At 38.0% G+C, this 72,089-nt stretch overlaps 1 pseudogene; it reads right to left on the minus strand.

Moving 5' to 3' along the window:
- Positions 1-16,737: 16,737 nt before the first annotated feature.
- LOC149244029 (peroxisomal adenine nucleotide carrier 1 pseudogene) lies at positions 16,738-45,711 on the minus strand (annotated as a pseudogene).
- Positions 45,712-72,089: the final 26,378 nt, after the last annotated feature.

Consider the following 72,089-nt stretch of genomic DNA (forward strand, 5'->3'; position numbering starts at 1 on the left):
ATGCGGACACCATAATAGACTACCAAGCTTGGCATCAATTTTCCATCGTCGATCATCGCAAGGATTTCAAAGAGTTGGTCTTCCCACAACTGTCTAAGTCTTAGTAATATCTTGCATGGCTTACTCAAGCCTATTTTGTCTCACATGGGTACATGTGCAGATTGTAATGTAACATCTTTTAAAAGTGAAATACCAAGTGTCGATAGTATAGTGTAATAATCATGTAGTAGTTGGAGAGTCATGAGGGTAGGTGAAGAGTGACAAAGGGGAATTTCAAGGGTCACCCCAACCTTTTCTATTTATATAACCTCATAACTCATTGTACAGGCTTTTGGGAGCCAAACTTCCTATAGGTGTATCTTAGAGAAAGCTTGGAGTGTATTGTAACGAGTCTTGGCTTCTCTATAGTGCAGAGCTAGTATATCTCTTTGGAGGAGCAGGTGGCAGTGATTGTAACATTCCACTGTCGGGACTAGTGGTTGGTCATAGTTGTATGTATGATTGGATATTTCACTTTCTTAATATAACAAAGCCAGAACATTTTATCCATATGTTGGTATTGTATTTCAGCTATCCTAGTTACTCTAATGATATATGTTGTCGTTGTTTACGCATGTATATATGGAATTTTCTATATATGTTTGTATGAATCTTATCGAGATGTGTTGTTGGTTTAACCATCACTTTGGATTGTTGGCTAACCTACTTTCCAGCTTGTGATGTTTTGTTGTTCGTGTGTTCCCTTTCAAGTTGCGTGCTACCACAGGTTTCTAAGGGGTGCACTCATACCCTCATTCTGTGTGTTAAAACCATTCATGCACCTTCCTTGAATTGATGTATACATCACACCCTTACTACCAATAAGGACATCTTACTCACCTCTGCGCGCAACTGTGGTTAAGGAAATACATTACTACCCCACTACTGGGACTCCTACACCAAACTGTCTGAGGTATAGTTGGGACTTTTTACCAGGGAGATCCCCTGACATGTTGGTGGGTCTGGCAACATCAACACAGTGTTGGGTTTATCTCGTTATGATAACATAGACTTTGTTGTCCTAAAAAAGGAGTAGAGGAAAAAGGAAACGTTGGTTCATCCTAACAAATATATGGACAATGTAAGAGTTGAGGAAGCTTTTAAGAAACTCCAAAATAGATATGAGGTTCTATTGGATTCAATTAAGAGGAAAATTCATGGTAATGAACTAAGGAGGGAATAACTTGTGAGTCACCTTCGGAGTTTTAGTTTTGGTGTTCAAAGGAGTGGCAGGCACAGCACTTTTATATATATGCATGCTAATGTTGAGGATGAGAGGGATGGTATTCAAGAAAATTCAAGAAGAATAGCTTGCAAAAAATGCAATGGTTCACATATTTGGATACATACTCACAAGAAAAAAGCATGAGCTAGGTGGTGCCAGGATTGCCAAGATTACCATCAAGCAAAAGATGGAGATGGATGGGTTGAAAAAATAGGCCATGCATTTTTGTTTGGGGTGCTTAGAAAGGTGGACACACCATGTGCATATGCCTATGTTTTAAGAAAAGTATATGATGCAACTGAGCGGGCCATTTGACAGGGTATGAAGTGTCCTCCAAACACAACCAAGCCACCTTTTCATGTGAATACTACCCTTATTGGAAAATATTATTCTCAAGGAGGCACTTCAACTCACAAAGTTGGCACAAACGTTGATGTACCTACAAACCTAGATGAAAATATGACAAAAGTGTTTCTTTATTGGTTTCAAAATGTAGTGGCATCTGGGATGTTTGACACTAGTAATGGTGTACCAGAAAATGCGAGCATGAAGACTGGGAATCATGCCAAAAATAGCAAGAAAAAGAGAAAGGGCAAGAAACAATGGTAAGGAATTAAATGGATTTTGTTGACACAAATATTTGTGTTATCCCGTGCATGCATACATTTTGTAAATAAATCCCCCCTTGATGTAGATCTATGGCTTTATTATTACTGCAAGTATCATATGAGCTTGTAACATTAAGATTTTTTATGAAGTGAAAGCAAAGCTTTGCTTCCAATTTTCAAGTGCAAATTCTAGAATCGAAGTCAGATATATACAAGGAATTTTATAATCTTTATTTTATTGTCTGGCTTAAGCATTCAATGAAACATAGGTTTTAAGCTAACTGGCCAAAAAAAAAATAGATATCCCTCTGAGATTAAACTTCATGACAGGTACATATGCATCAGGGACAGGATGGAGTTCAGAGACTTCTGGCATTTCAACCAACATATCATGCAAAATTCCAAAAAAATCCTCCTATGGAAGATAAATGTAAATTTATTGTTTAGATTAGTAGTATTCAACCAGAATAAGAAAGTTGCATGCTTTGTATCCATGTCGACAACCAACCAAATTGTGTCCAAGGAAATCACCCACAGATAGCATTATGAAAATTGACACAATATATTGTCAAATCAATCCACCACCATGAAAAGAAATTTGACTGAAAAAAAAAAGCATTCAATACTCACCTCCCTAATCACATAGCAAGGCCCTACACATATTGTGTCTAGATCTACTCCTGGACCATGTACCTGTCGACATCCAATTTTTTCTAGCAATTAATTATTAAACCAATAAAAGCATAAAACTTTAAAGGAGTAAGATCTATGTAGTTATAACAATAGTAGTTATAAACAACATTATTCAAAACTAAGAAGATTGTACTAGGCATATGCCTCTCCTTGGTTGTTTTTTACTCCTACCTCCCACTTCTTCCCCTCTGCTCCTGTAGAAGACATCAGGCCTTAACAATACAAACTTATTATTAATATTTCACTAGGAAAAAAAGGACATCAGATCATAGTACTGATTACCAGCTTAGTGAAGGTGTTGAAGTGGCCAGCCTTATATTTAGTAGAAACATGATTGGATTTAATAAGAAGAGAATAGTTGCCAATGAAGGATCATTCTTTCCAATTAATATCAACTGTTAATGGCACTTTGGATTGTAAATTTATTTTAGTACTCTTTCCTAACAAAGTTCTAGATATTTAATTCCTTTCTTAATTTGAGAAAATTTTTAACTTAATTCTCTTCAAGAATGAATGTTGATGAAAATAAATCAACTCTGCAGCAAGGGGGAGAATATCCTTCAAATTTAATTAATGATAGATGTTCAGGAACTTCTGCAAGTATACCAAGGCAATCAATTCAGTGTAAAATGGAAGTGGTGGCTCTTTATCGAGAGGTAGTGATGCAGCAAGTGCAGTGCCTTCCAAAAACAATAATATGGAAAGGGTACAACATTTAGATATTCATCAGCAAGACTTAGACTGTCCAGAGACTGGAGGGTGAATCTCATCCCTTACTCTATGTTGTTGGCTTCTTGGGGTTGTGTATTTGTGATGTTTGAAATAGAGCATTACTTATCGATTGTACCTTTGCACTTGAACAACACAAGGAAGAGAAAAAGAATTCCTAGAGTCAGTGGTGGGGAGGAGGGTGGGAGGGGACTCTGTAGTTCAGCATGAAAGGTGTATCATCACAATTCAGCTATTCTTTTTCTTTTTCTAACTGAAATTTTCTTTTGGTACGTGTTGATGGATGGACATATTTATGTTGCTAGAGGTAATGGAATCGATATAAATCGATAGTAGATTTGTATGTTTTTGTTCTCATAATGGCAGTCATGGGGCACAGAGGGAGTTCAAATGCAAGCTAGGTGTGGACCTCCCCAACCATGGAGAGAATGTGGGTAGCTAATATGTGTGGAGTTCTGTTTAATCCCTTTGGTTGACTAGATCAAAAAAAATCTTGATCCACTCGTAGATAATGTTTTTATTTGTTATACATGGTGTGCTTAGGGAATGCTTGTAATTATATTTGTATTAAACATTGGCCTCGGGGGTTTGTTTCACTTATTGTCAATTGTTTAACTGTGTCCAGTCAGTCAGAAGGTTGAGAGAAAGGGCCGGACAACATATAATGTGGTAACAACATGACCATAGTGACTTCTTAGTATTTAACAATTGTTCCTTGTTTATTTGTTAACTATGACTCCCATTTTTTTTCTCATCATTATATCTTAATTAAATATTGAAATTATTATATGTAGAAATTTTTAGCAAGCACTGTAGAAGGCATCTATGAAATTTTTATAAAATCATAAGCTAGAGTAATGATTGACACATAGTTCAATCAAAGGGAATTATTACATCCCCGGATCTCTAAAATTGATCAATGTGACTGAAATTACTTGCAACCTAAATCTTGTGGTAATATACATTGTACAGATGTTAAGTTAGTACAAATTGCAGCATGGATAGTCCTTGTAGTATGGGTTGTAATCTCTTTACCATGCTAACATTCTTAGAAATAATTGGTAATATGATCCAAAATTAGATAAATAGGTGTGGCTCATCCAATTAGTAGCCCACACACAATAGGAGTGGTAGATGCAGAATTTCTAGAAAAGGTTTCAAGGCTTTAAGCAATTCTCCACAAGAACCTTTACATTAACTATAGAAGAGGTGTTGCATCCATTCTTGACCTAGGGTGCTTCCTTGGAAGTCAGTATTCATGTTCTTTCTATCAAGAAGGCACTTGTAGACTACATGAGATTGAAATGCTAGTAAGGGCTGAGGAGAAGGGACTAGACAACTAGTGATAAGATAATATACTTTTATTAATGTTCAAAAAATGACCACAAATAGGTCAATGGGACTGCTAAGTACAAAAATGTGGAATACAAAGTGGGAGTGCAAAGGCCACTCCTATAAAATCATGATAAATTCAGATCTAATCCAAGCTATATAGGTTCTAAATTCTAGGATCATGGAGCAGGAAAACAAAGCAGTAGGGTAGATACATAAAATTACTTTGGAGAACCATATGCTATCAACACCCCCTAAGTTTGTCTGTGCTAACATCCATGGCTCTCAAGGGGGTGGAGAATAAACACCCCTTGATACTATATCTCCTATCATCCAAGCCTATAGGGGGTGATCAACATCCCCTGATGCTATCTCTGCTAACATCTAAGGTTGTAGAGAAAATATAAAAATATATAATTGTATATGTTAATAATGATTGTCTTACAAGGCTTAGATGAATAAATGTATTAATAAATGGTGGTGTCTCATTCTCCTTGATGCTTCATCTGTAGATAGGTTTCTTCGCTTTGGTTTTAATATAAACATAAGCTATCTATCTTACTGTACAATAGGTAAAATGAATTTGAACCTTGGCCATATCTAGAGGTTCAATTTTATTTTTTTTCTAATCGTGCATACCTCTAATGTCATGGATTGTTTCATACATATATAAGGTGTTTGCACATTTGATAGGTATTTTAATTCAGACACTAATTAACTAGATAATACGTATCTGCATAGAATGCCCTTATCCAAGGTGTACAAATTTAAGAAAATATTTTAACATATCCAAAAAATTTCTTTGAAAACTTAACTGAAACTTTTCATAACTTGTCATCCAGATGCACGAGCCAAAGTCTAAAACCTTCCATTTCCAGAAGTTGCTTCAAATACTAAACCAACACAGACATCGATTGAAATTATACCTCCCCTTAAACATGTAAAATAAATGATTTCAAAAGATTTAATCACTTCTTTATTCCAAAGGTTTAACCTATTGATATTAATTTCTCTTGGGATTATGAACTTATTCATAATGCCTAAGATGACCATTGAACCCCCATGGCACTTGATGCTTGAGTTCTAAGTAAATTACAGACCAAATCCTAAAGCAAACCTTTTTTCAATGTTTTTGGAGTTGATTCAATCTTCCAAGAAAACTTAGTTAGCATTCATCCTCCTTGGTAGATAATGAGATTCTTCCACCCTTCTCCACCCTGGTTACCTCTGGCTTCCCCAAGATAGGTTTCTTCACCTTACTAAGTATTCAATTTTCTGTCCAAACTTACTGATTTGGCTTAGGTGTGAAAAATGCTTTAGGGTTCTAATACCATTTTCCCTTCCTCGTTGAGAACTGGAAACCCAATCTGAGCTGGGTATTTTGTATAACATTTTAAATAGGACACATAAAAGATGTCATGTATTCTTCTTTTATTTGGTAGGTCTGACTCATACAACTGGACTTGTATACTTCCTTGGTAGATTGGGATTATTTTATTGTAGGAGCTAATCAATTTTAATGTCAATTTATTTATTTATTTATTTAATGGAGGTAATATTACTTGGAATCCTTAGGGAAACCTTTAATATTTATCTATAATCCTCAAGTTTTGAGGGGCACATTAAGTGCCATGCAATCAAAATACTTACATGTCTATGTTTGACATCTACCCAAGGAGATTGTGTCTTGATTTAATGTGTATGTATGCATGAATATGGGTTTATGAAGTTAAAACTATAATGAGATTGTTATGATAAAGACCAAATTCACTTAAATGTCTTGATTTTCGAGGTGTCTACACTAGGAACTTGCAGAGAAAAGTGGAGGAGCTTGGGGAATGTTTGCTAGGAATTTCCTTGCATTTTTTGGAAGGAAAACTGTTGTTTCCTTTCTCATTCTTTTTTAATGTTAAAGCATAATGAAATTCATATTTTTAATTAATACAAATTCATTCAAACACATACATACTATTATGAATACGGACGGATCCACATTAGCATATGCCTCTTTATTTTTCCCTTTAAAATTAATTCCATTTAAGGGAGAAACAATATATGGGAGGAAAGATGGACAATGTTGAGAAGTATGTTGTTTTTAATGTACAAAGTTTGTTTTTCAAGATAAATGTTTGAATTGTCAAATAAGATGGTGAAACCATTCGGTAGGCTACTTGTGGGAGACCAACAGGAGGTGTGCTCAATGAGGTTTGATTTGTATTGGATCGTTATATTGTTTGTGATCCATTTCAATGCTTTTAGAGTGGAAAATGGAAGAATCAACTCATAGGTCATCAAGAAATTATACAAATATAATGCACAAAAAGATAAGATACACCAAAAGTTAAGCTACCCCTGCATACCAATAACTTGTCCTCTAAATTGAAAAACGATAATGTGTTTACTGTCATGTCTTGAGGCTCCACTTATCAAAATACCACCAACACTTGAAACAATGTTGGTGGAAAGGCATGACACCATGGCAAAGGTTGTACCACACCTGTCAATAAAGTTGTATGCACCTGAAGCTTCTAGACTTCCTGCAAGTTTTTTTTATTAATGTTGTTTATTACCCCTTCCCCTCCTTGGAACACTAAGAAGCTTAGTGGTCATCCATACTTGAAGCTTCTACACTTCTTTGTTAGATGATCCAAAAATAAAATATTATCATACGTTATAAAGTTGGAATAAAATAATTATTAATTTAAGATATTAAATTAATAATTATTATTCTAGAATGTTTAAATATTTAATGGAGACATTTAGGATTAGTATATTGTTGTAACAAGATATGACTCTCCAAATGTGTCGTATCTTAGGCTCTATTTTAGGAGATTAGTTAGATAGTTGTTTTGAATAGCATTTATTGTAAATGGACACTTGTTATTTAATAAGTGATCCATAATTAGAGGTAGTTAGGACATTGAACTTATAAATAGCTCATTGCAAGAGTGTCTTGTTGTTCGGGTGTAAACTCTTGCAAAATCAAATATGTAATTATTTTTTTACTGATTAATAAAATTACGTGTCTGAGGACACTTCTTCCATTATTGTGGTATCAGAGCTTCAGTAATGCTGTAGTGGATGTGAGGAGGAGATTTCAGCTCTACAAGTTTTTGGAAAACTCCATTGAATTGATCAGCAAATGATTGGTAAGAAATTGTTCAATTATTTTTGTTGTTTAAAAAGAAAAGAAATTTTATTATTGATTTTAGATTTTTAAAATCTGAAAATCATTTTTTATTATCAAAAATGTCCCTTCGTTTTCTTTGGGAGAGCTACTTCTTGCTGAATATTGTGAACCAACCCTATCTATTTTACATTCATTGAAGATTCTGTGGGATAATTATCACCGGTCTTTTTCACTTCACTTACCCCGCTTCAAAGAAATGGATGCAAAACCGTGAAGGACTGCGAGTGATTATTATCAGTTTGATTCGATTGTAAAGGGTAGAATTGATTCTGTTAATTCTTTGATGCTGGAACATATGCCCATGCTGGAATTTAATGCAAAGTTGGATGGTATTTCTTTTTTATTGAGTGTAATATTGAAAGCATGGAAGAAATGAGGCACTTGTTGAAGGCATAGCAGAAAACCTTGGTCAGAATTCATTATCTAGTTGTTTCAGACGCAGTTGATTTTCTGGACAAGTTGCTTTTTATGCAGTTGATTTGCTGAGATCTACAGAGGCAAGCGGGACGTAGTTGATTTTCTGGACAAGTCTTTTTGTATGCAGTTGATTTTCTGGACAAGTTGTTTTGTACGCAGTTGATTTGCTGAGATCTGCAGAGGCAAGCGGGACTCGTACTCAATAAGACTATCGTACTCCAGAATTTATGAAGATAACACTCTGGCTTAGTGTTTTATAGCCAGACGCAAATGGTTCAAGGTTTTGCGTTTTGATTCTCTCGAGTTGTGTTGAAATTACAAGGAACCAGCCCTCTTTTTTTGTAAACTCTGTTCATGCTTGTTTCGGTTTGGGAACTGTAAAATTAAAATGATATCTGCAATTCTAGAAGTGTTATTTTCAAATGCTGAATGATACTCTTAACCTCCCTGGCACAATTAGTCAAAAGCTATTTCGTAATATGCAAATGTATTTAGAAAGCCTAAAATTTGCTTTCTTTGATGTATGTTTAGTGTTCTTTTTGCTCTCATTGTTATGGCAGTGAGGAACACACAAGTGTGATAATTGAAAGGTTAATGAGATTAGATCATAATGTTTAAATTTGATGATCAGCTAGCCAGCATGAGAGCCAGCCAGCCAGCGTTTGATAGTTTTTTTAAAGGTGAATCTGAAAAGTCTTTGTTGGAGAGATAAGGAATATTTTTAATTTTGTAAATATTTGGAGAGATAAGGCATATTTTATTTTGGAGAGATAAAGTATATATTTTTTATTTAATGTTTTATTGGAGTAATAAGGATTTTGTAATATTTGTGGAGTAATAAGGTTATTTGTAATTTTTTGGATTAATAAGGAGATTTTTCTTTGTAATTTGTTTCTGGAGAGATAAGTGTGACATTGTAACTCAAAATAATTTTACTTTGAGGGGGGGTAACCTTTTTTTACCAACTCTTGCAAGAGCATAGTTGTAAAAATCAAATTTTGAAAGTTACCTTGTAATTTTTGAGAAATTGAATAGAGCCAAGTGCAAAGCTCAGTCATTTTTCTCCTGTTTCAATGACTATACGAGGGTCAAGGCCAAGCCCCGATAGATCATTTTTTATTGCGTTGTGTGTTGCATGTTGTGTTACCCATCTTGACATTTTTGTTCTGATTTTTGGTGCGAAGCTTCAACACTACAATTTCCAAGTTAATTAATTTGTTCTCTGATTCCGATAAACTTGAAGGTACAAAATCCTATAAAACATGGCACCGCCTCATTGAAAGCACTCTCATTTACAATGAATTATGGCAGGGTATATGTGATGGTGATATTAAGCCAAATAAACCCACAGATGCAGCTACACTAGCAAAATGGGAAGTTAAGAATGCCAAAGCCTTAGCTCTTATTAAATCTTTTGTCAATGATGAAATGTATGTCCATATAGAAAATGCTACAGATGCATGGTCTGCTTTGAAAACTTTTAAAGACATCTTTGATACTCAGCCTGAATCAAAGAAAGTTGATCTACAATTAAAATTGTTGCAACAAAAATTGACTGAAGGAGGTGATGTTCTTGAATATATCTCAAGACTTAAGAATATTAGGCAGGAAATCATTAATGTTGGTTTTCCAGCAATAGATGATAGCTTTATGGTCACAATTGTAATTGCTGGACTTCCTTCTTCCTACACGCATTTTTTGGAGACTCTACAATTAACTGGGAAATTAGAGAAACTAAAGTTTGATGAGCTCTGCGAAATGTTGACCCAACATGATAAAACCTTTGGGAAGAAGAAGAAAGTTGGTGAAGATGTTTTTTTCACAGAGGCCAGCACTAGTAAATCATCAGCAAACAGTTCTCGAGGCAGAGGCAGAGGGAATTTCAATCAGAATCAAGCAGCACATAATGTACAAAGTTGAGGTCGAAGCCAAAGCAGAGGAAATAACTTTAATAGAGGCAACAGTTCAGGAAGGAGTAATTTTCAAGGTAGAGGAAACAACCAAGGAAGAGGCAATTTTCAAGGACAAGGAAATAATAATCAAGGTAGAGGACAATCTCAAAATAGAAGTCAAAGTAGAGGAAGAGGACAATATTTCGGAAGAGGAAGAGACTTAAGTCAAATTGTGTGTTGAAGATGTAACAAAATTGGACATTATGCTGAAGATTGTCGAACTTCTCTTAATAAAATTCCCAAGTTTCAGCAGCACTCAACACAATTTGCAAATGATCAAGATGATGATAAATCATAATATGTTTTTACTTCCTCGCCAGCATCACAATTTTCATCTCATCTTAGAAGTGAGTGTGAAGATGCCTGGATCTTGGATTCAGGGGCAACTCAGCACATGACTTGTCGATGTGATTTTTTTTGGAATTTTCAAGATCGCCAACTTAATTCCATTTTTCTTGCAGATGATACAAAACATACTCCTTATGGAAAAGGAGCAGTTAAAGTTTTTCTCCCTAGCATTGGAGAAAAAATGATTTCCAATGTATGGTATGTACCAACTTTTAAGAAAAATTTTCTCTCTTTAGTCAGGATTCAACAAGCAGGACATCAAGTAATTATGGAAGATGGCTTAGTCAAGATTAATTCAGTCAAACAGAGCTTGAAAACTATCATGACAAGTTATGAACATGGAAAACTGTTACGGATGAAAGGGACAGTTATTCCAAGGCATTCTGATTTTGTAGGGGCAGTGACTACAGGTATTTCACCTGTAAGACTATGGCATGTAAGATATGGACATTTAAATTTTGAGAGTCTTTCTCAATTGCAGAAACAAGGGATGGTTAAGGGACTGCCAACTTTCAAAAAGGAAAATTCAAAATGTGAAGATTGCATTTATGGCAAACAAAGTTGAGAAAGTTTTCCAACATGTTCATGGCGTGCAAACAGGCGGCTACAACTAGTTCACAGTGATGTTTGTGGACCACTACAAACTTCCTTTGGTGGTTGCAAATATTTCTTACTATTCATTGATGATTTCAACAGAATGACTTGGGTTTACTTCTTGAAGAACAAGTCAGAAGCATTTGAGAAGTTTACAATTTTTTGTCAACTTGTTGAAAATGAAGTCAAAGAAAAGATAAGTACTCTCAAGACAGATAATGGGGGAGAATTCACTTCAAATGAATTCAAAACTTATTGCAGTGAACATGGCATACGATGAAATCTTACTAATGTTTACACTCCACAACAAAATGGAGTAGTTGAAAGAATGAATAGTACCTTGTTAGGAATGGCGAGATCCATGTTAACTTTCAAGAGGTTAAGTCCAACATATTGGGCAGAAGCAATAAATACAACTGTCTACTTAAGAAACAGATCTCCAACTGCTTCTTTAGACGGAATCACACCTTATGAAGCTTGGTTTGGTTTCAAACCTCTAATTAAACATCTTAGAGTTTTTGGATCAGTATTTTATGCCTTAGTTCTGAAAGAAAAATGAACTAAGCTTGACTCAAGAAGTTTGAAATGCAAAATGAGTGGCTATTCTGATGAGAAGAAAGGGTATCGTCTTTTGACCAATGGAAAATTTATTGTGAGCAGGGATGTAATCTTTGATGAAACAGAAAGTAAGAGTGCTGAAGAAATCGAAAGTCTTCTTCAAAAGTTAGAAACTAAGGGTAGTAAAAGAAAAGGAAAAATGCAAAGTCAACCAACTTCACCAAATTGGTATGAACTTGATTTTCCTTCCTCTGAAGATGAGTCATCTAGTCCATCTACTTCAACAACATCATCTGGGTCCTCTAGCAGTTCATCTGCATCTCCAAGCAGCAGCAGTTCTTTTGATAATGATTCTCCAGACTCTTCACCTGAATGAAGAACATCAGTTTATATTAATCCTCTTTACAATGATGGAGACTTTTCAGAATCGCAAACAAGTGAGCACCAACTATCGAAATGGGCAGTTCAACTTGTGAAAGATGTAAAGCCTGATGCACAGAATAAAACGGGCACCAGAAGGGCACATAGAAGTGAAGGCAATTTTGCCTTTATAGCAAATAATTTTAATGAACCGTCCACATACAAAGAAGCAGTAAAACATAAAGAATGGCAATAGGTTATGGTTGAAGAATATCAAGCAGTAATTGATAACAACACTTGGAAACTTGTTGATTTTCCACAAAATGTTAAATCCATAGGATGCAAATGGATTTACAAAATTAAGTATAATCAAAAGGGAGAACTTGAAAAGTATAAAGCATGACTTGTCGCAAAAGGTTTTGCACAGCAGGAAGGCATTGATTATGAGGAAACTTTTGCTCCTATATCTAAGTGGAACACCATCCGATTAACACTTGCATTGGCCGCTCAGAAAGGATGGAAAGTTCATCAAATGGATGTGAAAAGTTCTTTTCTCAACGGGGATTTACAAGAGGAAGTGTATATGACACAACTGCCAGGTTTTGAAATTGAAGGACAAGAACATAAAGTCTGGAAATTGATCAAGGCTTTATATGGATTAAAACAAGCTCCCCGAGCTTGGTATGCAAAGATGGATGAATACCTTAAGAAAGTTGGTTTTCAACGAAGTGAATCTAATGATACTATGTATGTGCAACAACAAGGAAAATATCTGGTAATTCTTGTTATGTATGTAGATGATTTGATCATTATTGGCAACCATGATGATCATATTACACATGTGAAAAAGGAGTTACATGCATGATTTAAGATGACAGATTTGGGATTACTTCACTAATATCTTGGAGTTGAAGTCTTCCAATGTCCACATCATATTTTCATTTCTCAGAGTAAGTATGTAGCAGAGGTTCTTCAATGATTTGGCATGCAGGATTGCAAGTCCATTCTTACCCCCATGGAGCAAAACTTGAAACTTTCAAAATTTGAAGGGGGGGAAAAGGTGGACAGTACAACTTACAGACAGTTGATTGGCAGCTTGATTTATTTGACAAATACTCGCCCTGATCTATCTTATGCAGTCAGTATTTTTTCACGTTTTATGCAAGAACCACGAGACATCCACTAGAATGCAGCCAAAAGAGTTCTTCGATATATCCAAGGAACAAAAGATTTTGGTCTTCTTTACACAAAGACTAAAAACTTTGTACTTGGTGGATATTCTGATGCCGACTTTGCTGGAAGTATTGATGATCGAGCATCAACATCAGGTTATTTAATGAACATGGGGTCAGCAACAGTATCTTGGAGTTGTAAGAAACAAGCTACAGTGGCCACTTCTTCAGCAGAAGCAGAGTACATTTCAGCATGGGAAGCAGCATGTGAAATTGTTTGGTTGCGCAGAATTTTGCAGGACTTGGGCATTTCTCAGGTAGAAGCTACATCATTATTCATTGATAGCCAGTCAGCCATCAAAATTGCCAAGAACCCAGTTTTTCATTCAAAGACAAAGCATGTGGACACCAAGTATCATCATATCAGATCTCTCATTTCCAAAGATGTCCTCAAGCCAGTTTATTGTCCTTCCGAAGATCAGATCTCCGACATTTTCACAAAACCACTTGGAAGAATAAAATTTACTAAGTTCAGGGATGAACTTGGTATCTGTTGTAATGTATCTTTGGATCATAGGGGGGAATGTTAGATGATCCAAAAATAAAATATTATCATAGGTTATAAAGTTGGAATAAAATAATTATTAATTTAAGATATTAAATTAATAATTATTATTCTAGAATGTTTAAATATTTAATGGAGACATTTAGGATTAGTATATTGTTGTAACAAGATATGACTCTCCAAATGTGTCGTATCTTAGTCTCTATTTTAGGAGATTAGTTAGCTAGTTGTTTTGAATAGCATTTATTGTAAATGGACACTTTTTATTTAATAAGTGATCCATAATTAGAGGTAGTTAGGACATTGAGCTTATAAATAGCTCATTGCAAGAGTGTTTTGTTGTTCGGGTGTAAACTCTTGCAAAATCAAATATGTAATTGTTTTTTTCTTTCTGTTTTATAAAATTACGTGTCTAAGGACACTTCTGCCATTATTTTTGCAAACTATTTTACTGTTATTGTTGCTTACCTTTCCCCTACTTCTCAATATACTAAGAAGCATATTGGCCATGCTTCTTTCCCATAGTATGGCTCAAATTCTTCTTTTGCTAGTTAGAAGAGCTTGAATCTTCCTTCTTCTTCTTCTTCTAACCCTTCACACATCCTATTTTATTTCCTCCTTTCCTCACCCTCCCGATGAGTGCTAGCTCTGGTACATCCTCATCACTCATTGAAACCATCTCCAATCTCATTTCCTCCTCAATAAATGCATCCCACAAGCTTTTGATTGAGGGTATCTTCTCACGAGCACATACATATTGTACAAAATGCTGACAAGATGGACCAAAGTCATTCAAACTAATCCAAATTAGTCCATTCTCTTCTACCTTGTCACCAAGAGCAAATCGTTGATCTCTCAACTCTTGATTTTTATCAGATAGCTAGCTACTGTAGCAGTGTTTCTCAAGTAGTAATGGATGATTCCTTCATTAAGAGCATTCTCCTAGTTATGTTCTTGCACCAATACAATGTGATCAAGGCAACATGCATTTCCCTATCCATCTTCTTCTCTACAATGAAAGGGATTAGATGATCCTTCATTAAATCCAAAACTATTCATTCCAGTTTGACCAACTTCTAATTATGCTCAGCCAACTCCTTGGTATTTGTGAAAAGTACGACCTCCTTCTCCACGAGGTACCACAATTCAACCTCTTCCAAGAGATGTTTCAGCCTAAACTATAATGATATAGAGATGGAAGTACCCTCCAACATGTGACAATCCTAAAGACTCTAACTACTTGTGCTTACAAATCTTCAACCAAACATGAAAAGATATCGAAAACTAAGAATCAAACATACAACCTCTTATAAGTGGAGGCCACCTTTTGAAAACACACAACATAACACTCCAATCCCTAGAGCAACTGGGACATCACACCCCATGGTCCACAACCTTTAACCGGTCAAAATATGCTTCACTTCCTGAAGCTCAGCCATCTCACACTTGAAACTATTCAACAACTCCCTCTAACAAGTTACAATCCTATCCATGCACAAGTTCCTATTAGTTTCACTAAAAGTTCTCTAACACCACATAATCCATACAATAGTAAGTAAATTTTGCACTAAAAGAATAATACTAAGATCCTAATTAATTTAAAGCCCTTGATGGGTATACTAGAATCTACAAAAAAACACAGCAAAAAAATAATAAGAGCATGTACATGTATCGGAACTCTCAATCACATCTATCTTATATTAGATGCAGGGAAAAGAAATTACACTGCAATACCTCAAAACCAAAACTTGCTAACCAACACGGTAGTGTGCCCTACATCTCCTTTATAGAAAAGGAAGATGAGAAAAGATACAAAGTATTTAGTCACATGCATGAAGCATTTAAGGTGAATCAATCAAACCCTAGGCCAAGTCTAATCATCTAGTGTACCCTAGTTGCATGGATAAGTGTGCCAGGTAAGTTCATCTCAACTGGAAGAAAAACAGAAGCATGCATCCCCTTCCTTAAGAAATATTCCCCCTACCTAGACTGGAACCTTATGCAAAAGTGCTCTGATTAACTAGGGGTTCGTGCCCTCCAAATATTAGATCATGCCTGTAGAACTGAATGAAAAAAACTAGAATTGATAAATCTTAAAAAACATGCAAATTGAAATTAATTTAGGATAGTCAAACTGGAAATATGCCCTCTACTCTCCTACATAACAACACCTCCCTCATACTATAATGTGCATAGGAACCATGGCAAGTTTCTACCATTATTGCTGTTGTATGGACCTACAAAAAGTACGCCCTTACTATTGTTGTTCCCACCGACTGAGTGCACCCTGGTAATGTAGAGAAGGCTGTCATAGTTAAACAAGGTAGAAAATATAACAAAGGATATGAACCAACTTATCAAAAAAATATTACCATAGTGATAAATTGAATCATTAAAAGAGTGACTAGCATGGGAAGACACAAAGTTAAGTCAAACAAAGTATAGATCAAATAGTGATTCAACACACTGCATTATTTAACGTTATTTTCAAAAATGTTTACCATAGATAACCCAAAATTCGCTGCATGGTTCTAAGAAAAATCATCTCAAGGGTAAAATAATTTGTTTCAAACCTAAAGATTGAGGGGAAAATGACTTAATGTACAACAAAATGTTGGTATTTTGTTAAGTTTCATCTACAATTATTGAGAAGTGTTCATTTGATGCTATATAATCTTAAAGCCATGTTCAACCTACAATGAGTCTCTAGATTTTCTATTGTTAAAGTTGCAGATATATACTAGCAAAGCCATAGGCTTTGATCATGATGAAATATAGTTAAAGGGTTTTCTCTAGATTTATATAGTTTTCATAGTTTATTTTCAATTATGCATTTTCCCATACCAAGTAAGAAATAAAACAAACCATTAGCAAACAAAGAACATAGCAATCAGAGCTAAACATGTAAAATAGAATAGATAAAGGATATACAAATGCAAAATGGAACGTCTTAACTCAGAAACTCAATAGATAGTGTGGTGTTAATAGTATCTGTATAGCAGGATTTGATGTCAGTAGTAAAGACACACAAAGTCCATAATATGCATCTTTCCAATAACCCTCAGTACAAGTTTGTCAAAGTCCCTTTGATTTCCCAAATGCGCTAGTTTGTATCCGAGGAGAAGCTATGTCCAGTGCCTTTCCAAAACAAAATAAACCACCACATAACAAAGTGTTGATGTATAAATTTTCACAAGAAATGTACAAGTCAAAATACCAAAATTTGGCTAGAAAATCCAAATCACTAGGGAAACATAGGAAGAAAAGGAGCTTTACCTGTATCATCACAACAGTGCAAGTTCCAACTGTCAGGACTACAACCAAATTTTCCTTTGTTCACATATACTTGTTCCTACTTTGTTTCAAGTAAAATATCTTAAAGTAACTATAGCTATAAAAGTAAATATATTGAGATATGAATGATTGTAACTTTTTTGTGCCAAATTCCTGATACAAAGAATGAAATTTCCTAATGGAAATCATCTCCCACAACACAATAGATAGATGTTTGCACTTTCAAGCAAAAAATATAACGAGAATTAGTAAAAAGTGCAGCGTCGTTTACAATTCATTTCCATAAGTGAAATTACAAACTATAGTAATAATGACTCATATTTACAGTGGGGGTTCTAGAGTTATAGTACTTTTCATCGATGCATAACTATTCTACAAGCCTATGGTAGGGAAGAAGACATAATTTATATAATACCCCTCATAATCCTCTAAGACTAGGATGAAAAATCCTATTTACTTAGTATTAGATGGAATCATTAAAACATTCCAAACTAAGGTGAATTCCAAAACCTGGACAACATAGTGCATGAAAAAATTTCAACGGAAGCGGGTAGCATTGAGCAATCATAATATCATATATGCAATGCAAACAATGAACATGCCAAAAAAATAAACCTCCACAAGATCAATATTCAATTGTCAATAGAAAAATGACAACCCTCAGAACACTATAGCTAAACCAATCCTTATCATATTCATCTATTGAGACATATTATAGGTGATATAAAAGAGCGTTATCAAACTCTCTCAACAGTTTTACTATAAAATATTTTGCAACTTTTTGATCAAATGGTGGAGAGCTATCTTAATATTTGTCCCCAAACATAGGCAATGAATACTTATGCCTCTCATGCTGAAAATTACTGCTAATTGATTCATATGACTAAACACACTAAAAAAAAAACATGCAAATGGAAATAACTGCAGGTCAAGACAAACAAACAATGCTAATAAATCATTTTTTTTTCTTCGCAAGAACCCATTGTACTACCAAAAATATGTCTGGAGTGTGTGGTAGGTAATTAAGACGATTTCCCTCCATTTCTTATGGAAAAATAGATATTACAGGAATTTTGATTATTTTCCCAAAGAAAGGGGAGCTAGAATTAATAAGTTCTTGCTTTTGGATTCTGCAGTTGTTCAATGTTCCCCTCAATTGATTGCCTTGAGAAAAGACTACAACAAGCTAGACAGGTGAGCTAAATTTCACGGAGGCCACACTTGCATAGGGGTGATAGGGACAAAGCTATTTTGATGTAATGATAGCTTAGCATGTAATCTTTGAAGAGATGACAATTATATCCCTTTTAGTGATATATAAGTATTGGGGTTTTTCCAAAATAGATAAATAACTAAATTATTATTTTATAAACCACTAACTTTGAAGAAAGCTTTGTACTCCTGAAAATTAAAAAATGATAACATCTATTATTTATCCAAAATAGTAAAATACTATATATAGTTTGTCCATTGCAACTACTCTGAGCAATGAATTCACCTATAAGCCACACTTATGGATCTAAGAAACTCAATTCCATGGTGAGACTATCTGTTGGATCTCTTTGGGGAGGGTAATTCAATGAATTCTTAGAATCATGATGACCATTTTGAGAAAAATCCTAGGCAAATAAACCATGATGATCAAAACTTCATAAGCAACTAGCACAAGCTTCTTAAGACAACCTAACAATTTGGGTGCCTGATAAGCATGGAATTACCTTTAAGTCATGACCTTTGCCAACTTAGACTAAAATATAGTAGTCAAGATGTTTAAGGACCTAATTCCTAAAGTAGATGCATCCTATTCCATAGTGAAAGTGTTTATTGGATGCTTTTGGAGAGGGTGATTTGGAAAGTACCATAGGTTACTATGACTATTATGGATAAAATGCTAAGCATATAGGCTATGATGGTAAAAAACATTTAAGAAAACAGTGAATACCTATAGAGAGGGTTATTGGAAAAGTACCATAGGTTATTGTGACTATTATGGATAACATGCTAAGAAAATAGGCTATGATGGCCAAAAATCTTTAAGAAAACAATGCAACCCTCTTAAACCATGATGAGATGGTGAGAATATAGATGCCTAATTAGCATGGAGTTACTTTTAATCCATGCAAATTAACAACTCAAAAAAAAATGTGGTGAATCCATGGACCTATTAATTATGTACCAAAGCATAATGACTAGACAATTCTTTTTCAGACTCAAAATCAAACAAAAATTCCAGATTGGGACAATAAATCCTAGATCAAGAACCATCCATAACAAAATATATAGGTTGCATGCATTTCAATCTCAGTCAAGCTTTAATATTCAAAGCATAATGAATGATTATTGGCACAAAACCATCTAAACCAATGTCTTATTTGCGCCTTCATGTTGCAACTATCTCTAATATTTGACTGCAGCCATTTGTCTGAATTTGACATATGCAAGGTTTATATGGGTCAATTTTAGTGTCCGTCTTCAATGCACCCAATTGACCATCTAGATACAACACATCCTTACAGAAGGATCAACCCCACCAATTTTAAGCACACCAACCCAAGGATCCAGTGACCCAAATTGCAACCAGATACAAAAACCCATTTCAAAATACTCAACCCAGATGATTTCTAAGGCAAACAACGTAAACTTTGAAATAGGAACGGACACTGTTACCCATTTCGTAGAGATAGCAAAAAATTGACCCGATTTTGAAAAGGGGCGATGCAGAACACACATATTTTTTTAGAGCATAGTTTTTGGCACTTTAAATAACCGATACGATTACCCGTTTCATAGGGGTAGTAAAAACGTGACCCGATTTTGAAAAGTGGTGATGCAGAATACACTTCTTTTTTTTGGGAGCATATTTTTGACACTTTAAATTTTCTTATGTATCAAATATAAATATTTTTTTTAAATGTTAGTGATTTTCATGTTGATTTTGAAACGTGTTGATGTAGCATACCGCTTTTTTAAAGCACTTATTTTTCACACTTCAAAATTTATTATGTCCATTTTTTTTTTGAAATTATGATTACTTAACGAATTTTCAAGTTGTTTTATTTTTCTTTTTTTAAATGTTGATTACTAAAAAAAACAAATATATATATATATATATATATATATATATATATAAGACAAAAAAAATATGTTAAAAAAAAATAAATTATCTCATAAACCATAAAAGAATTGGGAAAAAAAAAAAAACAAAATTTAAAAATATATATATATATATAATTAAGTAAGTAAAAATAGAAAAAAAAAATTAAAAACAAAACTAGATTAAAAATAAAAAAATAAAAATAGAAAATTAACAAAAAAAATAAAAAATAAAAAACTAGTAAAATTAATATTAAAAACATTTAAAAAAAAAAACTAAAAAAACAAAAATATACTCAAATTATTTAAAAAAAAATAATAAATAAATAAAATAAATAAAAATGAAAATTTTAAAAATATATATATCTTTTCAAATTTAAAAAATTAAAAATTAAAAATTAAAAATTAAAAAACATTTGATGTTTAAAAAAAAAAAACAAAAAATAAAATAAAATAAAAAATTTAAACAATTCTTTTTTATTAAAAAAAAAAAATCTACCTCCGTCCGCCAAGTCGCTCGTGGTGGCGCGGTCGTGGGCGGAGAGTCTGCATGCAGGCCCTCCGCCTTGGGCCACTTGTCATGCCCCCACACCTACGGTAGTCTTTCAACCGCTTATGGCGAGGTGCGGCACCACCGAACACTTTCTTTTCACCAATACTTATGTTCATGGACTACGCCTAACCATTTGCCTACATAGTTTGTTTTTCTCAACCAACTATTATTAATTTTCCTTTATACTAATGAACACCCATACACATTCATTATCCACAACAATTATACATGAAGAACACAATTGCACAGTATAAAGGGAGGGACAACTCCCTGAACAATGAGTCTGCCAAGTTTCAATATATTATACAACTTTACAAAGTTTACAAGTATACTTGGGAAACACCAAGTTTCATACTTAGCCAATTTTACAACTGGAAACACCTATTGTGCCAACCAAGTTCCTTGCCCGAGTTGGGCGGTTGCGCCCTCACGCGAACCGCCAACCGCACTCCTCAATTGAACTTCGTGTCGTGTCGTTCACCTTTGCACGACGGGCGGGCGACCTCACTCGAGTCTCCACCGTGTTCACCTTGCATGACGGGTGGGTGACCTCACCCGAGTCTCCACCCATGTTCACCTTGCACGTCGGGCGAGCGATCTCACCCGAGTCTCCACCCGTGTGTCTTCACCGAACGGTGGGCACCTTCGCCCACGCATTCACCCGATAACCAACCTTCGTGCGTTTCACCATGTAGCGCTGCCCAAGAGCGGGCGCATTAGAACTGTGCCTCCTTGCTGCGGCTTAACACCTCTTCGCACTTCTCCTTTAATCACCGAATGCTCATCGTTCGAATGTTGTCCAAATGCTCCAACGCCTTTGTTTACTTATATGAGCGGTTGGGCGAGTCAAGATGCCAAGCCGACTCATCCACTGCGTGAACCATGCCCTCACATTATGCCAATTCACAAGGTCGGCCATCCAACCTTTCGCCTAAATTGTTGTTCATGTAAGGTCGGCCCGTGGATGTCTCGCATCTTCGCACATTTTGGACTTGGATGCTCACACTTCGCACTGAGGGAGTCAACCCGACCGCAGGTCCTTACATCCTCCTCCACCTGAAGTCATTGTCGTCCTTGACAATATGCCATCCTGGTAACCATCCTGCCACCAAGATCATCATCTCAAACTGTCTCATCCTTGGTCCATGATATCAATTAGTCCATACATCGCAACATCCCTGCAACATATGTAAAACCAACTGTCTCCATCATGTGTCGTCCCATCCTGTGAACTGTCATCAGATACTCCAACATAATGCCAACATCTCTTTGGTACACTGCTAGCCCTCATGACTCGAACTAGTCAGGTGATCAGTCCAACTGTCACGCTCAAATCATAAGAATGTCCATCCTTATGCCTACACCATTGTTTCTCAGATTTTGCCACATCCTGGACTCACCAAGAATCTTTCCCATGCTCAGGTCCATGGAAACTCCATCCCATCTGCAACATTTCATGATGCTAATGTCGAACCATTCTTGCACCATCTATCATGCCTGCTCAACCTGTTTTAAAGGACTCACTGCCATGAGCAGCTAACAATGAGCCCCATCTTCTATTTCATCTAAGAAGATGTAGAGGGAGTAGAGCCTGAAGGATCACCCTCACTAATAAGTTCAATCCATTTGTCAGGATTCTCTATCTCCATCCTCTGTAGATGTGCAACCAGATCCTCCTCTCGGACATTCGGTCTCACATAAACCTCCTCGTCATCATCATCCTCAACCTCCTCTAGCATCCTTGACAAATCCAAGATACTATCGGATAGTGTCCTGATAACCAATGACTACTCGGTAAGCTTTGCCTCAACAGTAGACAATGGCTTACACATGTCTTCCATGTGCTTCTCATCCTCCATCTGCATTACTACTAGTTTAAAATCAGGTCTGGTCACACCAATGGTTGGAACACCAATGGGTACATCTTCCCTTCCATCGTGAATGTACAGCTTCTTCAAATGTGGAACAATCATAGCATCATATTGTTTCAAGAATTCCATCCCCAGCACAGCTTCATTGTCATCAATCGGCACTATAGTGAAGTCGACTTTCTCGGTCCACTCACCCAGTGTTGTGTCCACTCTTTCAGCTACACCAAGAACACAATTAGGAGGAGAATTCACTGTCTTCATTTGTGGCTTCACCGCTACAAATTTCAGCCCAATCCTTCTCGCAGTATCTTCACTCATGAAGTTGTGAGTAGCTCCACTATCTACCATAGTGAGTATATCAGCACTCCCAATCTTCATCCGAACATACTCCAAACTATTCCTCTCAGGATCTCTCCGAGAGACCACCTCTGTAGCAGTAGCAGCTCCAAGAATCTGCATCATCTCCACAGAAGATTCTTCATTCTTCGTATTAGATTGTGCAATAGCGGCCACTTTCAGTCTTGAAGGACAATTTTTCACCGTATGTGGTTCGGCACATATCCAACACTTCAAGGCTTTCTTCGTCTTCATCTTATCATCCAATTTCAAAGCATGATCCTTCTCCTTCTCCTTCGGCTTATCGAACTTCTTCTTTCTCTCACCAGAAGTCTCATCATAATGCTCCACCAATCGATCCACAACAGAAAAAGCTTCCTCAAGTGTCTTAATCTTCTGCCTCTTCACTTCATTGCATGCCCAAGGCTTCAATCCAATAATGAAGTTGAACACCTTGTCCCTCTCCGCCATGTCAGGAAGTTCCAGAACTGCACTTGCAAACTCCCACTGATATGTCTGTAGGTTCCCTATCTACTTTATAAACTTAATCTTCATCCTTGCTTCCCATGTTTCATCCTGAGGACTGAAGTGGGTCTGCAAAGCCTTCTTCATGTCATCCCACGAAGTTATGTCATCAGCACTGCCATTGGCAATCTGATCCATCCTCCTTCACCACCACATCTTAGCATCCTTCATCAAGAATTGAGCAGCTACCTTCACCTTTGTCTCATCATCGGATAGACCCAAGTGTTCCAAGTATTGCTCCATATCCCAAAGAAAGTTGCCAAGAGTCTTTGCACTCCTTGTACCATCATAAGATTCCAGTTCCTTGACTTTCACATGAGGCACTCCTCCACCTGAGTTATGCCTCATGGCCCTCTTCAACATCGCGATCTCATCTCTGGCTTCATCAAGAGATTTCTGCAAGTTCAAGATTTCTGCCAAACCTCGATCTCTCGCTTCTTCAATATCCTTGACTTTATCTTCAAGTTTTGTACACCTAAGATCAGTGTACTCATGCTGAGTCCGGAGTTCATCGAATTCTTCCCTCATCTTCGAAGTATCCTCTTGATCTTTCATGACCAAGTCAATCTTCTTAGTCCAGTAAGACTCTAAGTCCTTCATTCTTTCCAACACTTTCTCGATGAAAGCCATGGTCGGGTTGTGGCTAGATTCTCCAACTTGAGATTCACGTGTCGTTTCTGCCATCGTCTTCCTTCTTTGTGATATAGTATAGACCATCCACCAGCTTCACCAAGTTCCCTACAACTTGAACTAGTTCTTGTTCCACTTGTATCTGAAACCAGCTTCCTTCACTTGCAAGTACCTGTAAGTATCAGTGGAAACAGGTATTGTCACCAACTGTCAAGCTTCTTCAACCCTGAATCAGCTTCTTGTCATACACCGGCTTCACTCACTGCGAACCTGCTCTGATACCACCTGTCATGCCCCCACACCTGCAGTAGTCTTTCAACCGCTTATGGAGAGGTGCGGCACCACTGAACACTTTCTTTTCACCAATACTTATGTTCATGGACTATGCCTAACCATTTGCCTACTTAGTTTGTTTTTCTCAACCAAGTATTATTAATGTTCCTTTATACTAATGAACACCCATACACATTCATTATCCACAGCAATTATACATGAAGAACACAATTAGATAGTATAAAGGGAGGGGCAACTCCCTGAACAATGAGTCTGCCCAGTTTCAATATATTATACAACTTTACAAAGTTTACAAGTATACTTGGGAAACACCAAGTTTCATACTTAGCCAATTTTACAACCAGCAACACCTTCATGTGCCAACCAAGTTCCTTGCTCGAGTTGGGCGGGCACACCCTCACATAGACCGACAACCGCACTCCTCAATCGAGCTTCGTGTTGTGTCATTCACCTTTGCATGACAGGCGAGCGACCTCACCCAAGTCTCCACCGCGTTCACCTTGTACGATGGGCGAGTGACCTCACCCGAGTCTCCACCCGTGTTCACCTTGCACGCCGGGCGGGCGACCTCACCTGAGTCTCCACCCGTGTGTCTTCACCGAACGGTGGGCGCCTTCGCCCACGCCTTCACCCGATAACCAACCTTCGTGCGTTTCACCATGTAGTGCTGCCCAAGAACGAGCGCATTAGAACTGTGCCTCCTTGCTGCGGCTTAACACCTCTTCGTACTTCTCCTTTGATCACCGAATGCTCGTCGTTCAAATGTTGTCCAAATGCTCCAACGCCTTTGTTTACTTATACGAGCGGTTGGGCGAGTCGAGCTGCCAAGCCGACTCGTCCACCGCGTGAATCACACCCTCACATTATGCCAATTCACAAGGTTGGCCATCCAACCTTTCGCCTGAATTGTTATTCATGCAAGGTCAGCCCGTGGGTGTCTCCAAACGTTCCCACGCTATAAACTTCCCATCGCTCATCCACCTATGTGCATTATACACTTGTAACTTCACACATTTTGGACTTGGATGCTCGCACTTCACACGGAGGGAGTCAACTGGACCGCAAGTCCTTACATCCTCCTCCACCTGAAGTCATTGTCGCCCTCGACAATAAGCCATCCTGGTGACCATCCTGCCTCCAAGATCATCATCTCCAACTGTCTCATCCTTGGTCCATGATATCAATCAGTCCATACATCGCAACATCCCTACAACATACGTAAAACCAACTATCTCCATCATGTGTCGTCCCATCCTGTGAACTGTCATCAGATACTCCAACATAATGCCAACATCTCTCTAGTACACGACTAACTCTCATGACTCAAACTAGTCAGGTGATCAGTCCAACTGTCACGCTCAAATCATAAGAATGTCCATCCTTATGCCTACACCAGTGTTTCTCAGATTCTGCCACATCCTGGACTCACCAAGAATATTTCCCATGCTCAGGTCCATGGAAACTCCATCCCGTCTGCAACATGTCATGATGCTAATGCCGAACCATACCTGCACCATCTGTCATGCCTGCTCAACCTATTTTAAAGGACTTACTGCCATGAGTAGCTAATAATGAGCCCCATCTTCTATGTCATCTAAGAAGATGTAGAGGGAGTAGAGCTTGAAGGCTCACCCTCACTAATAAGCTCAATCCATCTGTCAGGATTCTCTATCTCCATCCTCTGTAGATATGCAACCCGATCCTCCTCTCGGACATTTGGTCTCACATAAACCTCCTCGTCATCATCATCCTCAACCTCCTCTAGCCTTCTTGACAAATCCAAGATACTATCGGATAGTGTCCTGATAACCAATGACTGCTCGGTAAGCTTTGCCTCAACAGTAGACAACCGCTTACACATGTCTTCCATGCGCTTCTCATCCTCCATCTGCATCACTGCTAGTTTACAATCAGGTCTGGTCACACCAATGGTTGGAACACCAATGGGTACATCTTCCCTTCCATCGTAAATGTACAACTTCTTCAAATGTGGAACAATCATAGCATCATATTGTTTCAAGAATTCCATCCCCAGCATAGCTTCATAGTCATCAATCCGCACTATAGTGAAGTCGACTTTCCCGGTCCACTCACCTAGTGTTGTGTCCACTCTTTCAGCTACACCAAGAACACAATCAGGAGGAGAATTCACTGTCTTCATTTGTGCCTTCACCAGTACAAATTTCAGCCCAATCCTTCTCGTAGTATCTTCACTCATGAAGTTGTGAGTAGCTCCACTATCTACCATAGTGAGTATATCATCACTCCCAATATTCATCTGAACATACTCCAGACTGTTCCTCTCAGGATCTATCTGAGAGACCAGCTCTGTAGCAGCAGCAACTCCAAGAATCTGCATCATCTCCACAGAAGCTTCTTCATTCTTCGTATTAGACTGTGCAATAGCGGCCACTTTCTGTCTTGAAGGACAATTCTTCACCGTATGTGGTTTGACACATATCCAACACTTAGGCTTTCTTCGTCTTCGTCTTATCATCTGATTTTGAAGCATCATCCTTCTTCTTCTTCTTCGTCTTATCGAACTTCTTCTTTCTCTCATCAGAAGTCTCATCATAATGTTCCACCAATCGATCCACAACAGCAAAAGCTTCCTCAAGTGTCTTAATCTTCTGCCTCTTCACTTCATTGCGTGCCCAAGGCTTCAATCCAATAATGAAGTTGAACACCTTGTCCCTCTCCACCATGTCAGGAAGTTCCAGAACTGCACTTGGAAACTCCCACTGATATGTCTGTAGGTTCCCTGTCTGCTTTATAAACTTAATCTTCATCATTGCTTCCCATGTTTCATCCTGAGGACTGAAGTGGGTCTGCAAAGCCTTCTTCATGTCATCCCATGAAGTTATGTCATCAGCACTACCATTGGCAATCTTATCCATCCTCCCTCGCCACCACATCTTAGCATCCTTTGTTAAGAATTGAGTAGCTACCTTCACCTTTGTCTCATCATCGGATAAACCCAAGCATTCCAAGTATTGCTCCATATCCCAAAGAAAGTTGCCAAGAGTCTTCGCACTCCTTGTACCATCATAAGATTCTGGTTTCTTGACTTTCACATGAGGCACTCCTCCACCTGAGTTATGCCTCGCAGCCCTCTTCAATATCACTATCTCATCTCTAGCTTCATAAAGAGATTTTTGCAAGTTCAAGATTTCTGCCAAACCTCGATCTCTCGCTTCTTCAATCTCCTTGACTTTATCTTCAAGTTGTGTAGACCTAAGATCAGTGTACTCATGCTGAGTCTGGAGTTCATCGAATTCTTCCCTCATCTTCGAAGTATCCTCTTGATTTTTCATGACCAAGTCCATCTTCTTAGTCCAGTAAGACTCTAAGTCCTCCATTCTTTCCAACACTTTCTCGATGAAAGCCATGGTCGGATTGTGGCTAGATTCTCCAACTTGAGATTCACCTGCCATTTTTGCCATCAACTTCCTTCTTTGTGATCTAGTATAGACCATCTGTTATCTCAAAACCAGACCCTGATAGGCTGCTGTGATCAGGTACACTTTAAGTAACTATTTCAAACCTACTTTAGGCTGAGGCTTAGTCTCCCCAACCTGAGAGGGCTCTCTCACAAGATTAAAGATTTGGATAATGAATAAGATGGCTAAATCTATGAAACAAAATGAACAAGTATAAGAGGTTGAAACACAATTAAAAAGTATCCACTGGGCTTATGGAATCAGATATGCTTCAGTATTGACAGTAAGGTTAGCTTTGCATACAAGTCAGGGCATTCAAAATCCAACATATGTAAACACACCAAACACATAGAGGGCCAACAAAGTTTACAAATGTATGAAGGAAATTAGAGCACTGTTAGTGATTTCTAAGTAATCAAACATTCATAAGACTGTAGATAATAGGAAAAAGACAACACAAGACATTCAGAACATCGAATTCCTTTTGATTCCTGAGAAGCAAGGCCAACATTGTATTATTAGAAAACATAGTCTTTACACAAAGCACAATATGAGAGATTTTCTAAATAATTTTCCAACCCTAGGTACATTGCTCTTTCTCCTATATATAGAATTCTTTACATAGCTGAGATTCCCCCTCCAGCATGAGGGGAACTCGAATTCTACTTGCTATAACACCTACTCAAACTTTAACTAACTATTAAATGCAACAAACTACTAACTAGAAGTTTTAGAGACCTAAGACAATTAGGAGTCTAACTCCACATCATGCTGGTAATATCATTTATTACAATCAAATATTGTTCTCTAACAAGTGGTCTCCTTCAGTTTAGCTTTGGTGGATGTTTAAAACTCCTTGCTGGCCCTTAATGTCTCATCTCTTTTACTGCTCCTGAAAAGTAGGAAACTGCCCCTGTTTTTCTGCTTTTGGTTTCCTTAAGGATATTTGAAACCAATTAACCATGTTGTTCTTCTTTGATTACACAAAAGTGTATTGGATTGCCACGTTCTTCATGTGTTGTAGACCCTTCCCATATACTCGTATGAAGACAAAACATCTTCAAAGCTGTTTGAAATGTCATGGACAATACTAATTGTAATCATTTGTATAACAAAAAGATTAGAGTTCCTCTACTTGTTTTGCCCTTGCAGGATGCTTGCATATTGTAAATGATCCTTTTCTAAGATTTCTTTTCAAAATTTTTCCCTTTGGTCACTCAGAATTTGTCTACCGAGTTATGATATGCAGCTACAGCAGTTTCGTAGTGCGCTACAAAACTGCTGTGTAATCACAAAACATAGTTTTAATACCAAAAGTTGATTGTTTTGAGCATCTTTATATTGAAATGTCCTTTTCAACTGCCCTGAAGCTATTCAAAACTGAATGGAGATGCATCATTCTTCAAGAAAAACTACAACAAGGTAAATCATCAAAATTTGGGACATAACCTTACTTGTTGTGTGATTTCCTTAAGGAAATCTTTCACGTTTTCTTAGCTGCATCTTCAAATCCTCAATTTACCTCTTCATAACTCTGATCCCAGCTCTCAGTTTCGTATTAACTCTTCTGATGAATTTTGCTTCCTTTATTGTGGGAACTAACCAGGTGTAGTATTGAGCATGACAATCGACCACCTTGGGTATTTGAATTGTTTTGTCTTCCCACAGAGCCTCCATTTGGTTAAAATGAGCTTCCTTGATTGCATGTTTCCTTGAGGCTTTCTTCAGTTTAGAAATTTCTAGGTTTGCTAATTTCAACTTCTTTTTTAACTCTTCAACACTATATTCCTCTTGAGGGATAACTGCCTTACCTTTATCTTTTTTATGCAACAGAGATGATATTTTTGATGAAGTCACGAGTCCTTCATGAGACTGTGCTATCTCCTCTATTTCGCTTGCTTCTAGTAGTGTCTCTTGTACCTGTCTTGAATGCCTCGTCATAGGTCTTCTTGGCTTAAAGACAAATTTAGCAACTGGATCATCAAACTTGAACTTTTTCGAGGCTTTGATCTTTTTGGTCTTGTCCTTTCCTGATTATATTAAATCTACTCGAACCAAGGGAGATTCTTCAATATCAATAGCTTGCAGTAAGTCATTAAGACTTCCCTTTGAAACCGGGCTTTCCCCAGTAACCCCTGTCTTGCCTTTTTCCTTAGCTAACTGGCTCCTTGTCATTCTTCTCTGGACTACTTACCTGTAGATGATTCATGTACACCGTCTCTGATCTGAGTTTTCTCTTTCTGGCACTGTTGGGGTGTGTCTTGGATTATCAGTGGTTTGATGGGTTCCTTTACCTATTTCCTAACCTTCAATTTTAAAAATCTCCTCGATCTTGTTTCTGCATGTTGGCCAGTTGCTGTTGGAGAATCTTTTGCAGCTTGAGGACTGAGACCAGTCTCATTCTTGAAACCAGACATAAACATGAACGTGGGCCAGTCCTTACCTACTTTCTGGAGCTCATGCAAAATGATTAATTTAACTAAGCCATGATGAAACAATGAGGTCTCACAGGCTTCCCTTTTTAACTGCACCTTGTCACACATTTTTCCTATGCTACGAAACAAGTAGAAGGGTAAATCAAGAGATACCTTTCCTGTGAAATGCAGTAGAAGCTTGAAGTGATATGAATACACCTTATGATACCTTCCCTCACAGGTAAAGTACCTCTGTATGCAGGTAAGTAAATTGGCATATGAGTCCTTGACAAAATGCCTGGGCACAGACTTGTTTAAATCTGAATCAATAAACTCCAGTTTCAAAAATTCCTTGCAGGGGGTCATGTCAAACTTGAAATTTTTAAACCATTTCTCTTGTCCCCTCGAAATCTCAGTGACTCTAGATATGACCTCTGGAGTGATTGGCAATTCAAGCATCCCAAATTTTGTATTCAGTCCTGTGAAATTCAACGCAAACTCCTTGGTGATTTGCATATGGCCTCCTTGAAGCTTTTCGCAGAAATTCCAACAGCCAACCTGCTTGAATGCGTGTTCAACTTCTCTGTTCTTTAAGATAATGTCTAAACCTTCAGGTTCACTCCTCAAGCACCTGCCTGACCTGTGTTACTTTCGTTCTATAGCCCTCTCCATGGGATTCCAACAGAATGAAAATTTGAAAGACTGCCACTGTTTCAATTTTCGATCGCTGCCTCTCTTGAAAGCTGCCTCGCTTGAAAGCTGGCTCGCCTGATTTTCAAGGAATTCAAATTGAACACTTGACAATTTATTCCTTACGCTTGAATCCAACCACAAATCATGACTGTGAATACTTTGCTCTTCTTGAAACTTGAAATCTGAGCGTACCAAGGTACCTAACGACTCTAATGATGAGGATAAGCAGTTGGACATGATAGGCGAAGTGTATACACTGACAAATGATGATGTAAACATAACGGATTTTGATAGATATGACAGCTGAGTAAGATTTGGTATGAATCTGCACGAATCCCCGATTTCGTAGCGCAGCGAGTGCAAAATCTGGGTTTTGTGCTACGAAAACACCTAAACAAAGTTTATGCGCTACGAAAACTCCTAAACAGTTTCATAACACATAAGAACCTTCGAACAACGCTGATACATGGAAACTATGTGAGTTATGAGACCGGTGATGAATAAGAACGGATTATTGACCTTTGTTTAACCATACCACCAAGACTTCTAAGGCTTAGACACTACATTAAACATGGAAAGACTGAACTTAGACTAACACCTAACCTTTATAACCAGACTGATGTGAACAATTTAGAAATTGCTTCTTAAGTGATAACAGTGGCTCCACTTGGGATAGTGTGCTCCTGTAGTACACTAAGAACTCGTGGGTCCAGTGCTTTATCCATTTTATGACAAACATAGATTTGCTTGACAAGCATCCCTTTCCAGCTTCTTGGGCCTTCACCTCGGGCTTAAGCCTTCTGTTTCAGCTTGTCATTATTTACAACAAAAAGAAAAACTGATAAAAAGGATATATACAATGTTGTGAGAAACTGATAGTATTTCAATCAATGATAATGCTTTAGGAACCTGCCATTAACAGGTCCTCCAGCATATGGTTCTCCATCAATTTCTTGCAAAATGTAAGTGTTGTTTCCATGAAAAGTAGCAATTTGATATGGGCCCTTCCACAAATTTTCAAATTTACCGTGCTTACCTTTCTCCTCGATTCTGGCTTCCCATTTCAGCACTCTGTCATGGATCTGAAAAGTAACTTCCTTGATCTTCTTATCAAATGTTTTCTTGATTCTATTCTGACTTTGTTGATGACTGTCATATACCTCATTCCTCTTCTCCTGCAGGGATATCAGTTGATTGATTCTCCTTTGTACAACGTTTGGTTCCTCTTCTAGCCCTTGAATTAGTTTCATTACAGGTACTCCAAGTGATGTTGGAAATATAGCTTCAGCACCGTATACTAACTCATATGGCGAAGTGCCAATAGATCTCTTTGTACAAATTCGGTCAGCCCACAAAACATACTTCAATTTCAAATGCCAAGCTTTCTTGTTTTCTTGCAACACCTTCTTAATGATCCTCACAATGCTTTTGTTTGATGATTCGGCAAGGCCATTTCCTTGTGGATAATAAGCAGTAGAGTGTCCAAGAGTGATGTGATATTGGTGACAAAAATTAATCATCTTCTTGGACTTAAAAGCTTGAGCATTGTCAGTTATAATCTTCATTGGACAACCAAATCTAGACAATATATTATTTTCTAAGAAAGAGATAATCACTGAATCATTAGCTTGCCTTGTTGGAATTGCCTCTATCCATTTGGTGAAATAATCGGTGGCTGTGAGTATCTAGTGATGCTGTCCTGAGGAATGAGGATGAATTTCCCCAATAAAATCCAATCCCCATTGCTGGAAAGGCGCTTCAACATATATGGGAACCAAAGGTAAAGGAACCAGTTTCCTCTTACCCACAAATATTTGACATTCATGACATGAAGCCACCCTTCTGTAAGTGTCCCTGAACATAGTTGACCAAAAATATCCAGCTCTTAAGATTTTGTTTGCAGTAGCTTTCCAATAATGGTGTCCTCCACAATCTCCTTTATGAAATTCATCAATTACTTTATCAGCTTCTTCTTCAAGGAGACAATTTAACAAAATCCCTCCTGCATCTTTCCAAAACAAATTTTGGTCATATACAAAATATTTTAAAGACTTCAACTTGACAAACCGAGCTTTGGACTTTGAAAGATTAGCAGGGGCTTTATTATGCTGTAGAACAAATGCTACGTCCTTGTACCATTCTGAAACCAAGAATTTTTCATTTATTTGGACCAACTCTTCTTCATTTTCAGAAATTTCTGAGATCTCTGTACTCAAATTAATGTCAAGGCAGTCTAAATTTGACTGAGTCATTAGCTTTGCCAAGCCTTGACCCTTCACCAATTTGGTGGGTTTGATGTCAATGTCATACTCTAACAATTTTTCTATCCACTTGCCCCTTTTTCCGTTCGGATCAGCATGTGTTAGAATATCCTTTATAACAGCATTTGGAACATAAGCAACAATATGAGAATGCAAAACATAGATTCTAAAATCCTTTATTGCTTTCACCAAGGCGTAAGCTTGCTTCTCTAGGATATTGTACTTCAGTTCAGCATTTGCTAATGTCTTACTAAAGAAAGAAGTAGGTTGTTCAGTACCTTGATTTCCCTTTTGCAGCAAAACTCCAGCAATTGTATCTTCAGAAGAAAATGTAAAAATAATAAATTCCTTGGTAAAATCTGGGCTAATAAGTACTGGTGCTTGTGTGAGTGCCTTCTTGATCTCCTCAAAAGATTTCTTTGCTTCAGTTGTCCACTTAAAGTCCACTCCCTTCTTCAACATCTTTGTTATATTCTTGACAACCTCAGCAAAGTTGGGAATGAAGCGTCTAACAAAGTTAAATTTTCCAAGAAAGGATTGAATCTCTTTCCTACTTCCTGGCATATTTAACTTTTGAATTGCAATAACTCTATTAGGATCAATCCTAATTCCTTCCTCAGAAATGATATGACCAAGAAGTTTGCCTGATGTTAGAGCAAAAATACTTTTAGTGGGATTAAGAGAGATACCAAACCTTCTACATTTCAGCAAAATTCTTTCAAGGTGCTTCAAATGATCTTCCTCTCTCTTTGAAAAAACTGTGATGTCATCAAGATAGACAACCACTGATTTGTCCTTTTCCTCAGCAAAGGCAATATCTATTGCTCTTTGGAAAGTGGCCCCTGCATTCATGAGACCGAAGGGCATCTTAGCGGACATGAATGTTCCCCATGGCGTTGTGAAGGCTGTCTTCTCTTGATCATCTGGATGCATAAGAATCTGATTGTACCCTGAGAAACCATCAAGCATAGACATCCTTTGTGAACCAACAATATTTTGTAGAATTAAATCCATCTTGGGAAGAGGATAATTATCTTTCAATGAAGCTTTATTCAAATTTCTGAAGTCTATACAAATCCTGATCTCTCCATTCTTTTTTCTAACTGGGACCAAATTAGCAAGCCAATTTGAGAATCTGATTGGAACAATAATTTTAGCGTCAAAAAGTTTTTTCACTTCCTTTTCAATCAATGGCATAAGGAGAGGATTAATTCTTCTTAACTTCTTCTTGAAAGGTTTTTCATTCTCCTTAATAGGAATGGTATGCTGGATAATAGAAGAATCATATTGTTTCAAATCAGCATAGCTCCATGCAAAAACATCAATCAACCTTTTCATCATCTCAACATATTTAGCCTTCATATCAGCTGAAAGAAATTTCGAAATCTTAACCATCCTAGGTACAACTGAATCTCCTAAATTGCAGCTCTCTACTTCCTCCTCATCAGCCTGTAATTTTGGAGCTTTAAACACATCATTTTGATCAAACAATTTCTTAAGAGGAATAAGACCTTTAGGTATTAAATTATTTTTCAGTTGTAAGACTTCAGATTTTTCCTTTGACTCCACAAACATATTTTGTTGATCCATTTGAGTGCTTTCAAATTCTTCCTTTAATTCAATGAAATTCTTTACCTGCTGATCATCCTCAAAGACTTGCCAATTAGTGATGTTATCTGGTATAACTGCTCGATGACGAACCTCCACCTCATATTTTCCAGAAGAGTGCATTGGAATAATAAAAAGACTAGCAGAAACAGCAAGAGAGTCGGCAATAGAGTTTTGGTCCTAGTTTTGATAGTGAAAGAATAAGCCTGAAACTTTTCCAACATATCCAACACTAAGTTTCTATAGGCTCTCACCCTTACATCCTTGGTTTGATAAGCACCTTCTACTTGTTTAATCACCAATTCAGAATCTCCACAAACAGCAATGTTTCTAGCCTTCAACTTTAACAAAGCTTCTAAGTCCAAAATCAGAGATTCGTACTCAGCCATATTATTAGTGCAATCAAAATTTAGTTTGTAGGAGAAAAACTTACTTTCATCATTGGGACTTGTGATCCAAATCCCAACTCCTACCCCTTCTCTTCTTGCTGATCCATCAAAGTATAATGACCACCAACCTATTTTCTCTTTTTCATCTTCTTGCTGATATCCTTGGCATTGATTTTCTGAAAACCTCTCCTCTGATTCATCTCCAACTGCCTCATTGAAAAGAATGGCTGATCCGAGGCCAGTATCAAATGAATAAATAGGAAAAATTTTAGGTTTGTCTTTGCTACTTACCATATAAGCCATTCTGGTTTCCCGATATAACCTCCTTTGCTCACCAAAAACGGGAATAGTAGCATAGGTAAGATCCATCTGCATCGTGCCTTTGATCTTTGTTGCCCACGATCTTGAAAGCAGCATCCCAAACTTAGGTGGAATGTCGGCCACAACAATGTCCATGACAATTGTCTTTGTTGGAATTTGTGTTAGCCCCACAACAACATCTTTAATCAAACCAATGCATTGAACTCTTTTTGAATCAAAAGAAAATAAATCCTTATATGGTCTGGTCACCTGCAACCCCAACCTTTCCATGATTACCTTGGGCATAGGATTATGAGATGTCCCTGAATCTAACATAGCATTATGTAAGGTCATATCATGAATGCTAATGCTTATGTAGAAAGGAGGAAACTCTTCATTATGTTCATCTTCAAGTCTTGGACCCAAGTAAATAATAGGATTATCTTCTTGCACATTTAAGATATTAGCTACTCCTGGTTGTGAATTAAGCATCTCTACAATCTTACTTCTGTATTTGTCTACCTTGAGGATTTCACTAAAGGGGACTGATATTTTGATTTTCGCAATTTCATTCTCAAGGTTAAAAACAGAAATAGTTTTCTCAATTTCTTTAGTAGGAGATGGAGTTTGAATGTCTCTTTTACCAGATGGAGAATCAACTTTACCCTCAGCAGCCTTTAGGTTGTCCTTCTTGTCTTCAATAGCCTTTGAAGCATCCTTCTTGGGCTATGCTTTGCTTGTTGTAATTGGTACATTTCTATTCCTGAGATTGTATTGTTTTTGCATCTCAAAGATAGCATGCTGATAGCCCTTTAAATAGTCTGAAGGTTCCTCTCCTTGTTTGGTCATACTAGACTTGTCATGTTCTTCCTTAGTCAAGAAAATCCCTGACTCCTCTTCATTAAGACAATGGATGGACTCTTCAAGAATTTCAGGCTCATTTTCTTCGTCAACCAAGTTCTGTTGGAAAGGAGGTCTTACTGGAGGATCAGGCTGTTGATTCCTATTCTCTCTTGGCCTTTGTTGATTTTGAGGTCTTCTAAACTAAGGATTTCTAAATTGAGGCTCCTATTGCGCTGGAGGAGCAGAGGTATTTCCAAGAGCCAACCGATCCATCAGCTTCTCCATGGTCTTCATCATTGAATCAATTTTATCTTCTGGAGCTGAAGAGGAAGGTTTCTCTTCCTCTTTCAGTTTGGCTTTTCCCATCTTTGACTTTTTAGCAGTGACCATGTTCACCTCTACTTTAATTGCATCATTTTGCATGTCAGCAAGAGTAGCAAAGTCTCTTTCTCTGAGTAACAGAGAGAAGTCAGAATCAAATGCTTCAACGTATCTCAGTTGTGCCAAGGCCTCAGGAGGTTTCAAACAGACTGGGATGGAATTGAACACTTTATTAAACCGCTTGGAGAAGTTTTGAACGGTTTCATCAGGTGCTCTTCTAAGATTATTGTATTCAGTAAGAGCTTGGACAGGATTAGTTCTATTTCCCCACTTCCTTAAAAAACTATCTTCAAATTCTGTCCAACTGTGAATGCTTCCAGCTGCAAGGGCTTTAAACCATTTTCTAACTTCTCCAATAAAGGTTTGTGCAAATAATCTGAGTTTCACATCTTCATTATCAACTTCCTCTCTGTCAACAAAATCGTTGAATCTGTCTACATGTTCCTCTGTTGTGATTTCTTCATCCCCACCCCATGTTGGAATTCTAGCGGCATATTTGCTAGGAAGGTCATGTAAAATAGCAGGGAGTGCTAATGGAGCATACCTAGCAGGTACGGCCATGATTAATGGAGGAACAGTAATGACAGGTACTAAAGGGACAAAGGAAACAGAACTGATATGAGGTGGATTTCCTGGTGTTTGAGAACCACTAGGACTAGTAGAAGCAGAGGATAAGGTGCTGATACGGAAAGGACTGCTTGGGCTTTGCAAACCACTGACAAATGTACTCCAATTTGGAAGGGGTAGACCAATTTTAGATTTTAGTAAGACTTCAAAAGGATCAAGTTCTTTGAGTTTATTTAAATCTTCCTCTTCTAACAATAATTCAGAAGTAACAACTTCCCAAAATTCCTCTTTATCTTTTTGTGATACTAGAGACGAAGTATCAATCCCTCTTTTTTGTAAATCTAAAATAATTCCAATGAGTTCTTCTTCGTTTTCAGATCTCAACAACACCTCATGAATCTTATCATCAACTATTTTGTCCACGGTACTTCTTGAAAATTCAGCGAGCAAAGATTTTGAAAAAGATGGAGTACCTAGTGTTTCAGTAAATCTTTGTCTGCTCCTTGAAATGGTGTTTGGATTGTCCACAGGAGTAGGTGGATCTGGGTCAGGATTTCTCCATGTATATCTCCCTCTCGAAGCCACCTTTTAAACTTTTGAAAATGTATGGAGTCACCAAGGTAGATTGCAGCCTCAAAAAGTCTTCTAAGCTCCTGCTACCTTTAGAAGTTCAACCTCTTGATTTCGGGAATGAATAATCTTCAGGCTTCCGGAAGACGCACCAAAATGTTATCTCAAAACCAGACCCTGATAGGCTGCTGTGATCAGGTAGACTTTAAGTAACTATTTCAAACCTACTTTAAGCTGAAACTTAGCCTCCCCAACCTGAGAGGGCTCTCTCACAAGATTAAAGATTTGGATAATGAATAAGATGGCTAACTCTATGAAAAAAAATGAACAAGTATAAGAGGTTGAAACACAATTAAAAAGTATCCATTGGGCTTATGGAGTCAGATATGCTTCAGTATTGACAGTAAGGTTAGCTTTGCATAGAAGTCAGGGCATTCAGAATCCAACATATGTAAACACACCAAACACATAGAGGGCCAACACAGTTTACAAATGTATGAAGGAAATTAGAGCACTGTTAGTGATTTCTAAGTAATCAGACATTCATAACACTGTATATAATAGGAAAAAGACAACACAAGACATTCAGAACATTGAATTCCTTTTGATTCTTGAGAAGCAAGGCCAATATTGTATTACTAGAAAACAGAGTCTTTACACAAAGCACAATATGAGAGCTTTTCTCAATAATTTTCCAACCCCAGGTACATTTCTCTTTCTCCTATATATAGAATTCTTTACATAGCTGAGATTCCCCCTCTAGCATGAGGGGAACTCGAATTCTTCTTACTATGACACCTACTCAAACTTTAACTAACTATTAAATGCAACAAACTGCTAAGTAGAAGTTTTAGAGACCTAAGACAATTAGGAGTCTAACTCCACATCATGCTGGTAATAGCATTTATTACAGTCAAATCTCGTTCTCTGACAAGTGGTCTCCTTTAGTTTAGCTTTGGTGGATGTTTAAAACTCCTTGCTGGCAATTAATGTCTCATCTCTTTTACTGCTCCCGAAAAGTAGGAAACTGCCCCTGTTTTTCTGCTTTTGGTTTCCTCAAGGATTTTTGAAACCAATTAACCATGTTGTTCTTCTTTGATTACACAAAAGTGTATTGGAGTGCCACGTTCTTCATGTGCTGTAGACCCTTCCCATATACTCGTATGAAGACAAAACCTCTTCAAAGCTATTTGAAATGTCATGGACAATACTAATTGTGATCATTTGTATAACAAAAAGATTAGAGTTCCTCCGCTTGTTTTTCCCTTGCTGGATGCTTGCATATTGTAAATGATCCTTTTCTAAGATTTCTTTTCAAAAAATTTCCCTTTGGTCGCTCAGAATTTGTCAACCGAGTTATGATATGCAGCTACAGCAGTTCCGTAGCGCGCTATGAAACTGCTGTGCATTATGCATCACCTACAACAGTTTCGTAGCACGCTACGAAACTGCTGGGTAATCACAAAACATAGTTTTAATACCAAAATTTGACTGTTTTGAGCATCTTTATATTGAAATGTCCTTTTCAACTGCCCTGAAGCTATTCAAAACTGAATGGAGATGCATCATTCTTCAAGAAAAACTGCAACAAGGTAAATCATCAAAATTTGGGACATAACCTTACTTGATGTGTGATTTCCTTAAGGAAATATTTCCCGCTGGCTTAGCTGCATCTTCAAATCCTCAATTTGCCTCTTCATAACTCTGATCCCAACTCTCAATTTTGTATTAACTCTTCTGATGAATTTTGCTTCCTTTATTGCGGGAACTGACCAGGTGTAGTATTGAGCATGACAGTCGACCACCTCGGGTATTTGAATTGTTTTGTCTTCCCACAGAGCCTCCATTTGGTTAAAATGAGCTTCCTTGATTGCATGTTTCCTTGAGGCTTTCTTCAGTTTAGAAATTTCCAGGTTTGGTAATTTCAACTTATTTTTTAACTCTTCAACATTATATTCCTCTTGAGGGATAACTGCCTTACCTTTATCTTTTTTATGCAGCAGAGATGATATTTTTTATGAAGTCACGAGTCCTTCATGAGACTGTGCTATCTCCTCTATTTCACTTGCTTCTAGTAGTGTCTCTTGTACCTGTCTTGAATGCCTCATCACAGGTCTTCTTGGCTTAAAGACAAATTTAACAACCGGATCATCAAACTTGAGCTTTTTTGAGGCTTTGATCTTTTTGGTCTTTTCCTTTCCTGATTATATTAAATCTTCTCGAACCAAGGGAGATTCTTCAATATCAATAGCTTGCAGTAAGTCATTAAGACTTCCCTTTGAAACCGAGCTTTCCCCAGTAACCACTGTCTTGCCTTTTTCCTTAGCTAACTGGCTCCTTGTCATTCTTCTCTGGACTACTTCACTTGTAGATGATTCATGTACACCCTCTCTGATCTGAGTTTTCTCTTTCTGGGACTGTTGGGGTGTGTCTTGGATTATCAGTGGTTTGATGGGTTCCTTTACCTGTTTCCTAGCCTTCAATTTTACAAATCTCCTCGATCTTGTTTCTGCACGTTGGCCAGTTGCTGTTGGAGAATCTTTTGCAGCTTGAGGACTGAGACCAGTCTCGTTCTTGAAACCAGCCATAAACATGAACGTGGGCTAGTCCTTACCTACTTTCTGGAGCTCACGCAAAATGATTAATTTAACTAAGTCGTTATGAAACAATGAGGTCTCACAGGCTTCCCTTTTTAACTGCACCTTGCCACACATTTTTCCTATGCTACGAAACAAGTAGAAAGGTAAATCAAGAGATAACTTTCCTGTGAAACGTAGTAGAAGCTTGAAGTGATATGAATACACCTTATGATACCTTCCCTCACAGGTAAAGTACCTTTGTATGCAGGTAAGTAAATTGGCATATGAGTCCTTGACAAAATGCTTGGGCACAGACTTGTTTAAATCTGAATCAATAAACTCCGGTTTCATAAATTCCTTGCAGGGGGTCATGTCAAACATGAAATTTTTAAACCATTTCTCCTGTCCCCTCGGAATCTCAGTGACTGTAGATATGACCTCTGGAGTGATTGGCAATTTATGCATCCCAACTTTTGTATTTAGTCCTGTGAAATTCAACACAAACTACTTGGTGATTTGCATATGGCCTCCTTGAAGATTTTCATAGAAATTCCAACAGCCAACCTACTTGAATGCGCGTTCAACTTCTCTGTTCTTTAAGATAATGTCTAAACCTTCAGTTTCACTCCTCAAGCACCTGCCTAACCTGTGTTCCTTTCCTTTTGTAGCCCTCTCCATGGGATTCCAACAGAATGAAAATTTGAAAGACTGGCACTGTTTCAATTTTCGATCGCTGCCTCTCTTGAAAGTTGCCTCGCTTGAAAGCTGGCTCGCCTGATTTTCAAGGAATTCAAATTGAACACTTGAAAATTTATTACTTACGCATGAATCCAACCACAAATCATGACTGTGAATACTTGGCTCTTCTTGAAACTTGAAATCTGAGCGTACCAAGGTACCTAACGACTCTAATGATGAGGATAAGCGGTTGGACATGATAGGTGAAGTGTATAAACTGACAAATGATGATGTAAACATAACGGATTTTGATAGATATGACAGCTGAGCAAGATTTGGTACGAATCTGCACGAATCCCCGATTTCGTAGCGCAGCCAGTGCAAAATCTGGGTTTTGCGCTACGAAAACACCTAAACAAAGTTTATGCACTACGAAAACTCCTAAACAGTTTCGTAACACATAAGAACCTTCGAACAAAGCTGATACATGGAAACTATGTGAGTTATGAGACCGGTGATGAATAAGAACGGATTATTGACCTTTGTTTAACCATACCACCAAGACTCCTAAGGCTTAGACACTACATTAAACATGGAAAGACTGAACTTAGACTAACACCTAACCTTTACAACCAGACTGATGTGAAAAATTTAGAAATTGATTCTTAAGTGATAACACCATCCACCAGCTTCACCAAGTTCCCTGCAACCTGAACCACTTCTTGTTCCACTTGTATGTGAAACTAGCTTCCTTCTCCTGCAAGTACCTGTAAGTATTAGTGGAAATAAGTATTGTCGCCAACTGTCAAGCTTCTTCAACCCTGAATCAGCTTCTTGTCATACACCGGCTTCACTCACTGTGAACCTGCTCTGATACCACCTGCCACGCCCCCACACCTGCGGTAGTCTTTCAACCGCTTATGGCGAGGTGCGGCACCACCGAACACTTTCTTTTCACCAATACTTATGTTCATGGACTACGCCTAACCATTTGTCTACTTAGTTTGTTTTTCTCAACCAAGTATTATTATTGTTCCTTTATACTAATGAACACCCATACACATTCATTATCCACAACAATTATACATGAAGAACACAATTGCACAGTATAAAGGGAGGGGCAACTCCCTGAACAATGAGTCTACCCAATTTCAATATATTATACAACTTTACAAAGTTTACAAGTATACTTGGGAAACACCAAGTTTCATACTTAGCCAATTTTACAACAAGCAACACCTTCGTGTGCCAACCAAGTTCCTTGCCCAAGTTGGGTGGGCGCGCCCTCACACGGACCGCCAACCGCACTCCTCAACCGAACTTCGTGTCGTGTCATTCACCATTGCATGACGGGTGGGCGACCTCACCCGAGTCTCCACCGCGTTCACCATGCATGACGGGCGGGCGACCTCACTCGAGTCTCCACCCTATTCACCTTACACGCCGGGCGGGCGACCTCAACCGAGTCTCCACCCGTGTGTCTTCACTAAACGATGGGCGCCTTCACCCACGCCTTCACCTGATAACCAACCTTCGTGCGTTTCACCGTGTAGCGCTGCCCAAGAGCGGGCACATTAGAACTACGCCTCCTTGCTGCGGCTTAACACCTCTTCGCACTTCTCCTTTGATCATCGAATGCTCATCGTTCGAATGTTGTCCAAATGCTCCAACGCCTTTGTTTACTTATACGAGCAGTTGGGCGAGTCGAGCTACCAAGCCGACTCGTCCACTGCCTGAACCACACCCTCACATTATGCCAATTCACAAGGTCGGCCATCCAACCTTTCGCCCGAATTGCTGTTCATGTAAGGTCGGCCCGTGGGTGTCTCCAAACGCTCCCACGCTATAAACTTCCCATCGCTTATCCACCTATGCGCATTATACACTTGTAACTTCGCACATTTTGGACTTGGATGCTCGCACTTCGCATGGAGGGATTCAACCAGACCGCAGGTCCTTACATCCTCCTCCACCTGAAGTCATTGTCGTCCTTGACAATATGCCATCCCGGTAACCATCCTGCCACCAAGATCATCATCTCCAACTGTCTCATCCTTGGTCCATGATATCAATCAATCCATACATCGCAACATCCATGCAACATATGTAAAACCAACTATCTCCATCATGTGTTGTCCCATCCTGTGAACTGTCATCAGATACTCCAACATAATGCCAACATCTCTCTGGTACACTGCTAGCCCTCATCACTCGAACTAGTTGGGTGATCAATCCAACTGTCACACTCAAATCATAAGAATGTCCATCCTTATGCCTACACCAGTCTTTCTCAGATTTTTCCACATCCTGGACTCACCAAGAATCTTTCCCATGCTCAGGTCCATGGAAACTCCATCCCATCTACAACATGTCATGATGCTAATGCCGAACCATTCATGCACCATCTGTCATGCCTACTCAACCTATTTAAAGGACTCACTACCATGAGCAGCTAACAATGAGCCCCATCTTCTATGTCATCTAAGAAGATGTAGAGGGAGTAGAGCCTGAAGGCTCACCCTCACTCCACCGCGTAGACCACGCCCTCACATTATGCCAATTCACAAGGTCAGCCATCCAACCTTTCGCCCAAATTGCTATTCATGTAAGGTCGGCCCGTGGGTGTCTCCAAACGCTCCCACGCTATAAACTTCCCAACGCTCATCCACCTATGCGCATTATACACTTGTAACTTTGCACATTTTGGACTTGGATGCTCGCACTTCGCACGGAGGGAGTCAACCGGACCGCAGGTCCTTACACCACCCTTGGTGGCGCGGTATTGGGCAGAGGGTCTGCATGCAGACCCCTCCGCCCAGGGCCGCGCCACCACAAGCGGTCGGGCGGGCGGAGGTAAAAAAAAATAAATAAATAAAAAATTGTTTAAAAAAAAAATTAAATTTTTAAATTTTTTGTTTTTTTTTTGTTTTTAAATAAAAAAGGTAGGCTTAATAAAAAATATTTTCTCTTTGTTTAAAATAAAAAATACATATTTCTTTTTAAACTTTAAATGTTTTTTAATTTTAATTTTTTTTAATTTGAAAAGATATATATTTTTTTAAAATTTTCATATTTTTGTCGTATTTTTTTTTTATAATTTGAGTTTATTTTTTGTTTTTTTAGTTTTTTTTTAAATGTTTTTAATATTAATTTTACTAATTTTTTAATTTTTTTTTTTTGTTAATTTTCTATTTTTTTTTAATCTAGTTTGTTTTTAATTTATTTTTTTTTTCCTAGTTTTTCTTAATGTTTTTTTTTTTTTTACTTATATATATATATATATATATATATATATATATATTATTTTTTTTTCCAAATCCTTTTATGGTTTATGAGATAATTTTTTTTAACATTTTTTATTTTATTTTTTTGTCTTTTTTATATTTGTTTTTCTAAGTAATCAACATTTTAATGCTAATTTTAGTAGTTTTTAATTGTTTTTTGTTAATTTTTATTTTTATTTTAATTTTTTTTAATTTTTTTATTTATTTTTAAAATTTTTTATTTTTTTAAATCTAGTTTGTTTTTAATTTTCACTTTTTTTTTTAGTTTTTTGTTAATGTTTTTTAAATTTTTCTATTTTTACCTTCTTAATTTTATAGTTTATTTAAATTTTTATTTGTTTTTTCCATATATATATATATATATATATATATATATATATATTTTTTTTTTTTTTTTTTTTCTTTTTACCAATTTTTTTATGGTTTACAAGATAATTTTTTTTTTTCCATTTTTTTTTTAAATATGTTTTTCTTACTATTTATTTGTTAATAATTTTTAAGTTTTTTTTTTGTTTTTTAATTCTTATCTTTTATAGGTTAATTTTGTTTTTTTTTTTACATTTTTGTCACTGATTTTATTTTATTTTATTTTTTTGTATATATTTTAATTTGCATTTTGTTATTTTTTAAACTTTTTTTTGTTTTAATTTTTAATTTTATTTTATGTTTCATTATTTTTTTGAAATTTTAATGTTTTTCGAGGTCATGATAAAAATATTTCACGCCATTATTTCAAAATGTTGAAATTTTACACTTGAAAAAAAAAGTGTTATCCTAGCATCAATACTTTTTGTTTTGAGGGTGTTTTTTGCACAAAATTTACCATTGAAAAAAAAAAGTGTTATTTGAACATCAACACTTTTCGTTTTAAGGGTGTTTTTTGGACAATTTTTGCAAAAAAAATTGGTTTTCACCACCATTTTTAAAACATGTTGAAAATTTACCTTAGAAAAAAAGGGTGTTATTCCAGCATCAACACTTTTCGTTTTTAGCACTGTTTTTGATGTTTTTACGGGGGTTTTTAGCCAGAGTTCCCATTTTGAGTTTATAGTTACCGTTTCAAAGTTGTCATTGATAGCAATACATGTGTTAGATACCGAATTCTGCAAAACCCATTCCAAAAAAAAGAAACAATCCATATTAATTCTAAGGCAAATATGCGTCGGAGCTATAGACCTGTATTTCTGTCGACCCCCGACATGAATCACTTCCTAGTATTTGGTACTTCGCCTTACATGTATCTAAAGAATACAATATAGTAGTGCTAACGAGCCCTCCTATGGCTCCTGAAGTTGCCTCTATCACAAATTCAAAATCAACCCACATTGCATATAAATTCCATTAAATAAAATCTCTCATCTGCTTTATATATGTCTACGGTGGGGATATAAAATCAGGTATTTATAACCCAATTTCAAATTCACATTCCTAGTGCGAATATAGACAATTGATTATTGAAACTTGAGGTCCAAAAATAATAAGTTGGGCTACTCTCAACTGAGATTCCAAATCAAAACTAAAAATCTCCCTGAGGGATTAGAACAAAGAAACATTAGCGTGTTTAATGAATCGAATGGGCTATCAGTTACGATGAAGGTCAGATTGCAACCACAGTTGACGATTTTGACCATGTGGTACATAGTAGCATTGGCTATTTGGTGTCTCAATTAACTAAGCTGTGAAAAGTTCATCTGGGATCTGGGTTTGGGTTTGGGTCAAAATTAGAGCTCTTTGATGAAGCTAACTCTAAAATTGGGTGGGACTACTCCATGTAAATACATGCTGTGTGGTTCACAACACTATTGAATGAGGTACTATGTACTAGTCGAGTGGAATTGGAAATTGAACATTATTACTAAATTTATTTTAAATTTTGATTAATCAAGTATGGATAGAAGTTAAATAATATTTCGATAGATTAATTTTTTATTTTTTTCATAAGAAAAAATCTATTTAATTTTTATTAATAAAATGTAGATATATATTATAGTATTTCATTGCTCATGTCTTTGCATTAGTGAGTCACATATGAGATCTCAAAATAAAATGTTTAAATCTCAAGTATCTTACTACTCTAAATTGTAGTTCTTTTATCTGTGACAATTTTCTACTATATCAATCTTCACAACAGAAGATTTGTATGTGATCTTAAAATTATTCATGATGAAAATTATAACATATATGATTCAAACATGACAAAAACATATCATGATGTATGGAAACTGTCATGGGCTAATGAAAAATAAATCAAATGAAGGAAAAATTGTCAAGGGCATCCCTTTATAAGTTAAAACTTCTCGAGAGGAAAAATATTACTTGGTTAAAATCTTAGTAGAAAATCCTCCCTGGCACACATTTGCATTCCTTATTAGATAGGAGATTTGCCACTTGATTTTGTTCTCTATAGATATTATTAAAGGCCAGTTTCTGGAAATTCTTCATCAAAGATCTTAGGCATTACATCCAAAAAGTAAAGGAAGGTGATCCAAATTTTGTTCTCAACTATACCCAATCCAATATCACCTTCAAATCTCCAAACACAGCTAAATATTCAATTGCAAGCTAGGTAGCACATAGAAGATCCCCCCAAAGTGTGATTAGCTCAACTCTATTATTTGACCTTGTGCCACTATACCAATTAAAATGGAAGGCGTTGTCCAGCTTCAAAACTAAATGTGCCCCACTTCTGCAAACCCTGTTAGTGGATGGTCCATAAAAAAAACAATAGGAAAGTGTGACCATAACTCCATGAGTCGAAAATGTCTCCTAGGTTGTTCCTCCTTCGTTGTCCCTATCTCCATAAAATATGCATATATCTTTAAATAGGTGCCTCTAGTATTTGGTTATGTTTGTTCAAAAATATTCTGGTTCCTGCTTCTCCATATGCCCCACAAAATATAGAAACACAGGGCAACAATATGTCTTGAAACCTTCAAAGAACTGAGCACGACATCTTGTAATGGAAACCATGTTCTAGATTGCATGTATTTTAAGTATTTTAAGGACCCCATTTCATACCGAGATTGCAAAAGGACATGTCATAAATAGATGTTCCATGTCTTCTAAACCTTCTTTGCATAAAGAACATTTGTGAGGACCGTGAAAGCCCATTTTATGGAGATTATCCCAAGTTAAAATCTTATTGTGGACCACCAACCATATAAAACATTTTAATTTGAGAGGTATGTCCCATTTCCATGTCCTATGAAACCAAAAATCATTATCTTCTGGGTCACATCTTTGAGAAATATGTTTATAAATCTCTGTTGGGACAGGGTCCCCTAGGATCAATTTTGGGGCTAAAAGCCTAAGTTTTGGGGTAGAAAGCCCAAGTTTTTGTATGTAAAGTGTAAAGTCTCCGCAATGCATGGTCACAGAGCATGTAGATGTAAAGTGTCATAAAATGGTTTTACCCTTTGTTTATGTAAGTTGTGTCGGCTTTAGAAGATCTACCCATGGTCTGTGGACCATGGGATTATATAAAAAGGAGAGTCTTAGAGAGTCTAAGACAGTTCAGGTAAGTTCATAGTTGATGTAATAGGTCAATAGGAGCTAAGAGCGAAGAGTCTTAGAGTAGAATAGAGCCTCTGCAACTCTCTACACAGAGGCCTAGATTAGATTCCGCAGCTGTGTGTGCGGACCGCTGCAGCTGAGTGTGCAAGGAAGTCTTGAGTCTGTAAGAAGATTTAAAGCATTAATAAAGAAGATTATTCTGGAAATATTTGTGTTTGAGCTATTTACTTCTTTTATGAATGAATGTGATTATGTTATGATGAATAATGGGTTTATGATTTAATACTATATTGATATGCAAATCTGTATGTTTAACACTATTATCTAAACGCAAGTAATAATATTTGTTTACGCGAAGAACATATTAATGCATGGTAAAGTTGTCGGATACTTAAGCCGATCTGGGTAAATACAGGAGTAAAAGTAAACACAGAGCCACGTAAGTGGTTGATTCACCTATTGAGGGTCCGCGAAAGATAGTCGTAAACCTTTGCGAAGGTTTAGAGGTCGATCAGGAGAAGTATATCGTTAAGCCCTAAAAGGCTTATTGATCTGCACGAAGGCAAAGTTAGGGCAAAAAAATGACATTACACTAATCTCTGGGTGCGGAAACTTGGTTCCAACGTCCCCCCATAATGCTTCGGGTGAGACTTAAGTCCGCGCTTCGTGGGTTGATGCCAAAAGGGCCAGTAGTGTAGGGATTTGTTTGGCTAAACTTAACTTTGAACCTGGGTCAGGACCCCCTAAGCCAACAAATGGTTATGTTGTCATGACGAGGATCTGCATAAAGAGATGTGTGATGTCGCATCACTGGAATCCAACCAAGAAGGAAATTTAGGATTGGTTGGATCGAAAGATCCACAAATTCGCAACGCAAGAAAATACAAATCCGCAATTGATGAAAGAACTGTTGCTGGACAAATATATGTACACAGAGATACATGAAATATTATTATGTTCCTTCTCGATCGAACTATACGAGTGGATCGCGAAGTTGGTAGATGGCCAGGGAAGGTGGAGGCTTGATGGTCCAATAGTGTGGACCCTGGAGTTAGTGCGAAGATTGGAAGCCTCTAAAGATAAGATCGTGCATGCCATTGATCACTGGCTTGATCATGTCCTTGAAGGATTTGTGAGAGAGTTCGCGGTCGATACCTCGGTCAGCTATAGCAAAGCAGACTGACGCTTCTTAAAGGGACTGCGAGGTAAGTACTTAAGATCTTTGAATACTTGGATTAAAATTCTCTTGTGTGAAAATAAGGCTATGCAATTACCTTGATGTTTGGAGCTACGTGAAGTGGAAATATCTTCAGGGACAGAGGAAGAATAGGCCCTGAATATAGCTCGTTGATTGAACCTCCTCTGAGCAACGACGAGGGAGCAGCACATGCTTCGCCACATAGCATTGTCCAGTTAATAAGGCAAGGGTTCCCATGAATACCCCATCCACCCACACCACCTCCATCCTCACCTCCACATCATACACCTTTGCCCACACCGTCACCACCTCTGCCACCGTTCAATATGGTGAATTCAATAAAATTGCCCGTTTTCAAGGGCTTGGGAAACGAGGACCCGGACCAGTTTTGGTTCTTCACAAAGGCCTTATGGTAAGCTCAGGGTATTACAGAGGATTAGATGAAGAAATCAATGTTGGTCACTACTTTACAGGAATGTGCACTAACGTGGTACATTAAAAACTGCACTGACAACCCGACAACTGCATTGGCAGATATTCAGACTACACTGAATAAGGAATTCAGTAGACCCAAGTTTGAAGTGCAATCAATTGTGGGATTCAAAGAAATCATGATGAAAATTGCCGAGACACCCTGGGAGCTAGATTAGAGATTGAAATGCAAAATATACAAAGCTAATATGAACCTTACGGATGGGCAACACCACGAATGGTTTGTGGCTTCGCTCTTGCCTCACTTAAGGGTTGCTTTATCGTAGCAAAAGATTGGGACCTAGGCAGAAACCCTAGCAATTGTGATGAGATTGCATGAGACACTAATTCAAGATGTTCTTTTGGGAGATCAGTAGATTCACGTGGAGTTGCAAAATCTTTGCCTTGAATTCCAAAGTTTGAAAAAAGATAGAGCGGTTCAGCTAGAGGTGTGTGAAGAAGTTTGCTGTTTGAAATGTAAGAGTCAAGGGCATGATAAATATCATTGCCCAGTCTTCGCGAATTATGTTGCAAGGGGGGGGGTGGGCGATGCCTCTAAGATCGGAAGCTCAAGTCGGGCCTAGTATAGGACCCACGCTATGGTGCACTATTTATCAAGTAGCCAGAAAGCATGTGACAGACAATTTTCACTTGCTGCAGAATTTTGTATAGACACCGCAACATCTTTTCTACAACTTTTGTAAATCAGTAGGTCACGATGAGCGCAACTTCCGTAGTTATGTGTTGATGATGGACAGAACGCTTGCATATCGAATGCATACAGAAACATGACCTCCATATCAAGGCACTGGGAGAGAGCGTGGGGGATATCATGGTCGCAGACGAGGTCGAGGCAGAGGAGGACCTACGAGGGGTCGGGGGCAAGTTATTTGCTACAACTGTGGAGGACCAGGACACTAGGCATGAGAGTGTACAAATCCGATGTGCTTGTCATGCTGATACTGTACTTAGTTCGACCATACAATGGAAGACTACCCTGTACTCATAGCTAAGATGCATGAAAAGGGGACGCAACCTTAGCAGCCTACCCAGAACCTGCAGATGATGAGGGTTGAACCCCGCGAAGAGGATCCTATTATGAATATTCTACTGCAAAGTGGAGTGACGACTGGCGAAGACAAGGGAAAGAAGTATGAAGAAAGTGAGTGGGTCTACAAAGCTCCAGAAAAGGAGGTCGGGTTTGATCTAGAGTGCGCGAGGGAAACGTTTATGGAAACAAAGAAAGGCTTCGCTGAGGTCTCTACCTCAGGAAGTCAGGTTAAGCTATCTGAAGAAATGGATTCCTCTATGCTTACTATATTCTTGGAGACCTGTATGAAGCTATTGCGTGATAGCAAGGCTGTGAAAGGATTACAAGAGCTGATAAATAAGTGTGCCGGAAAAGAAAACACTCCTGACGGATCGCGCGTAATCAGCAAGATTGGTAAGAATAAGGCAAGGAAAGGGCGTGAGATGAGGCTCACTACGCAGACAGGAGAGCATTAAATGGACCAAGTTATTCTAGATCTTGGTTTAGATGAGAATGTTTTGCTTAAGCAGACATGGGAGAGGATGGGGAGACCTACGTTTCAATGGTCTCTGATTCAATTGAGAATGGTGAATCAAAAAAGATCATCCCCATGGGAATATTGCAGGGAGTGAGAGTAGATATTGAAGGCATGAGCACGTTGGCTGATTTCGAAGTGATAGAGATTGTCGATGACAACAATCCCTACCCTGTACTCCTTGGGATTGATTGGGCTATTGATATGAATGGGGTGATCAATCTGAACAAGAGGGCAATGACATTTGAGAGGAAATCGCTCCGCATAGTAGTACCTTTGGGCCTTGCTGTTACAGATCCATTTGGGAACATCAAATCCCAACATTCAGATCAGTGTTTTAGGGTTCATCAAACCCTAATTTCAGTTGCTTCATGACCTAAACAAGTCAACCCTTTGAATGCCTCCTTCCCAGACAGTTTCATGACTTGAAGACATCCATAAATAGTCTCTAGAGGGAACAACGCAAGTAAGCCCTTATGAAGGTGCGCTCCAGAGCAATTAAGTCCACTGCCAGGGTGATCTGTAGAGCACTTTGGCTTCCTTTCACCTGCGTTGGGCGAGAATGAGTGAAATTCACATAGGGATTGGGGAATATTCTTATCTTTTAGATTCATCTAGAAGTTTCCCTCACTTATCAACTCCTATGAGCTCGAAAATGGATGAGGAATGAGTTAAGGTGCATCCTATCCTCTCATCCCTTCCTCCATGGAACTAATTCTAAGTATGGAAGGCCATTCAATGCCACCATTAATGACAAAACCTCCTTCCTCTTCCTATAAATTGACCACTCATACAAGTGATCAGGGGCTGGACTATGTTGAATTGTAAGGATATAATGCTACTATGAGATTTGGCATTGAAGCAAGTATTGTGATGCTACAAGTTTGTCATGCTTTTGATGTGATGTGGATGGGATCCAAGCTGGAGGAATGGCTTTGAATTAGACACCAATGGTTGTAATTCCTTCTTCTATCTAATAAAGTGTTTGAACCTTTTTCCCATATGTTTGTATTGTTTCATAATGCTTATGTGTGTGAATTGTATCTGATTCCTTTCATTTATATTCAATAGATCGTATGCTTTGATCGGTTTTTGACTTCTATTGTGTTTACAGGGTACTTCTCAAGCGGATTAAGTATGGGAAGGAGCGATGGAATCAATACAAGGGAGACGAGAGGAAAGCGGATCTACAGGTAGGCCTTCTATCTTCTCATCTTATCTATTACTTATAGGAAAAGTCTCAAACACTTTAAAATGTTGTTCTAGATACAACTACTTATCTAGGGAATTAGTATTTATGCGTAGATACTCAATTCTAAAAAACACCTACATAAGGACCGCGTTATACGGAACTAGTCCGCGATTATGAAGGTGAGGATGATTTGGACCAGGTTTATAAGATAATGGCGTGAGATCAAGATTGGGTGAATCCGACAACTGATGGATGTATTGCATGGGACCGCAAAAGTTCCTGCACATCAGATTCAGATGAGGAATTGGAACACTAGAAGAATCGATTGCATGAAGTATCTATGCTGCACTGTAATATGATGACTAAATTGATGCATTGTGTATCGTCAAAGGTAAGAAGTATACCTTATTATGATGGTTTAACTGACGTAGATAAATTTTTGGATGCGTTTGAAAGGGAAGTGCCAGAGAAGCATCACTTCCTAGCCTTGGACTTTGTGTTGCGCACTATGCTTGCAAGATGGTGGGGTAAGCATAAATACAACTTTGATGGTTGGCACAAATATAGAAAAATGATGTGATTACAATTTGGTCACTCAAAAGTGCGACTGACAGAGAAATATGATGGGAGGAGCAATCTGCGTGATCATTTAGAAAAATGCATTGATGCTTATGGAGCAGAATTGCAACCTGAGTGGGGTGCATTTGTTCTGTCATACATTGGATGTAATACCGATGAACTAGTACTTGGAGTCAGAGCTCTGCCACAACACAGATGAATGAGATATTTTGCAACAAGGGTTTTTGATGACCTTCAATTTTGAGGATGGTTTTGAATGCATTGATGAAGCGTTACAGGAGGTCAAGGCACCAATCTTCAGAATACCACATGATCCTTTGGATTTGATTCAACCAGACTGGATCACCCAGCTGAGCCATGCGTTGGAGTGCTACAATGTGACTGTTGAAGAAGAAGATGAGGATCCGAGGAACATTAATATCCCAGAGGCAGAAGGTCACTACGAAGCTGAGGGGCCGCAAATAGAAAACCCAGATATCACCGTGTCGCTAAAAACTAGACAAGTGAACATTGGAATAGAGGCGGAGCCGAAGTTTGCTAAGATACGAGACTACTGGGATGATGCTACGGTGGAAAAGGTCATTGAGTTGCTCCATGAGTACCAGGATTTTTTCCCTATAAATTTTTTGGACTTGAAGGGGATAATAGGCGATCTAGTAGTGATGAAGATAACATTGAAACCGGATGCGAAGCCTATGAAGCAAAGGCCATACCGCCTCAATCCAAAGTACAAGGAAAAGGTCTGTTTGAAGTTAGACAAGATGTTAGTAGCAGGCATTATTGAACCAGTAGAGGATTCTGACTGGGTAAGTCCTATGGCTTTTCAGGAAAATACGCAGAAGGATGAAATAAGGATATGCGTAGATCTCAGGAAGTTGAATGACGTCTGTGTGCATGATCCCTTTCCAACTCCGTTCACCGACGAAGTGCTAGATAACTTTGGCAAACAAGAAGCATATTCATTCATTGATGGGTTCTCTGGGTATCATCAAATCAAGATCGCACCTGAAGATAGAAGTAAGATGAACTTCGCGATCGAGTGGGGATGATTTCAGTATACTATAATGCCTTTTGGACTTAAGAATGCATTGGAAATATTTTTGTGCGTAGTCATTGCAGCGTTCAAAGAGTTCATCCACAAGTTTTTGGAAGTATACTTTGATGAATCGATGGTGTTTGGGCTAGTAAAGCGCCATGTAGCTAGTTTGCGCTTGATGCTGGATACATGTCAGAGGTATCAGATCGCGCTCAACTTGAAGAAGTGTCTATTCTGCGTCCCTTTTGGAATCTTGTTCGGTCATGTAGTGTGCAGGCAAGGATTAATGGTGGACCCAGCTAAGATCATGTTTATAATCAATCTAGAGGAACCAAGAAGTGTGAAGTAGTTGTGTGCAACGTTGGGGCATACTGGATATTACAGAAATTTCATCAAGAGTTATGCCTAGATTACCGTGCCGATGGAAAAACTATTAAAGAAGGATGCTACATTCTTTTGGAATGAAGAATGTCAGCGGAACCTGGATGTGTTAAAGGAGAATATGGTCACTGCGTCGATCCTAGTATTCCCAGATTGGAAGAAGGAATTTCATGTGCATGTGGATGCGTCATGTATTACGCTGGGAGAAATGTTGATACAGGCTAGTGAGGGCGAATTGGATCACCCTATAGCATTTGCAAGCAGGAAGTTGTCTAAGGCTGAGAAAAACTATTCAAAGACAGCGTGCGAAGGTTTGGCTATGGTGTACACACTCTAGAAGTTCAGACACTACTTGTTAGGCGGACACTTTAAGATGTTTACAGACCATTCTACATTAAAGAACCTGGTTACCAAGCCTGTGTTGGGGGCGAAGATATGCAAATGGCTGCTGCTATTTCAGGAATATGATTTTGAAGTCATTGTGAAGCCAGGACAATTGAATGCAGGGCCAGATCACCTGTCGCGCATTGAAACAGGAGAGGAACCTACCAATTTAGAGGAGGGGTTGCCTGACACCCAACTCTTTGCGGTGTGTGTCACAAAAAATCACTTTGCAGACATTATACACTTCCTGACTACAGGAACAACTACAGAAGGATATAGTAGTCAACAAAAGAAGGAATTGGTGGTGCACGCGGAAGACTTTTCTGTCATTGCAGGACATTTGTATAAAATGGGATCGGATGAAGTACTGCGATGATATGTGTCTGAGTTTGAACAAAACAGTATCCTCGTGGAAGCTCATGGAGGAGTCGTGGGAGGACATTATATAGGAAAAGAAAGAACGTAGAATATTTTACACGTTGGGTTGTGGTGGCCAACAGTGCATAAGGATTCGAAAGAATATTGTAGGGCATGTGATGCATGTCAGCGGATGGGCAAGCCATCATGGAGGGATGAGCTTCCTCTAAATCCACAAGTGTCGTTGCATCCATTTGAAAAGTGGGCAATTGATTTTGTAGGACCGATTCAGCCTCCAAGGAAGAAGATAGGTGTGCGGTATATTATCACTGCGATGGAGTATTTGACCAAATGGGCAGAGGCGAAACCCGTGAGAGACTGTACAGGGGCAACAACATTGAAGTTCGTATTTGAATATGTGATGACTAGGTTTGGTTTCCCAAAGATTTTGATGAGCGATCGCGGTATGCATTTCCTTAATGAAACGATCAGCGCATTGATGGAGGAATTCCAAGTTTATCACCAGAAGAGAACACCATATCATCCTCAGGCCAATGGGACGATTGAAGCATTTAATAAGAAATTAGAGAATGCGCTGATGAAGGTTTGCAATGCGTAGAGGAATGATTGGGATGTGCGCATACCAGCAGTGTTATGGGCTTATAGAACTACTTGTAAGAAACTGACTGGACAAACACCTTTCAGGTTGGTCTATGGTGTAGAAGTTGTGATGCCGATGGAGTACATTGTGCCTAGTCTACGCATAGCAGCATTCACAAGAATGGTGGGTTGCAGAGCCCTGGAAGAGAGGCTTGCGTAGCTAACAGAGCTCGAAGAAGATAGATTTTTGGCAGGATTCCATGAGCAAGTTCAGAAGGAGCGTGAAAAGGCATGGCATGATCGGCACATCAAACTGTGCACCTTCAAGGTAAATGATTTATTTTTATTTTATGAAAACAAGTTTGATAAGTTTACAGGGAAATTTTAGATGCATTTGCTAGGGCCATATGTCATGAAGGAGATTAGCGATGGTGGAGCAGTTCAGCGTGTGAAATTGAATGGAGATCCATTTCTAGGGAAGGTAAATGGAATCCGATTGAATCCATACACCGGGGATCCGGCCAGATGACTATATGATGGTAGCATATTCTTAGCACTCTAGGCAACTATAAGGAGGTGCGAGACTATAAACTACACTACCTGGGTTGTAGAGATGCACGATGAGGGGCCTACATGGAACGGAAGTGTCACAATATCGGCAGAAGCATGAAGGGAGTTGCGCTATAAGAGGAGAGACCACGCAACGTAGCCAAAAAGTGACTGTTACCATCATTGTTCATGATTTGACAATGATAAAATGGCTAAGAGGAGTAGGGGGTGGCATTTAAGGCTAAATTTAGGAGCGAGATCTTTGAAAATCTATTGCCAATCTAGCATTTATGAGCAGATTTTGGGGGGAACAGTCGAATTTGAATTCGAACTTGCCTATAAATTACAGATGGCCACCCAACGAGAGACACTTTTCATTCTGAGAGTTTATGTGTTGTGTTGTATGGTGTGCATGAACCATGCATTCTTTGAGGACTTGGTCGCTAGTTTTGTGTTTAACAAGCTACCTGAGGAAACCCAACAACTTATTAACAACTTCATGTTTGAACCCATATAAACTGCAAGTGTTGTAGGGTCTATTGAGTCTTAGGGAGTTGCTCCTGAGGTCGTAAGTATGGAGGTGCCTGCAGCAGTTCCAAAATCGTCGAGGTCGCCTAGGCCGAAGCCAACGCCGGCAGGAGAGGTTAGCAAGCTAAAGAAGGATAAACAGAAGAAGACGTTTCTAGTGCACAAGTCACCAAGGAAACATCAGAGAAAAGAAAAGCCAACCATGTAGGAAAAGGGAAAAGTGGTCGACCTGGAGGGCAATGAGGGTGCAAAGGACATTGATATTGAGGGGGTAGACCCTATTTCGAAGCTGCCAGAATACATCCCTCCATGCCAGGGCAAGGTGAAGGTCCCAAAGGACCCAAATGAGGGAAAGTTTCTCCTTCATACACCCTTCCTGCCAGAGAATATCACGTTTGAAGGTCCGCGCTTGGCGCGTGTCCTACATCTAAAGCTTGAAGATTGGGACTTGGGGGACACTGAGCGATTCCCCCACCTAGCTAACGATAATTTCATGTAGCGAGTATTCTACAAGGAGTCTAGTGTCACCGTGCTAGAGTCGGTGAAGTGGATTCGTGGGGTGGAAAAGGCAGGATTGTTGAATCTGCTATGGGTGTCGCATTACCACCACGCTCCCATAAATTTGATTTTTATCAAATAGTTGTTGTGCCTGGTGCACGATGGGTGCCTATGGTTGGAGGAGCCGATCCCTATAATCGACATGTTGATCCATAGGATCACCTTACTACCACATTCAGGACTAAATCCGTCCAAGGAATTTGGCGGAAAGACGGGCGAGTATGACCTTGCTGAGCGGATGAAGGACAAGTTTAAGCTTGTCAAGAAGTCGCATGGGTATTCAATTTCAAGCATAACTGGTCCCACGGTAAAGGTGGTCACCTAGATCTTGGCTGGAAAAATAATGAGAAAGCGTCGCACAGACGAGGTGCTGCCTCGGACGAGGTGCCGACACCAGTTGTTTCACTAGCAGCTCAGTGCGTGGAGAGTGTACAATTCAACTAGGCGCGCTACATGTGCAACAAGTTCCCCTCGAACTGCAAGGAGGAACATGACCAAAGTATGATGTTTCACTACACATGGCTCTTACTTTTTATTGTGTTGGTCGCGTGGGAGTTGCCAGAGGATAGCCAATTTCCTCCAATCACACTAGATTTTCTAGAAGCGGCGAAGTTTGCTTCACTATGGGCCAGAAAGGACGTTGAGCAGATCCGGGAGAGCAAGGTGTTCTGGGTATTGATGGAGATGAGCATTAATATGGCCATCAACCGAAATCCATGGTTCTCACAAACCATCTTCGAGTAACTGTCTGGGTACGCAGAGTTCAAAGTGGACGTCCACTATATCTCCATCCGGGCGCGAAAAGACCCAGAACAGAAGTGGTATGATTTACCATACCTCGCGACAGATGATGCCATTGCAGCGGTCCTCGATCAGTGGCCAGCAGATTGGAGCATAGCATCATAATTTTCCATTGAGACTAGTAAGTCCGTGGAAAAGCATAAAAAAGAAGTGGCTCGATTGAAAGTTGAACAATTGGATGAAAAGTGAAAGAAAGAGACTGAGGAGAAGGCCTGTGCAGAAGTGAAGTGCGCTGCCAAGGAACAAGCAGAGCAGGAAGAGCACGGCTTTGAAAGGAGCTAGAAATCCCCTTCACCACAAATATAGGATGATGAGAAATCCAAACAGGGCAGTGGAGATCTGGAAAGCACTCCCTTCCAGGTGAAGCAGAATAGGGAACAGGAAAAAGAAGGACCACAGAAGAAGACCAAGGCCACTAAGTCATCACTAGACCCAATCACCTTGACAGAGGGTGACTTAGATGAAATTGGGGATAAGGTAAGGGATACGATAGCAGAACTGCTGCAGCAATTTGAGCAGCAGCAGAAGCAGGCATTAAGTGCCATTCAAATGGGTCTATGTGAGCTACAAATCCAAGCCACTAAACTGCAGACAGGTGAAGGACAGATCAGCGACATCAACTATTTTTGCACCGGGGACCACTCAAGCCACAAAGTTGGTTCAATCCTTGGATCTCCGGGTAGTCACACTGCCGAATGGAGCTCTGAGCATGGAGGCAGAACTGCATATCCCAGAAGAAGCAATGGTGGAATCCAAGATTTGGAAGTTGGCTACAAGTGTGTGCAACGCAAAGATCGAGATGGAAATGGTTCAGTTTGAGCTGAACCTGAAAATTACAGAGCTTGAGTTGAAGACACACCCTTCAACTCCACCAGAGGTCAAAGAAAAATGTGAAGTCGTTGTAAGGGATGGAGTCGCTGCAGTAGATGTCGCAGTGGCGGAATGAACTGCACTCTTCGAGCAGTCTATGGAGCTAATCACGAGTTTGTAGGAAGATCCTAACTTGCAGAGGTTGAACATAGAGGCCTGAAAATTGCAGCAGTAGTATGACGAAGCAAAGGCGACAGCGCGCACCATCGTTGTCATGCAGAGATTGACAAAGCTATAAGAGACAAAGAAACTACAAGAACAAGTGCAAGCAGCGCAGCGGAAAGAGGCAGTCCTCAAGGCCAGATTGGGGCCTTGGCTGGTTGAGGCCTATGTGATCTCCACCAACATTGGGGGGAAGTTCGCCAGCCTGCAGAAAATACAACAGAAGATCCAGGAAGATAGTGTCGGACCATCAACGAAGCAGCTGGTGGAGCAGATCAAACAGGCAACTATGCAATGCACAACTGAAGTTGCGGTGGCACAAGTGGATTTGGGAGGTCTTCGTAGTAAGATATCTGTGCCAGTAGAGTGACTCGAGGGCGAAACACCATATTTGTGTTGGGGGCCTATTGGGACAGGGTCCCCTAGGGTCAATTTTGGGGCTAAAATCCCAAGTTTTGGGGCAGAAAGCCCAAGTTTCTGTATGTAAAGTGTAAAGTCTCCACAAGTTGTGGTCGCGGAGTGCACATATGTAAAGTGCCATAAAAGGGTTTTACCCTTTGTTTATGTAAGTTGTATTCGCTTTAGAAGATCTACCCATGGTACGCGGACCATGGGTTTGTATAAAAATGAGAGTCTTAGACAGTCTAAGGTAGTTTAGGGAAGTTCATAGTTGATGTAATAGGTCAATAGGAGCTAAGATTGAAGAGTCTTAGAGTAGAATAGAAGCTCTGTAGCTATGTGCACAGAGGCCTAGAGTAGAGTCTGTGTTGGGTTGTGTTATATTCTTTCCACGACTAACCCCCCCTTCGTCACCCTGACTGCGCAACGGGGGGGTCACGGGGGGGCGACAACCCCCCCTATATGGGGGGTTTGAGGGGGGCAGTTAGCCCCCCTCTATGGGGTTCGGGGTAGCGACCCAAGGAAAAAAAATTTGGACCCTATATTAGGTTGGGCGGACTTACCTATGGTTTTGTGCATGGTTTTCGCACATGGTTTTGGACGCGATGGTTTTCAGTCCATGGTATTGGATGCTTCAGCATGTATAAATATGTATTGTAATATTGAAAGGAACATAATGAAAAATCAATCTGGTAGTCCTGATTTTGGGATCTAGGGGAAAATCTCTATGCATATGTGTTTTATGTGTTATGCTCTCGCATTGTTTATTTTCTGTGTTTTAGAATTCGTATGCAGGTAATTTCTGTAAGGGGTTAAAACCTACAGTACGCAGATGTGTGCATGGACCCCTGTAGCTGAGTGCACAGGGAAGTCTTGAGTCTGTAAGAATATCTGAAGCATTAATAAAGAAGATTATTCTAGAAATATCTATGTTTGAGCTGTTTACTTCTGTTATGAATGAATGCGATTATGTTATGATGAATAATGGGTTTATGATTTAATATTATATTGATACATGAATCTGTATGTTTAACATTGTTATCTGAATGCAAGTAATAATATATGTTTACGCGAAGAACATCTTAATGCACGGTAAAGTTGTCAGAAACTTACGCTGATCTAGTTAAATACAAGAGTAAAAGTAATCACAGAGGCACATAAGTAGATGGTTCACCTATTTAGGGTCCATGAAAGGTAGTCATAAACCTTTGCGAAGGTCTAGAGGTTGAACAAGAGAAGTATATTGATAAGCCCTAAAAGGGTTATCGATCTGCGCGAAGGCAGAGTTAGGGCATTAAAATGACATTACACTAATCTCTGAGTGAGGAAACTTGGTTCAAGCATCCCCCCATAATGCTTCGAGTGAGACTTCATTCCGCACTCCGTGAGTTGATGCCGAAAGGGCCAGTAGTGTAGGGATTTGTTTGGCTAAACTTAACTCTAAACTTGGGTTAGGACCCCCTAAGCCAACAATGTCTTTAACCAATATTTTCTCTTTATACATAACTCCTTCACATAATATCTTATATTCCTTCTCAGTCAGTTTTAAACCTACTAGACTTAATTGTGTTGTGAAACATGCCCATTCCAATGATAGATCCTTTGGCAATCCAAGTTCAAATGCATTAAGTCATAAGAGATTTGGTTCATAAAGTAAATCCTTTTGTTATGTAAAGTCTCAAGGATGGGAACATAAAGAGTACATATTCCCTCCACTCCTTTGATAACATCCAATCCAATTTCTATCATATTGTTGAGCCTCCATTTTGTCCAAAATTTCAAAATTTAACTGAATAATTTTATGCCTGTACTAAGTGTCTATAATCATTATTATTCATTTTGTGCATTATTAAGTTATTATTTAGAGGCATTCAGAGCTGATAGTTGTTGATCTATGAACTCTTCTTGTTTTGTTAATTTCATGTGAAAATGTCATTAATGTTAGGCTCTTTTGTGGTAGGTGCTAACATTCCTATAGTAGCAGTTCCTATAGCAGTTGTGCCTACACCAGCTCTGCCTGCACCAACATGCCTCCACTAATTTGGGGCTTTCATACATTGACACATCTCTAGGGAAATATGAAAGAGGTTTTTGTTCAAAATGGTGTTTGAACACTTCCACATAAGCTAAGATACACCCAGGTCATACAGATTTATGTTTAGGCAATAATTAATGCCTCAGCCCCAAATTCGCAACAGTTTCCAGAAAGCCAACTTCCGCCTCGATTTCCGTGTAGATGAAGGCAAATGGAGAAATTATAGAACATGGGTTTTGGTCCAAATATAGAAAATTACCAAAGCCTCAAACTGATTTCTAAAATTCGTAATGTTCTAAAAGTTAGATAACGGTCTTTGAGGCAGGTTTCTAAAAATAGAATTTTTTCTAGAATTTTAGCATCTCAAAGTTCAAACAGTCATTTTCGGGCATGATTTCCAAGGCAATGGATCTGAAACAGAAAATTTTAAGAGAGGTTATTGTTGAAAATATAACAAGCTATATTTCCTCCAAACAGTTTTCCAAAATTCATAATGGTTAAGGAGATACGCAGAGTTCTTTGGAGGCATTTTGTTAAAAAAAACCGATTTTTCCATAATTGTAGAAAACGGTCAGATTTGGGAAATTCGTGCCATATCTTCATTCCTTCAATGGGTAAATGGTTGTACTAATATTCTATTGATGAATATCAGTTGGGATTCAATCCCCATGTTATTTGCTAAAGAAACTATCATGTAAAAACCAATATAAAAGAGAGGAGCTACGTAGGTGTGAGGAGGATGGCAGTTTGTATTTTGTAAATTGTATTTCAGTTGCAGAACAGGGAATTAGATCTTGTTGTGCAGGGAAGGAGGAGTTGTGCACCAGTGGGATGATCCCTGGAGGGGACCATTGGAGCCAGCGCTGCATTATTTAATGAATTTGTAACAAGACTTCTGAAATGAATTTCCTTGGCATTAAATTCTGAATTCTGGTTTCTACTCTGAAATGAGTTTATTTGGCAATCACTTCTGAGTAATTTTTTTCTCCATATTGTTCTGAATATTGTGATTTAATTGTTGCAAGGGAAACAAGCTAGATGGTTGGGCCCACCAGCCAGTCCGTTGCCCCAAACCTCTTAACTTTATTTTGTTGCATTTTAGTTTGCTTGGTGTGAGTGTGATCTTAGATAATTTCACAATTTCATTTCATAGCTCTTCTTTCAGTCATTTCATTTTCAATTTCATTCCAAAAGCTTTATTTTACTGCTCTGGTTATTCAAGTTTAATATCAATGCTTTTGGATGTATTTTGATAAAGTTTGAATTAAAGTAAACAACGAATGTTTTAAGTACATCTCTTATTTATTCTTACAAAGATTTACCCAAATCTCATTGTTGCATAACAAAGTTTATTTCTAGAATGTAATGGTGAAATAATCGTTGATCAAGGATTCTCGTTAACTTAACTTAACATGTATTCATGATTGCCTTTGAATATTATATGAGACGGATTCCTGTACTTTTGCAGAAAATCATTTATTCCTGCACTTTTGCATAAAAACATTTATTCTTGCACTTTTGCAAGCAAATGTCAGGATCGGCATAAGGAAAGATTGTGAATCTTGTTGACAAAACGCTCACAGAATTCTTCATTATAATTAAATGTTGAATATATTATAAGGAATTATTTAATAAGATCATGCCAAATAACACGAATTATTTATTGGTTCTTATTGCATATTTCTCTAACAGTTAAAGTATTGAATTGTCTTTAAGAGAAGCAGTGCATTATTATCTTGATTCTTCTTAAAGCATTCAATTATTTCCTTAGATTAGTTGGAATGAAGTTGTTGTGTGATTTCTAGTTTAATTTCATGTTTGCAACATAGAAATAATGTTTTAAGAGGTTTCACATTCTTTATTTCTTGAATCGCATTCTTTTGAACGGGGTCTATGTTCCCTTGTCCCCTGGAAAATTGAGGAAGACTTACTGTAGGAGTCAACTCAACCCAAAAGAGGAGCCAGAGGTAGATTCCCGGAGTGTGTTTACTTTGCTTTAAAGAGTCTTGTTTATTTTTCCTGAATGATTCTCCTTTTTAATTTCTTGCAAGAGTTTGGTTTTTATTTAAGAGATCCCTAAAGTCGTATTCTGGAATATATTGTGCTACGCCTCTAATTTTACTTACCCGGATTGACAAATTAAATGTTGGTGTAAATATTGCATTTATATCGCCCGACATTTTGGCATCGTTGTTGGGGAGGCTCTCAGGGGATTGACCTTGGTGATCTACCGCATTTGTTTTTTTCCTTCACTTAGTTTCTCTTGCAATTTTATGTTCTTTGAATTTACTTATTTCCTACACTGTTGCTTTAAGGTTTCTCATTTTCTCTGATGTTTAAATAACCCCCCACCCTACATATACACCATTCATGTGCTAACGAATGTACCAGTTGGCTTGCTAAAAACACGAAAATGGTATTTTGAGGAATCATCTAATGAGGAATCTTTGTGCTGCTATAGAGACATACAATTCATCTAAAGAAGAATTAACAATTGAAAATTTTAATATTTTGATTGAACAAAAAAATGATATCATTAAATCTTTAATAATTGGATGACTTGTAGGAAGAGTGGGAGTAGGATGAAAACCCACAGCTAATCTTTTGTCTTTCACCAGATTCTTTATGCCTCTAGGAGAGTGACTATCAAACTGTGGAAGATTTGCATCAGTTGGAGAATCATACATATGTGGATTTCATCGCATCTTGGTTTCGAGCCGTCATCAAGCCACCTTATTTCCTTATCATTCGGAAACTCTTGGTACCATATCAATTGAAGCAATTGGTTTCTCACACTTTGGTATGTCTTGAAGTCTATTCTTCAAAACTAAGTGTGAGTATAATCAGCATTTTATTGCGCACTTGGTTGCATTGGAGGTCTTCCTATACTTAAAAGGGAGTCTTCCGCTTCTTAGGGTAGAGTAGGGTAGAAGAATAAAGAAATGCCATGAATAAAGTTGTTACAACAATGCAATTGGGGTTTTGACTTTCAAAGCATAGCCACTGAAACTGCTTTTAATCCACATCAGTTTTTAACACACACATTTGTGACAAATCTTGTTGAGTATGATTCACTCTAATACCTCATGATTTTTCAAAAGTAACCATGATTAACCACTCTAACGAAGTTGTCATATGAGATATATATTTTTAGTTTCCCTGAGAAGGTACTATTGGAGAGCCCCCTATGGTGGACCACTCTTGTAAAGATCATAATAAGCTATTCATGAGAATGCTAGCATTATTAACTTAAAGAATCTTTCAGTCATTATCTGGGATATTTTTAATAAGTCTTTAAGGTAGAGGAACTAGCCAGTAATGATTAGTCATTAAAAACTTTTCACGCCATCCCGTACTCTTAAGGAGTAGATCTGTCTCCCCACTTATTAAGTAACCTTTAAGGTTAATCACAATCAGAATTTATAAAATATTTAGGGGAGGATAGGAGGTCTCGTGCCAGGCCAGAGTAATGGCTTTCAGCTAAAAAGCTAGAAGACAAGAGGTCTCATCACGAGCCGGCCTGTTCATCCCTGTTATTTCTTGTGAGTGGCATTGCCACCAGCTGGTTATCAAGCTAGGACAGTGGCCTTCATCTAATTTTTAAAAAGTCAAATAAGCTAACTCTGAATCTATATCTAGTAAGTGGGACACAGGCATTTCGTTGGGTTAAAAGACATCCCTGCCGAGGTTATAGACACCTGCGGGTAGCAGGGGCATGTCTATGGTATTAAACTTAATTGCATACTATGAACTACTCAGTTATCTTTCTCTTTCACTAAAATTCATCATTTTATTTCTTGGATAATGGTTTTAAGATGATTTGAGCATGATGCTTTGAGTTCTATCTTTCAAAAATTAGGAATCTTTAATGATGTGGTACCCTTAGTAGAGGTAATTCTTTGTACTGGATCAAGGAGAAAATTACTTTCGCATCTGTATGACAACAAATTTAGAGTGTTTGCTGATTGGTCCAGGAAGGTGTCATCTTGATCTATTTTTATTTCCCTTTTTCTGGTATAATAACTCCAATTCTTTATGGTATTTAGAGTGATGAATTACTCAGCGATGATTACTCACCAGGTGTTGATGAAAAACAATGTCTATTGATTGTGGTTACCTCTAAATAAGCACTATGTGACTTAGGTACATGATTTTTGTATTAGGTGCAGGAATCTTATGGTATTTTTTTTTGAAATTGCACCTTTTCAATAAAGATTTGATTTTTATCATGATTTTTAATAAGACTCTGGACAGAAATAAGAGCTCTGAAATATATGACAAGCAGGGAATTCATTTGAAACAGGACAACAGGTATGTGATGTCTATCATAAAGGTGCAGTACTCTTTTTCCATAATGTGTGGTACAAAGCATTGCTTTCCTGTGCCTGATATTGTTGTAATTTTATCATTCCTGCACTAGATACTTTCATAAGCAGTGTAACATGGTTTTAGTTGGCACTGTAATAGTGATATTGCAGAATTGATGAATGCTTTAAATAATGACATACCATGATATATTAATATTTCCTTGTGGATATTTTTGCTGACACTTTTATCGGGAAGCATAGTATGATCTTTAAACATTCCTCCTGCCTTCTCCCATGAATTTATAATCTTATGGCTTGGCTTGGATGAGGACATGCAAGAAGGTCAACGTGGGGGAGTGTTGAGGCTCCATTTTGTCCAAATTTTCATGATTTAATTGAATAATTTTATGCCTATACTAAGTGTCTATAATCATTATTATTCATTTTGTGCATTATTAAGTTATTATTTAGAGGCATTCAGAGCTGACATTTTTTTATCTATGAACTCTTCTTGTTTTGTTAATTTAATGTGAAAATGTCATTAATGTCAGGCTCTTTTGTGGTAGGTGCTAACATTCCTATAGTAGCAGTTCCTATACCAGTTGTGCTTGCACCAGCTCTGCCTGCACCAACATGCCTCCACCAACATGCCTGCACTAATTTGGGGCTTTCATACATTGACACATCTCTAGGGAAATATGAAAGAGGTTTTTGTTCAAAATGGTGTTTGAACACTTCCACATAAGATAAGATACACCCAGGTTGTACGGATTTATGTTTAGGCAATAATTAATGCCTCAACCCCAAATTCGCAACAATTTCCAGAATGCCAACTTCCGCCTCGATTTTATGCAGGTGAAGGCGAATGCAGAAATTATAGAACATGGGTTTTGGTCCCAATATAGCAAATTGACAAAGCCTTAAACTGATTTCTAAAATTCGTAATGGTATAAAAGTTACATAACGGTCTTTGAGGTAGGTTTTTAAAAATAAACTGTTTTTCCAGAATTTTAGCATCTCGGATTTCAAACAGTCATTTTTGGGAACGATTTTTGAGGTAATGGATCTGAACCAGAAAATTATGAGAGGTTATTGTTGAAACTATAACAAGCTATATTTTTTCCAAACAATTTTCCAAAATTCGTAATGGTTAAGGAGATATGCAGAGTTCTTTGGAGGCATTTTGTTAAAAAAACCTGATTTTTCCAGAATTCTAGAAAACGACCAGATTTGGGAAATTTGTGCCAGGTCTTCATTCCTTCAATGGGTAAATGGTTGTACTGATATTCTATTGATGAATATCAGTTGGGATTCAATCCCCATGTTATTTTCTAAAGAAACTATCATGTAAAAACCAATATAAAAGAGAGGAGCTACGTAGGTGTGAGGAGGATGGCAGTTTGTATTTTGTAAATTGTATTTTAGTTGCAGAACAAGGAATTAGATCTTGTTGTGCAGGGAAGGAGGAGCTACGCACTAGTGGGATGATCCCTGGAGGGGACCATTGGAGCCAGCGCTACATTATTTAATGAATCTATAACAAGACTTCTGAAATGAATTTCCTTGGCATTAAATTTTGAATTCTAGTTTCTACTCTGAAATGAGTTTATTTGGCAATCACTTCTAAGTAATTTTGTTTCTCCATATTGTTTTGAAGATTGTGACTTAATCGCTACAAGGGCAATGAGCTAGATGGTTGGGCCCACCAGCCAGTCCGTTGCCCCAAACCTCTTAACTTTCTTTTGCTGCATTTTAGTTTGCTTGGTGTGAGTGTGATCTTAGATAATTTCGCAATTTCATTTCATAGTTCTTATTTCAGTCATTTCATTCCAAAAGCTCTATTTTACTGCTCTGGTTATTCAAGTTTAATAGCAATGCTCTTGAATGTATTTTGATAAAGGTTGAACTAAAGTAAACGGTGAATGTTTGAACTACATCTCTTATTTATTCTTGCAAAGATTTACCCTAATCTCATTGCTGCATAACAAATTTTATTTCCAGAATGTAATGGTGAAATAATTGTTGATCAAGAATTCTGGTTAACTTAACATGTATTCATGATTTCCTTTGAATATTATATGAGATGGATTCCTATACTTTTGCAGAAAAAACATTTTTCCCTTCACTTTTACAGAAAAACATTTATTCCTGCACTTTTACAAGCAGATGTCAGGATCAGCACAAGGAAATATTGTGAATCTTGTTGACAAAACGCTAACAGAACTCTTCATTATAATTAAACGTTGCATATATTATAAGGAAGTATTTAATAAGATGAGGCCAAATAACACGAATTATTTATTAGTTCTTATTGCATATTTCTCTAACCGTTAAAGTATTGAATTGTCTTTAAGAGAAGCAATGCATTATTATCTTTATTCTTCTTAAAGCATTCAATTATTTCTTTAGATTAGTTGGAATGAATTTGTTGTGTGATTTCTAGTTTAATTTCATGTTTGCAACATAGCAATAATGTTTTAAGAGGTTTTGCATTCTTTATTTATTGAATCACATTCTTTTGAACGGGGCCTACATTCCCTTGTCCCCTGGACAATTGAGGAAGACTTACTGTAGGAGTCAACTCAACCCAGAAGAGGAGCTAGAAGTAGATTCCCGGAGTGTGTTTACTTTGCTTTAAAGAGTCTTGTTTATCTTTCCTGAATGATGCTCCTTTTTAATTTCTTTCAAGAGTTTGGTTTTTATTTAACAGATCCCCAAGGTCGTATTCTGGCATATATTGTGCTACGCCTCTAAGTTTACTTACCCGGATTGACAAATTAAATGTTGGTGTAAATCTTGCATTTATACCACCCGACACCTATTAGACGTTCCAACCTCCCATCTCATATTTCCTAGTAGCCAGTGTTTGTTTCTCATCATGCTTCTCCATATATAAGATGCCACCTTCTTCACCGGAGCCCCCTCTTTAATCCATTCCTCAAGCTTCCTATTTTTTAAATATTTTTCCTTTAATAACCTATTGCCAAATACCTTTACCCTGAAAATATCTTCATAAGCTCTTGACAATTAAATACTTATCGAAACATTTTGTGTCCTTTATACCCCACCCTCCATCCTTCTCATGTCTCGCAAGAACCTCTAAACATGCCAAATTTTTCTTCCTTGTGGATTTATACCCAACCCAAAGGTACCTAGCTATAATAGCATTAGTTCTTTTAATTATATATTTAGGAAGATATAAGAGATGCATCCAATATATAGGAATATTTTGAAGGAACTCTTTGATAATAACCAAACTCCCTCCCAACAATAGCCACTTATTCAACCATTGAAACCTCTTACACTTGAATTTTATTATCATCCACTCCCAGTCCCTTATTTCATATTTATTATGTTCAAACAGAACCCCAGATATTTGAATCCTCCCTCCATAGGAATCATGTCCACCTCATAGATTTGAGTTATATCCTTAATCATATCCTCCTCCTTGTTTGCTAAGATAAGTGCATAATTACCTTTGTTCATAAAGAGACTTGAAGCTTCTCTAAAACTACTAAGAATATGATGGAAGGCTTTCCACTCTAAATTAGATACTTTCCCAATGAAAATCACATCTTCTACAAACATAGTGTGTGATATACTAATATTCTTGGTGATCCTACACCCAGTTATATTTCCCTTTAATCATGCTTCATTAAGGCCTATGTTCAAACAGTCAATGACCGAAAGAAATAGTAAAGGTGACAGAGCACATCCCTCTCTCAGACCTATTGATGTCTTGAAAAAACTTGTTGGGATCCCATTAATAATGACGACATAGTTCATGGAATAAATATAGGCCATAATCAATCCAACAACAATGGCTCCAAAACATGATGATCTTGCTCTTGGTGGATGATCATGGCATCCCTCTAAGAACCCATACTCAACCCTCTAAATCAACTTACTTTAGGATTACATCTCTCATGGCCTCCCTGATCAAATGAGCTCCTTCTCACTTGATGTTCTTGCCTTCGTCCTAAATCCTCCTTAAATAGCTTTTCCTAGCCCTCTTAGGAACCCTCTAGAACTTACGGGTTTTATCCACTTAGACCTTAGGAATTATAAATTTTCCTTTTTATTTTTCTTTTAGATTTTAAACCCCATCTTGAGTCTAAAACCCCTTCGCTTGGGTTCTTTGCCTACAAATCATTTTGTGACCAAACTCACATAAACCCATCTTACAAAGATTGTGGAGTACCTCCCAACCTACATAATTGAAAAACATAGTCTAGTTGTAGTAATTGTAACTTGGTCAAGCTCTTGTACTCAAGCGAGGACTTGGTTGGGTTCCCAAGTTGCAAATTAAGTAAGGGTAGTTGTGAGGGCATGATAGCTAGGGAGGCTCAGAGCATGCCAAAGAATTAAAAGGCATGCTAATAGGTGTCAGACAATGTCGATGCATGTTGATGAGTATTAATGAGTTTCAAGGCATCACAAGGGAGAAATGGGTCAAAATGCATGGAAAGAAACAAATAAGAGTGTGTACTAGGGAGTGTCAACGAATTCAAGTGTGGCAAGAATGAAGTGTGTTAGGAGAAGCTAAAAATAGGATTTACATAAGGCAAGCCTACTGTTGTAATAAGGGGCTCAACATAGCAGTTTTACACAAAGGGATACTTTGTGTTGGGAACAACATTGTTTTTCCTTTAGCTATTATTTTTATATGAGATGTGGCACACTTTGGCCGAATTCTCTTGTTTTAAACTATTCTAGATAATTACATATTGCACATTGTTGTGTATACGTTTTTGGGCACTCAGCTTGTGTTGGCTTATAACTTGTGTGTCATGTGCATCTTGTGGTTCTTGCAAACTCTCAATTAATGCTCTACTATTTATATGAACTAAAAATACATGTGAAATATTGCTTGCGTAAGTTATGTTGCTAAGTTGTTTTATGGCCATGGCTAGATGTGATCCTTGTCTTGGTAATTAGTTAAGTGGGACAAGTTGAGATTGGACATGAGTGGCTTAAGTTGAGTTATAGGTAGCTATTAGGTGAACAAGGCACAATCTACTTGTAGTAGGTGCAATTGGTCAAGTTGTTGTGGTTGAAGCAGACAAATGTCACATTAACTACAATAGCCAAGGACTTGATTGGGTTCCCAAGTCGTGAAAAAATATAAGGCTAGATGTGATGGCATGAGTGCCAAGGCGTGCTAGGAAATGCCAACATGTGCTAGATACTGCGAAGGAATGTCAAACATGCTAATGTGTACCAAGTGCTAAGGCATTCAAAGATGTGCAAGGGTGTGACAATGCGTGCTAGGGACTTGTAAATGTGACAAAAGGGAGAAAAAGTTAAACTACAAGGAAATTAACACATAAGAGGGTTAATAAGTCATAAATTTACCTTTTCCAAGAGGGGCATGCTAGGCACACCAAAAATAGGTTCCAATAGGTGCCAAGTGCCAAGTCTTAGTGCATTCTAAGTGTCAAATATTCCTCTGTTGCTTCTCATCTAAATTCCAATAATTGATCTCAAATAAATTTAATATTAAACCATTTCAAATGATACTAAGGCATCTCAATGCATTCTAGACATGCTAAGACTTTCCAAGCGCCAACACATGCCAAGTTCCAATATGTGTCAGGGAGTGTTATGCATGTTATGAAGTGGCAGGTCATGTCGAAGAATGCTAATATGTTTTAGATAGTACTAATGCATATTGAGGAGTGTTGGGGAGTATTAGGACAATACAATGAGCACTAGGTCAAAATTCATGGAAGTGAATGAATTGAGGGTGTGTCAGGGAGTGTCAATGAGTGTTAGCTTTCATCCCAAGGAGGGAGTGACAAAGTATGCTAAGCACTGGTAAGGCGTGCTAGGGAATATCAAGGCATGTCAAGAAGTGTAAGAGTGTGCTAGGGAGTTTGAGGGCGTGCTAACATGTGCCAAGATATGCCAAGACATGACAGGTACTAAGTTATGCTAGGATGTGCAGGGCACCAGGGTATGTCAATATGTGTCAAGGAGTGTCAATGCAACAAAAGGAAGAGACAAGCTAAAATGCAAGGAAATGAACACATAAGAGGGTTAATAAGCCATGACTTTATATTTTTCAAAAGGGGCATGCTAGGCACATTAATAACATGTTCCAATACATGCCAAGTGTCAATGTGTGCCAAGTGCTAATGTATGTCAATGCATGTCAAGGTGTTCCAGGGCATGCTAGGGACTACAAGGAATGCCAACACATGCTAGGATAGTGCTATG

Source organism: Pinus tabuliformis, chromosome 8 (assembly GCF_031772625.1).
Source record: "Pinus tabuliformis cultivar Carrire ecotype Pingquan chromosome 8, CPIR1, whole genome shotgun sequence".
Taxonomy (NCBI): Eukaryota; Viridiplantae; Streptophyta; class Pinopsida; order Pinales; family Pinaceae; genus Pinus; species Pinus tabuliformis.